The sequence below is a fragment of the Vicia villosa genome, linkage group LG1, assembly GCF_029867415.1.
Source record: "Vicia villosa cultivar HV-30 ecotype Madison, WI linkage group LG1, Vvil1.0, whole genome shotgun sequence".
NCBI lineage: Eukaryota > Viridiplantae > Streptophyta > Magnoliopsida > Fabales > Fabaceae > Vicia > Vicia villosa.
This window is the reverse complement of record NC_081180.1, coordinates 178,810,994-178,883,082: the sequence shown is the minus strand read 5'-3', so window position 1 is coordinate 178,883,082 and position 72,089 is coordinate 178,810,994. Positions and strand designations below refer to the sequence as shown.

The following is a 72,089-nucleotide window of genomic DNA, read 5'->3' as shown; positions in this document are numbered from 1 at the left end:
TCACCCCCTGCACTGGCCGTAACGACCATTTTCTTGTTGTACCTTCGTTTGGGAATCGGTTGTGCACTGTTCGTTAACTTACCGTTCCTAAGGTTCATACAAGGTCTTGATATTGTCTAGACAAAAATAAAACAATTGATTAAAACAATCTGTTTGACACAGTCCCACTGGGCGTGCCAATTTGTTTACGGTGATTTCCGGTAAACAACCGCTAGTCTTCCAAACTATAATAAATATGATTTGGTTACTCGCAGGATCGACTAGATTGATCCTAGGACACATAGTCAAAAAGATTGTTATCAATGGTCACTCGAACCATAGTCATGATTCGTCTTCGTTAGTAAGAATTGTTTCGAATAAAACGAGTAATCTTGACAATCACTTGGTTATATGTAAGTATAATTTCAGTGAAAGGATAAGTAAAATAACATATGAAACGAAAGTATTGTTAAAGCGTACAGAATCTTAAAATGCAGGAATGTTAAATACTTCAAAAGTAAATGACATGAAAGTAAAAATACAGAAATGTAAATGGCAAGAAGTAAATGAAATGCAATAATACTGAAAGATATTTGAAAACGAAAGATAATACACATGTATTAAAATGGTGGTGTCATACGTACATTTTCTCAGCGAACTCTTTCTCTTAACACTTGATACTTGAGTAATATGTGAGTGATTTGTACAAAATGAACACACAGAATCCTAACATTAAGATTCCTATTTATACTAATTTCGACCTTAACGGCCCTACGCTAATCTAATGCCACGTTTCTCATAAGAACTCCAGGGACACCATCTGTTATTTAGACAGTTACGAAACCGTCTTCGAATTTCAAATCTTCCCGCCTGAGTCCTTCTTCGACGCGTGGCAGTGTATTTAAAAACACTACGAAAACACGCTAAGTAGTAATACTTGAACATATTTCATAAATTTTGTCTAAGTCCTCGAAGACATACACTTCTACTAGCTTCAGTGTTCATTATCCTCATAACGAACTTAGAAATCTTCATTCTCGAAGCATGGCCATCAGGAGCCATTCTTTTATTTTTTAAGGGATGGTCATCAGTAATCATCTTTCCTTCGAATGTTTACTTCTTCGAAGAACCAATTTATAAAACGAAATCTTCAGCTAACAGTATGTAGGTATTTCCTTGAAAATCCTTGATGGTTAATTCCAAGGCATTGATATAAGGATTTTACACGAAAACAGCCGTTACTCTGCCCGATTTTCGTCAGAATTTTAATATGCTTAATGCAAAGTGGTGCTAAAGATAATAAGTTCATCTGGATACCCAAGTGGTAATGTGTTGGTTTAGTATGGATAAGTCCAAAGGATGGGAAATCTACCTTGACTCATAATGTCAAGTGTTGGCTTCTTCTTCGGTTAGACCGTTTCTTTCCTTAGCTTTTATTTTATGTATTAGGATAGCCTCTTCATCTCCTCCCCTTCTTTAATTTTCAAAATCTTCTCCCTTTTTCCAAAATATTCTTATGTTTGTAAAACCTCTTTTAAACCTCTCTTTAAAAATATCTTTTGCCCTTAGTGGCCTTTTTCTTCAAAAGTTTAGACACGACTAATTGTTGAAACGAGTGGCAATACCCCACGATTTTGAAATTGATTGATATAATGAGATATTTTCCGCGTGAGAGAGCTAGTGGCATAATCGTTGATTTTATCCGAGTTGGAGCCCTTCTTTCATTTGCGATGCAAAGAACTCGTTTGTTCTCATGCTCAAGATCAATGACTGAGTATTTCTCTCCGACGACGATAAAGTGTTTATTCGTTTTTAAAACGTTTAACCCTTTAAAGCGGAACTACATTAGCTCTGACTTCTCCATTGCACCGAGGAGGTATGTAGGCACAAGGCTTAACGTCTTGCCGAGCTTATTTTAAAAAAATAAAACAAACTCTTTTTTTTAGCACACACGACATAGATTTTCAAAAAGGTTCCTGTGGAGTACCACAGATATGAGAGGTGCTTAAAACCTTCCCCTTGTATAAACAACACCCGTACCTAAGATCTCTTCTTTTTGTTTTAAAAACAAACTTTGAGTTTTTTTCGTTCTTTTCCCTTTTCCTTTGGAAATAATAAAGCGCGGTGGCGACTTTCACTGAAATATTGAGTCGAGTCAATCCTATGGCTTCGATCTCAGATTTTCCGTGCTACAGTAGTCCACAACCAAATCACGTTCAGATGAATACAAATACAATCAAATTTAAGTTATTCAATTCTATCTTAAGTCTATCAAAATCTATTATGGTCGCTAATTTCTAAACTTATTCAAAATCACAACATAGCTTGATAATTGGGTTTTATGGTAACATTCCATGATTATAACAATACTAACAAAGAAGTCAATTTTTTTGGCCTTGTTCCATTTTTTTACTTTCCTTTATTATTATGCAATTATTAGGCTAATAGTTTTACTCCACACATGCGCACTTATACTCTTTGGAGTAGTTAATAAATTCATAGCCGAAAGAAAAAGTTCCTCCATCAGTACAATTGATAAGAAGAAAAGAGAATCACAATTGAGAGCTATCAATCAAATCTTAACAAAAACTTTCACAATGCAACAACATACTGTTAAATATCAACTTGAGAGAGAGAGAGAGACCTATTTGTGGTATCCGCTTACTATTTATACTAATCTATCACTTATGAATAGCACAATCTTTTATAAATGTCAAGGGAAGTTGCTTTCTGGCTCTCTAGTTCCGACCCAATAAACTTTTATAAATACCACAATCTTATGAAGAAAAAATGGATTCGATCTTTCTCCCAAAAGGCCATACATAAAGCTCCCCACGCCTTCACCTGAGCTAGCCCTCAGCGCAACAAATTACGATAAACTCCACATACAACTCTACACAATAAGAAGTTGTCCTCATTGTACTTATTAGCAAGTATATCATTGATAAATTAATAATTAATATTATATTAAGCTTTTGTTGGAGAATCCCGGGAGTGTCGAGAGTGTCAATAGTGTCGAGAGTGTCAATAGACTACATGTTCAGAATCTTTAAAATCTTGACCCTTCATATCTACTCAAAATCTTAAAACAATGAGTGTATGAAGAGAAATTCAACATTTCTCAATTATTAATCAATATGAGAATTAACTACTCATAATTGAATTCAACAACTTTTAAAAAACATCTATTAAATCGAAATAATTTAGGGAGCTTCTATGGTGCAGTCATCAAATTAACTTCAGTGGTGAAGTCACTGCAATTGACCAATAGAATTAAAGCCCTAACAACCCTAATTAATTCTAAGTTAAACTAAGCCACATCAGCTCTATGGTAAAATAACTTTACTGTGGGACCCATTTTAAAAAAAAACTTTTGATTATTGCATATAAGTCCCCGTTCACTTAATAATATTTTACAAATTAAAATTAACTTTTATTAGATTACAATTTTTTTTAACTCATATTATACTCTTCGTCTTCATTGTTCTTTTCTTTCTCCCAACTTCCCTCCTCTTCTTTCTCCCAAATTCCTATTTGAATTATATTCTTGGTTGTTCTTCTTCTTCCTTCCAACTTCCCTCTTTTTCTTTCTCTCAACTTCCCAATTGATGAATTCGAAATTGCAATTCAAAACCCTAAATTTCTAAATCCCTTCACTGCGATGTCGCTCTCCTACTCCAACTTCTTCCTCGATGACGACCTCCTATACAACGAGGAAACCTCCAGTGTCTTCCTCGATGACGACCCGTAGGGTTTCTTTCTATCATGTGCTGATAATTTTTGTGGAAAAAACAACATACATCTGGAAAGAAATTTCAGGAGATCCTTGAAGAGTCAGTAGTGCGTCCTATCCAGATTGAAGGAGAACTATATATAGGAATTCCCCATGCATGTTATGTCCTATTTTGAAGTCTGAGATCTCTGATTGTTCAAATCATTGTAAGTTTGGAATAGAAATATATGAATATGATTTTTTCAGCTATGATGTATAGGTATATGCTACTCGAACTGCTACATCTCCGAAAGTCACGTCCAAGGCTGCGTCAAACGAAGATGTTGTTAGTGATGTGCTTACTCTAACAGAAAAATTATTTGCTGCTCTCTTAGATAATAGCTCCAAAGAAGATTTGATAAAGCAATATGCCAAAGTTGCTGCAGAAGCTGTCTCAGGTATATGTTTTTTTGCCCATATTGAATTTCTCCTTGGCATGGTAGACGTGTTTATCCAGCGCAAAAGCTGTTGAGGCATTGCAATCGACTTTGTTGTTTTTTGGCCTGATTGTTGTATTTGGTTATATTTAGGCTGGGAGAAGGCTGAAAATGAAGTATCGAGTTTAAAACAAGGACTTGACGCTGCAAAACAAAAGAATTGATTGTGTATGTAGAATTGATTCTACTAGGAGTTAGGATTTGTAGCTTTTGAGTCTAAATGTGATGTTCACATTGAAATTTATTATTTGACTCACTTTTGCAATAATGTATGCAAACATAAACTACTTTAGATTCGACTCACTTTTAGGTAACATCAATTCGACTGAATTAGTTTATTCAAAATTAGTTTTTGTCACCGCAGATGTCATTAAATAAATTCAAGTGAATCAATTCAAACAGGGCTTGGAATATAGTAATTGATTTTGGATTGCAATTGCTTTATAGAGATTAGAAGTATTTAAGTTTTGCTAATTCATAAGCTTTGAAATTTGTTTTATCTTCTTCATTATGGGCTCCTTGAGCAGACACACTTTTTTGAATGACACATTTTTTCATTCTTTTGTTGCACAGGACAAGCAAATTTGTTGAAGTCGTCAATTTTAATTGTGGGAGCTGGAGGGCTTGGTGCTTCTGCATTGTTATATTTTGCAGCTTCTGGCGTTGGTAAAATATGACACTTTATCTAATGATTTTTGCCTTATTTTATAATCTATAAGCTTGTTAAAAGCTTACATTTTGAAAATTTTACTCAGGTAAACTGGGTGTTCTTGATCATGACAAGGTTGAGTTGAATAATATGCATAGACAGGTACTGTTTTTTTCCTAAACTTATGGCATGGTTTGTGCAACATGTAGTTTATGTATTGTTCATGTGTTGTATTGCAGTGTTTGCATTTTTGTGAGTACAAGTTATCCATAATATGTAGCCTATTCATCTCAACTCATTCATGATGTTTTTAGATTATACACACGGAATCATATATTGGTCAGCCAAAAGTGAAATTTGCCGTTGCTGCATGGCGCTCGTGTGTTTCTCTCTTTAATCTTACCTACAATTCATGTTGATTTTCAAATGTTTGTACAACTTTGTATCACAATTGTTGGAACATGGAACTAAGTTTTTATTAATATTTAGTATCAACTCATCTATTGAAGTCGTGGAACATGAAGAAGCTTTGAAGAATTCCAATGCTTTGGAAATTTTCAGCAAGTACGCTTCCTTTCTATAATAAGACTGATCTTTCTTTTTTTCTTGAGACCTGTTTTCTTTTATGCTTACTTTTTTCATTTCCCTTTGAATATTACCGCTGAATCCACATGGCGTGATATATATTTTTATCTTGAATTTGCTAGATACGATATAATAGTGGATGCAAAAGATAATGCTCCCACCCGGTATTTGATCAGTGACTGTTGTGTTGTACTAGGAAAGGTACATCTTAATGTAGATCGGTCTGTTAGGCCTGTCTAACTAGGTCAGGCTTGTTCCTTCGGTAGGATCTTACTTGCCGTGCGCTACGATATTAGTTTTATGATCTTTCACCGGCCGCCCGATCCTACTTAAGATCCCGTGCTTGACTGCATTACTGCTATCAATGAAAGTTATAACCTGCTAGCCAAGGCATACACATACACTATCACAAAAATTAGCTTTACACCGACATTAGCGAGCTCTCACTGCTATGGGAGTAGTAGTATGTTACGTGTGCCAAATTACTTATTGCTTATAAAACAGTCAATCAATTATGATAATTGGAAATACGTTAATCATACTGTACATGTTTGAATGAAATGAAGTTGAAAGGATATATAGGTGAGGATGTTCCAAAACTTGAAATAAAGAACTTGTGTTGTTTTGTTAATGGCATCATCCTATATTTCTTCTCAGGGTTGAAATCAAAAGCGTGTGGGTGGTTGTAATGTAGGGTACGTAGGTCAGAAGATCACTGAAGAACTTAAGGTGCTTTCCAATCTATTCAGTATATCATTGTCAACACTGGTCACTTCATTAAAAAATCCGTTAACCAACTCTTCTGGAGTTATACAAATGGGATTAGCAGAGAATCAAGTAAGTTTTATATTAATATATCATTCATTTCAAGTTAATATAGTTCTACCTTCTGATTAATTAATAATCTAATTAATGTACTATATATGTTCAGGTTTCATTTGATTTGGTAGAAAAGTACTTGGAAGAGCACCCAGAGGATTATAATGGTTTTAGAGAGAATGCATTATTTCAAGACTATCATGGTCTTATATCATTCAGAACTGCAATGGCAACCTTCATAGAACAAATAAGAGGTGGTAGGGCCAAATTTGATCCTCAAAGAATTGTCATTACTGCTGGTGCAACTGCTGCCAATGAGCTCTTAACCTTCATTCTTGCTAATCCTGGAGATGCTTTGCTTGTTCCAACTCCTTACTATCCAGGGTAAGAATCAATACCATGTATGCAATTGGTTTCACTATAGTATATATGATGAATAATTTGTATACTTATCTTTTTCTTGTACTTTTATAGGTTTGATAGAGATTTAAGGTGGAGAACTGGTGTAAACATAGTGCCAATTCACTGCAACAGCTCTAACAATTTCCAAATTACACCAAAAGCTTTAGAAGCTGCTTACAAAGAAGCTGAACCAATGAACATAAAAATGAGTGGAGTACTCATAAAAAACCCTTCAAACCCTTTAGGTGTAACCATTCAACGTTCAGTTCTAGAAGAGATTCTTGACTTTGTGACAAAAAAAGAAAATCCACCTCATCTCAGACGAAATCTACTCAGGCTCAGTCTTTTCTTCCCATGAGTTCGTAAATGTAGCTGAAATTCTCGAAGCTCGTAATTACAAAGATGCTTATAGGGTTCACATCGTTTACAGTCTTTCTAAAGACCTCGGTCTACTTGGTTTTAGAGTTGGGACAGTTTATTCATACAATGATAAGGTTGTGACAACAGCAAGAAGAATGTCAAGTTTTACTTTAATATCCTCACAAACACAACAGTTTTTGGCTAATATGCTATCAGACAAGGAATTTACGGAAAAGTACATTAGGATTAATAGGGAAAGATTGAAAAAGAGATATGATATGATAGTTGAAGGTTTGAAAAGTGTTGGAATAGAATGTTTGAGAGGAAATGCAGGATTGTTTTGTTGGATGAATATGAGTCTACTTTTGAAGGAATCAAGTAAGGAAGGTGAATTAGAGCTATGGAATGTGATATTGAAAGAAGTGAAGTTGAATATATCTCCAGGGTGTTCATGTCATTGTTCAGAAGCAGGTTGGTTTAGAGTGTGTTTTGCAAATATGAGTGAAGAAACTCTGGAAATTGCATTGGAAAGAATTTGTAAATTCATGGCTAAAAGAATAAGGACAGAGAAAGAATAATGGCATTAGCATGCTAAATTTGACAAATAATATTTCATTACTATTGATATCTTATTTATTTATTTATTTTTGAAAATGGTTCATTGAAGGCCATTTAGACAAATTCTTTGTCGGTGATATGAGGAAAGTATAGTGTAAAATACAGATTCACAGCTGAAGAGTATTTTTATGTCTTAGTTGTTTGCTTGCTGTAATATTAAGCAAGTTCCTTCCTTGGAAACTCATTTTGTATAATTGTTAATGAAAGTGAACTTTAAGTTGCTTATTGTCATCTCTATTTTTATTGCCAACAGTACCTCAAAATGAATCTTATAAGTATTATCATTAGAATAAATTATAGAGGAAGAGTCAAAGGTAAGTGCACACGTGTGTAAGATGTTCACGCGCAATAGCTAATATTAAAATTCAAACTCATGGCTTTTAGCTTCATATTTAGGTTGGAATCAATTTTTTAAAATAAGAAGCTTTTCTAATTCAACTTTGATTTCATAGTAGAAGTGTCACTCTTTAGACTGATTGTATAAGGATAAATTGGTTAAGAATAATTGATTTCAAAATACTTTGGTTTGTTAATTAGTATCGAGCGTGTTGAAATAAAAACAAATGAAAAAGTGGTCCCCTGCTTTTGACTTATAAAGATTCATCATTATATACTTCATTAATTATTTCACCACCAAACTTTAACCTAATGTTGAATAGTTTTATAGTATAATATATGATATTACATGCAGTGTTGCCGTCTTACTTTTTCTTTCTTTTTCATAAGTACTAATATATGTATGGCATTAGCGTGTGAGTTCTGTTTGTGTGAAACTGGAAGAAACCTTATGTTGTTGTGAGATCAGTAGCTCCAATCATTATTCTCCATCTCTGAGAGCTAATACGAGTAAACAAAACTATCACAAGTTGTTGAGACCTTGTATAGAAGTATGAATGTGACGGTAGAATCATGTTGTTCTTTGCTAGACACTGTTAGACTACCCCCATCAACTCAACCTATGCCAAGTGCATAAAAAAAGGTGGCAATTTAGAAAGTGAGGAAACCAAATAAAATGTGACACTCACCAAATACACATGAGGCTTACCAATTGTTTGTATATTGGTAGTCCTAGCCTTGTGCCGCCGTACTTTCGAGCGTAGTCTACACTGACTTGCATGTACCTTTTAAATAAACTATGTATTGCATTTGCTGTCACATTTAATATGGAAAATGTAATAAAAGAGAAAACCTACAAGAGTATAGCATGTCTAATGAAACCAGGACTGCTTTGTTTATTTATTTATTTATGATCTTTGGATTACCATTCAATCTAATGAAACCGGGACTGCTTTGTCCCGTTTAGCAATGTCTGAAATGTATAGCATGTTACAAAGCAGTTATAAATTCATGAGTTGCAGCTTGGTTCAAATATAATCCAAGGAAAGGAGTATGTGTGATCATTTTGATTGGCTCCCATTAGCACATCCACATGCTTCTGTATAGCATCCAAGTTTATTTCTTTTTCAGTTGTCACTACTGTGTTATTCATCTCTCCCTTCTCCTTTTTCTTTTCGTTCTGGACTCTTTTACCTACAAAAAAAAGTGAGAAACCCGCTGAATCAAGCTACTGTTCCTAAGTATGGTAGTGGAAACAAGAGAATATATTGTGCATGTGATACAAAAAGGAATGGTAGAGCATCATGGGAGACTACGAGGTGTCCAGCGACTGCAACGATGTTGTAAATCTACTACCTGCAACAGCTTCTTATCAGCCTCACATTCTAAGTCACAGGATTCCTCAATCTTACTTTGGAAAGCTCTTCCACAGCCAGAGTTTGAGTAGCAGAGAATAAGCCAGTCCTTCAAACCTTAGGTAACTGAGTTATGATAACATTTATCTGCTTATGGAATCCCATATATAGGAGTCTATCAGCCTCGCCCAAAATCAAAGTCTACAGACAAAATTACAATCAAAACCCTACTCCTACTAATACACAAATACCACAAAATATAAGGAACCTTAACGCATGAAACTACATCATGATATACCACAAACAACGAATAGCTTCATAATTATTAACCTAAGCTCAAATAAATAAATAAATTTGTATCAACAAAGTAATAAGTGAAATGAGGAGAGGGAGTAACCAATCAGGTAAGGTTTGAGAATAGAAGAAGAGTGACGAAGAATCTCGACAAGTGGAATGACGAAAGCTAGAACAAATCCCTCATCAATTTACAATGTTCAATGCCCATGTTCCCCCATGTGTCTCATTAGTCATTATGTATAAACTTATATATTTAACATCAGTGGAGAAAGAAACTCCAACATCAGAAACTAATATATCATGAAGAAGAAACAAATTCTTTCTGAAAGAAACCGGTGAACAACCACCGCTGCATAATAGAAATTCTCACCAGTCGTCCTGAGATTTCACGCAATGCTTCAGCCCATCTAGATGTTGAATCTTCCATCATACTGACATTGTAACCCATATCTCTGAAATACTCAGCTAAAGTGATTCTTGAAATTTGAAAACAAAAGAGTCAGTCAGAATATAATATATAGTTCGAAAAAAGTAGTAAAACTCACATGCAGCACACGTGTCAAACTATCTCATTATAAGGACAGTTAATATATAAAGTTTCAGCTCAAGTAAGAACTAGTGGAATATAAAGTGGCATATCAATATGCTTACCAGAATAAAAATTGAGCTTACTTGACCAGTAAGAAGGGGAGTATCAGCTGCAAGTTTTGATGCAACAGGCCTTGGTGTACGTACATGCCAACTCTGAAATGGTCACAGTATTTTATGTTATAATGAAGGATAAGGAAGACCAATAATTCAATAAAGCAACAAAAAAAGAGATGGCCACAAACCTGAAGCATGGTGAACTTCTTTTTTACACCTTGAAACTCAAGCTCCAACACAGTATCCTGCAAATAATGGACAAATATTATCATATATCGCAAAAGATAAAGAGAAGCTCGAGAATGCAGGAAAAATGTGTATAAATACATTTAAGCTCGGGAAAGTTGTCATAATAAATATATAAATATGAAGCACAAAGAAAGAGAGGCTGCAAACATATTCTAAACATTAAAATGAAATAATGGACTTAAGAAAGATCTTTTAATATAAACAGAGCTAAATAAACAATAGAAAATAAATTTAAATGACAAACCTTCAAGGAATATTGGCCAGCCGGTGCTACGTAGGTAACCTTTCCCATGGCATCAGGAGGAAGTGCAACACGGTATTCCATTAAACTGTTCTCGAAAACAGTCTTCAATAGTAAATAATGCATACAAAGAATCAGAAAACAAATCTACAAATAACAAATTATAAGCTAACCTAATTAGCTAGAAAACATACAGCGTACAAGTCTCCACCAGTTAATAGGTCTCCTTCACCTGTCACCAATAATAAAATAGAATATTAGAATATGTGGACCTAGTAATATTTGTTTTCTGCATAAAACTTCACCATAAAATGGAACAATATGTACCAATTTTCTTAGGCTGAAATTCCCAAAGTGTATCTTTGTCAAGAGCGGGAACAGAAACACCACGGGGAATATAGACATCAGCAGATATTCTTGCAATGGTTTTCAAAGGCCTCTGTCACAAATAGAAAATATTTAAAATTTGAAAGAACAAACCAGGAAGAGAAAACTTTAAACATCTCAATTAGAATATGTGGACCTAGTAATATTTGTTTTCTGCATAAAACTTCACCATAAAATGGAACAATATGTACCAATTTTCTTAGGCTGAAATTCCCAAAGTGTATCTTTGTCAAGAGCGGGAACAGAAACACCACGGGGAATATAGACATCAGCAGATATTCTTGCAATGGTTTTCAAAGGCCTCTGTCACAAATAGAAAATATTTAAAATTTGAAAGAACAAACCAGGAAGAGAAAACTTTAAACATCTCAATTAGAATATGTGGACCTAGTAATATTTGTTTTCTGCATAAAACTTCACCAGAAAATGGAACAATATGTACCAATTTTCTTAGGCTGAAATTCCCAAAGTGTATCTTTGTCAAGAGCGGGAACAGAAACACCACGGGGAATATAGACATCAGCAGATATTCTTGCAATGGTTTTCAAAGGCCTCTGTCACAAATAGAAAATATTTAAAATTTGAAAGAACAAACCAGGAAGAGAAAACTTTAAACATCTCAATTAGAATATGTGGACCTAGTAATATTTGTTTTCTGCATAAAACTTCACCATAAAATGGAACAATATGTACCAATTTTCTTAGGCTGAAATTCCCAAAGTGTATCTTTGTCAAGAGCGGGAACAGAAACACCACGGGGAATATAGACATCAGCAGATATTCTTGCAATGGTTTTCAAAGGCCTCTGTCACAAATAGAAAATATTTAAAATTTGAAAGAACAAACCAGGAAGAGAAAACTTTAAACATCTCAATTAGAATATGTGGACCTAGTAATATTTGTTTTCTGCATAAAACTTCACCATAAAATGGAACAATATGTACCAATTTTCTTAGGCTGAAATTCCCAAAGTGTATCTTTGTCAAGAGCGGGAACAGAAACACCACGGGGAATATAGACATCAGCAGATGTTCTTGCAATGGTTTTCAAAGGCCTCTGTCACAAATAGAAAATATTTAAAATTTGAAAGAACAAACCAGGAAGAGAAAACTTTAAACATCTCAATTAGAATATGTGGACCTAGTAATATTTGTTTTCTGCATAAAACTTCACCATAAAATGGAACAATATGTACCAATTTTCTTAGGCTGAAATTCCCAAAGTGTATCTTTGTCAAGAGCGGGAACAGAAACACCACGGGGAATATAGACATCAGCAGATATTCTTGCAATGGTTTTCAAAGGCCTCTGTCACAAATAGAAAATATTTAAAATTTGAAAGAACAAACCAGGAAGAGAAAACTTTAAACATCTCAATTAGAATATGTGGACCTAGTAATATTTGTTTTCTGCATAAAACTTCACCATAAAATGGAACAATATGTACCAATTTTCTTAGGCTGAAATTCCCAAAGTGTATCTTTGTCAAGAGCGGGAACAGAAACACCACGGGGAATATAGACATCAGCAGATATTCTTGCAATGGTTTTCAAAGGCCTCTGTCACAAATAGAAAATATTTAAAATTTGAAAGAACAAACCAGGAAGAGAAAACTTTAAACATCTCAATTAGAATATGTGGACCTAGTAATATTTGTTTTCTGCATAAAACTTCACCATAAAATGGAACAATATGTACCAATTTTCTTAGGCTGAAATTCCCAAAGTGTATCTTTGTCAAGAGCGGGAACAGAAACACCACGGGGAATATAGACATCAGCAGATATTCTTGCAATGGTTTTCAAAGGCCTCTGTCACAAATAGAAAATATTTAAAATTTGAAAGAACAAACCAGGAAGAGAAAACTTTAAAAATCTCAATTAGAATATGTGGACCTAGTAATATTTGTTTTCTGCATAAAACTTCACCATAAAATGGAACAATATGTACCAATTTTCTTAGGCTGAAATTCCCAAAGTGTATCTTTGTCAAGAGCGGGAACAGAAACACCACGGGGAATATAGACATCAGCAGATATTCTTGCAATGGTTTTCAAAGGCCTCTGTCACAAATAGAAAATATTTAAAATTTGAAAGAACAAACCAGGAAGAGAAAACTTTAAACATCTCAATTAGAATATGTGGACCTAGTAATATTTGTTTTCTGCATAAAACTTCACCATAAAATGGAACAATATGTACCAATTTTCTTAGGCTGAAATTCCCAAAGTGTATCTTTGTCAAGAGCGGGAACAGAAACACCACGGGGAATATAGACATCAGCAGATGTTCTTGCAATGGTTTTCAAAGGCCTCTGTCACAAATAGAAAATATTTAAAATTTGAAAGAACAAACCAGGAAGAGAAAACTTTAAACATCTCAATTAGAATATGTGGACCTAGTAATATTTGTTTTCTGCATAAAACTTCACCATAAAATGGAACAATATGTACCAATTTTCTTAGGCTGAAATTCCCAAAGTGTATCTTTGTCAAGAGCGGGAACAGAAACACCACGGGGAATATAGACATCAGCAGATATTCTTGCAATGGTTTTCAAAGGCCTCTGTCACAAATAGAAAATATTTAAAATTTGAAAGAACAAACCAGGAAGAGAAAACTTTAAACATCTCAATTAGAATATGTGGACCTAGTAATATTTGTTTTCTGCATAAAACTTCACCATAAAATGGAACAATATGTACCAATTTTCTTAGGCTGAAATTCCCAAAGTGTATCTTTGTCAAGAGCGGGAACAGAAACACCACGGGGAATATAGACATCAGCAGATATTCTTGCAATGGTTTTCAAAGGCCTCTGTCACAAATAGAAAATATTTAAAATTTGAAAGAACAAACCAGGAAGAGAAAACTTTAAACATCTCAATTAGAATATGTGGACCTAGTAATATTTGTTTTCTGCATAAAACTTCACCATAAAATGGAACAATATGTACCAATTTTCTTAGGCTGAAATTCCCAAAGTGTATCTTTGTCAAGAGCGGGAACAGAAACACCACGGGGAATATAGACATCAGCAGATATTCTTGCAATGGTTTTCAAAGGCCTCTGTCACAAATAGAAAATATTTAAAATTTGAAAGAACAAACCAGGAAGAGAAAACTTTAAAAATCTCAATTAGAATATGTGGACCTAGTAATATTTGTTTTCTGCATAAAACTTCACCATAAAATGGAACAATATGTACCAATTTTCTTAGGCTGAAATTCCCAAAGTGTATCTTTGTCAAGAGCGGGAACAGAAACACCACGGGGAATATAGACATCAGCAGATATTCTTGCAATGGTTTTCAAAGGCCTCTGTCACAAATAGAAAATATTTAAAATTTGAAAGAACAAACCAGGAAGAGAAAACTTTAAAAATCTCAATTAGATGCCAATTGAAATCAGATATAAAATATAACCAAATGTTTATAGAAAAAAGACAAACCTGAATTCCATCAAAAATATTTCCCAATATTCCAGGTCCCAACTCCACAGACAATGGCTGTTAAAAGACATAACGCTTATCAATCAAATCACCGACAGCAAACGCAATCAAAATAAGAGAAAATCGGATATCAAATCCAACCTTGTGTGTACGTAACACCGGGTCATTAACCATCAACCCAGCAGTTTCCTCGTACACTGAAATTGCATACAACCAACAGTTGGACATGTTTTGTGTGACGTACCATGGAATTTCGCCATCAACCTTTGGGTTACTGAAGATTTCAGCAGCTTTGTGTCTCTTATTTGTAGGGATAGGCTCACCTGCTGGTGTATACGCATCGCAAAGACCTTCGCAAAACAAAATAATCCAATTAAGTTCATAAATTTATGTACTATTTCAATTTCAATCAACATGGCATGAAATGAAACAGCTTTCAAGTATAATAACACTTCTTACCATTATATTGTTTCCGCCACGGAAATGATCTTTGAAAATTGCTTGAGGACTAACGAGGAAAAAAAAGGAAAAAGTTAAAAAAAGAAAACTGCAACTCATGCAGTAAAACTAGTAACTAATAACATCTTAGAAGTATCGGTACAAAAAATCTTACTATAGGATCACTTCACTATCTTCACCAAGGGCTTGTCTAGTGCTAGATCTATCATGGTTCACACATAGTTAACCATCTTATACTGACTATCTTCCATGGTTCACACATAGTTGACCATCAAATATGCATCTCTGACATGGTTTACACATAGTCGAACATCATGAGTGCATCCCTGACATGGTTCACACATAGTCTAACATCATCAGTTGACTCCCTAACGTGGTTCACACATAGTTGACCATCTCCTATCCATCTGTATCATGGCTCACACATAGTCAACCATGATTAGTGCATCCCTGACATGGTTCACATATGGTTGACCATCTCCTATCCATCTATATCATGGTTCACACATAGTCGACCATCATCAGTGCATCCCTGACATGGTTCACACATTGTCGGTCATCATCAGTTGACTTCATGACATGGTTCACACATAGTCAAACATCATCATTGCATCCCTGACATGGTTCCCATATAGTCGAATATCATCTGTTGACTCTGATCCATTGCATTCTGACCCAGGTCGTTGACTCTTATCCACTAAAATATGATTTAGAGCACATCCATTGCAATGTGACCTATGTCGTTGACTCAGATCCACTAAGATATGATTCAGAGTACATGCATTGTTATGTGACCCATTTTACTGACTCAGATCCACTAAAATATGATTCAGATTACATCCATTGCAATGTGACCCATTTCGTTAACTCTGATCCACTAAAATATGTTTCAGAGTACATCCATTGCAATGTGACCCATTTAGTTGACTCTGATCCACTAAAATATGATTTAGAGTACGTCCATTACATTCTGACACATGTCGTTGACTCTGATCCACTAAAATATGATTAGTACATCCACTAACATGGCTCACACATAGTTAACCATCATCTATTGACTATCTTCCATGGTTCATACATAGTTGACCATCATCTATGCATCTCCGACATAGTTCACACACAATTGACCATCTTCTATACAATATCTTTCATGGTTCACACATAGTTGACCTTCATCTATGCATCTATGACATAGTTCACACATAGTTGATCTCCATCTATACGTATATTACATAGTTCACAAATAGTTGACAATCATCTATGCATTTATTACATGGTTCACATATAGTCAAATGTCTTCTATGTGTCCCTGACATGGTTAACACATAGGTTGACCATCATCAATGCATCCCTAACATGGTTCACTAATAGTCGTACATCATTAGTTGACTGTCTGACATGGTTCATACATAGTTGACCATCATCAATGCATCTGTGACATGGTTCACACATAGTGGGACATCAGCAGTTGACTGTCTGACATGGTTCACGCACATTCGACCATTTTTAGTGCATCCTTGATATGGTTCACACATAGTCGGACATCATTAGTTGATTGTCTGACATGGTTCACACATGGCCGAAAATTTGTAATGCATCCCTGACATGGTTCACACATAGTAGACCATTATTAATGCATCCCTGATTTGATTCACACATAGTCGGACATCATTAGTTGACTGTTTAATTTGGTTCATACATAGTCGACAATCTTCAATGCATCCCTAAAATAATTCACACATAGTTGACCATTGTAACTCGGTGGAAGAACTGACTTTAATATTTTGCAAACAATGTTGCGGTGAGCAAGAGTCGCCACCGACTTTTATTTTGTCCAATTTAGGAAAGGTATAAAAGTATAGGAAAGACCTTTTGAGAAAAAGAGTTCGGGGGTAAGTTATGAAAAGGGAAGGTGTTAGCACCCTTTTCATCAGTAGTTATCTACGGGCTCTTAGTTTGCTTAGCTCGTTTTGTTTTGTTTGAAAAGCTTGAAAAAGCAAGTGTGTGTGTTTTGAGAAACAGTTTGATTTGAAGATGTCTGGAAAGACAATGTTGAAAAACAGTTCACACATATTTTACCATAATATACTGACTATCTGTCATTGTTCATCTATGCATATATTACATAGTTCACAAACAGTTTACAATCATTTATGCATCTATTACGTGGTTCACATATAGTCGACCGTCTTCTATGCGTCCCTGACATGGTTCACACATAGTGGGACATTAGCAGTTGACTGTCTGACATGGTTCACACATATTTTGATCAACATTTATGCATCTCAGACATAATTCACACATAGTTGACCATCTTATATTGACTATCTTCCATGGTTCACACATATTTGACAATTATCTATGCATCCCTGACATAGCTCACACATATATGACCATCTTCTATTGACTATCTTCCATGGTCCACACATAGTTGACCATCATCTATGCATGGATTTTCATCAATTTTAAATGATCATAACTCATTCCAATTTTGAAATTTTTGAGTAAACCAAAGTCCACCATATCATTTGAGAGGTCTACTTCATATTATCTTTGATGGACAAGAGCAAAATTTTAAGGGATCATGTATGATCAATATAAAGTTAACTTAAAAGCAAGTGTGCAAAAAATCATCTGAAAATGAGAAGTTTTGATTGGTTAAAAAAATTGTTAAAGTTTGTTAAAAAACCAAAGAAACCAAGTGATAAAAAAACAACTATTTTGTCACCACCAAGGCTTGAACTCAAGACCTTGGACTACAATTCCAAAAATTTCCACTAGGCCATGCACTTATTATCTTATTAATATGAATGGTATAAATTATATATGAAATAATACTTTAGAAATCACAAAACCAAAATAATAACAGAAAATTAAAATTTGAGATCCAACGTGTCGAACTCGCGCCCTCCGGAACCAAGGAGTTAAGATGCACACGCCTGCCACTGGGGTGGCTATTACAGCCGTGAAGCCAACAGCTTCAATTTGATATATAATGAATTCAAATTTTTAAAATGAAAATTATTTTAAGAAAATGATGAAGATGCCAAATGGAATGTGGAAGGTTGAACATAAATAAACTCCTAAGCACGAATAAACGTTGATCAACTATATATACCTTGCTTAAATTTGAAAACTCGATTTATTTGTTTTTTTTTCATTTTATGTTATTTTATGTTAAATTGACAAATTTATTTTAATATTAATGAAAATGAATGAATTAATAAGGAGTTGAATATTAATGTTAAATTGACAAATTTATTTTAATATTAATGAAAATTTATTTTCATACAACAATCTCATATATCAAGTGATCGTACCTGATCAGAAGGGTCGTCAAGGCCTGCGCGGATGCTGGGTCTTCGTGAAGTGAGAGGGGGGGTGTACCTGCAAGGTACTCCGATGCCAAAGTGAGTAGAAGAGCAAAGGAGAGCAAGTACTAGCTAAGGTTAGAAGAGAATTGAATACCTGACCCTCTAATCAAAGAGGGTATATATAGCCCCCAGCGCTGGGCCATGATCTCGCTATTGGGTTGGATCCCCAAGCCCAACTAGGAGACTGCCAGGTTTCCTGAGCGGAAATATCGGAGGTGCGTGTATGCCCTCTGTCCTGGTTAACCGCTCCGAAGTTCCAGGAAGACGCGGTCTTTCGAGAGCCACGTGGAATCCGAGTTGTTCGGAGGGTTGAATATGAAGGAACCCTGCGTGGAGCAGAGTCCTCGGCAACGAAGGTGTTTGCGGGGTCGTTAGAGCCGAGCATGTCGGGTGCCATATGCTCCGGGGATATAGGGCAGCCGAGCATGCCTAAGGTGGACATCCTAGGTGCGTAGGAGGGTCGTAGAGGAACGTGGGCCTCTGAGGTTTATTGGGCCGAAAATTATATTGGGCCTAACCTTGGCCCAGTCCAGAGCAGGAGCCCCCCAAGTCGGAGTTTTCTGGTCAAGAAGCTGTGACTTTACCTTATGCTCGGGCCGGGGATCCTCGGGAGATGCTCGATGAGATGGCTCCTCGTCAACCAGATGTGCTCGGAGGAACAGCCTGCGGAGGGGTGAAACGTCGCGCGTGGGCGACACGCGCTGATGTGGCATAGGTAATGATGGCCTAGGGTCTAGGAGGCGGCGCTTGTCAGGAGAGGTGACGCTTCGCCTTCCGAGCCCTTTCCCTATAAAAGGGGGCGAATCCTCTCATTTGGAAGTTTCCCTCTCTTTGTTTACCTGCTCGGCATCAGACAGGCGCTCCTCGGAAGATACTCTTCCAGATTATTCAACATACTGTTCGTCTGCCGAGAAGCTCATCCGGTCATCGTCATCATGTCTTCAAGTAAGTTCGCTTCTCTCTTCGTTGCTTTATTCATTTCCTTAGGGTTTGTGCGCTTTGTCCCCGTGGTCGTCGCCGCAAACGTAGGCTGGATCCGATGAGAGGTCGTTGCTTCCTCCCTGGGTTATCCAGGCGATGCCGGGGGGTTAGCGTGGGTCGGTGGACCAGGCGACGTTGGCGTTGGACCGTTGTGCCTGTTTAGATACGATTTTTCGTTGTCGTGTCACGTCATTTCGCGAGTCCCCGGCTGACGGGCGTCTTTCCTCGATGGGGGTTTAGCCGGGGGCTCCGCCGCTCCTGCTCTACCCTTTCGCTTGCATTGCGGTGGAAGGGTGGATTTGATGAACTGTCGAATTCACTTTCTCCCTTCTGCGTGCAGGTGGATCTGATTCGAGCGCTGGCTCGGAGTCCAGCTCGGAATCTGACTCGTCGTGGAGTAGCGAGTCTGACGACTCGACGGCCACAAGCTCCGATGTTGAGATCATCGAGGATCAAAATGCGCCCTCTCTGGTCGACGATGACCATGTTGATTCTCCTGGCCCGGACGCCGAGGGAGGGGTTTCCCCAATGCCCTTGTTTAGTTACGAATGCACGGTTGCGCTCGACTGGATAGCCGACGAAGCCTTAACGGTCGCTTCTCGGTACACCGAGTCTTTAGACGGGGCCTTTACAGAAGTCGAGATCTTGGGGGAAGGTGAAGCACCGAATTACCAAGTGGGTCGCCCGTCTCAAGATGAGCGTATATGCTCTCGGTTCAACGGGGATGGTTTTGCAATGTACGAGTATGTGTTCAAGGAGCTCGGCTTCCGATTACCCTTCTCCGACTTTCAGAAATCGATGATGGCGTTTCTGGGTTTGGCGCCGTCCCAATTACATCCGAATGCCTTTGCTTTTATGCGAGCATTCGAGATCGTCTGTAACTACTTGGGGATTGGCGCGACGACCGCATTATTCGGCCGGTGTTTTCGTGTCCAAAGGCAGACGGCAAACGGGCGATACAGCTGGGTTTCGTTCAGAAATGCCGAGCGGAAACTCTTCGGGATGTACACTGACTCAGTAAAAGGCTTCAAGGACCGGTACTTTGTCGTCCGTCCGCTCAGCCCGACGGCTTACTACGATGTGTCGGATTCCGTGGTCCTTCGTGACGCCGACGGGGAGATAGTGAGGGGTGAGGACGGGCAGATAGCAAGGGAGTTCTGCACGAGATTCCCGTTTTTCTGGTGGAAAGGCCACTTCTCATCTCCCCCGAAACATTACGTTTGGGAGGATGGGGATCTGGACGAGCAGGACACAGAGTCATATTCGGTCCTCTGCAAATACGTAGATAGCTTCACTATGTCCCAGTGGGTGACGAAGAATGGGAGTCCTGTGTTGGACGAGAATGGTGTCCCGGTTGTGGAGCAGCGGCCTATTAACACCAAGGCTTTGTTGTCTTGTCGGACCCCCGAGGAGACCCGGTCGTTGCTAGGTCGGGTCCGTTCGCCCTGCTTTTCCTCTTGTGTCCTGTGTTTTTGCTAACTCCTTTTATTTTTTCCTTGCAGATGCTGTCATACCCCAAAATTTGCCCAATCATTTCCGGTAAAGTAATTTATCAAGGAAACTAAATTAAGGGTCGGGGGGTTTAACATTCTTATTGTTAAACCCATTCTCCTATAAATTGGAATAGAGGTGTGGATAACAGGTATTTTGGGACCCAAACACTTGGGCCCAATTAGGACAAGGGTTTTATCATTTTTTGTGATTTACATTTTTTTCCACTAACATTTGTTTTTTTTATTAATTTCATTTATTTTTACTAGTTAATCATTGTTAATATTTAAGGATTATCATTAGGATTTTTTAAAATATATTATATTAGTGTTATTATTATTTATATTATTATTATTATTAATTTTTTAGGGTTAACATTTAGTATTAATAGGATTAGCATTAGTTTCATTATTATTTTTTTAAATCATTTGATTTCTTTTATTCACTTAAATAATAAATAAACAAATAAGGGAAAGGAAAGATTTGTGGTCCAAAGGACCAAAAGAAAGAAACGTGAAAGATGGTTTAAGGAACAAAATGGCAAGTTTGTAATCCATATCAAATCAAATCTGGAATCTCCAATTGAAAAAGATCTTGATTGAATTTTCTTTGACCTAATTGAACCATATATATAAACTGAGAAACAACTGCGCCAAGGGGAGGGTTTTTTGGCCGCTAAAGGACTGGGCTCGTAACTGAAAAAATCGTGAGCTTTTTGGCCATGGCAGAAAAGGTTTGAAGCAAATTGGAGTCATTCCACACATCCAAATCAAACCTTCGACCCTCCCTGAAGCGTTTTGGATTACCGCAAGTCATAAGCACCTCCAAAATCACACCGTTATTGGTCACGGTTTGCATAAACCTTCTCCGTTCCGATTCTCACGATGCACGTTCAATGAATTGATTCTAATCGTATATTCGTATTTATACTGAGGTTTATGAACTTTCTGGAGATTTAATTTGGTTTTGGGGTTTGTTTGCAAGGATCACCATAGTTAGGGTTTTGGTTACACAAATTGGGGCCTGTAGGTTAGAGGAAGAATTAACCAAAATTAATAGTTCCATTGGCTTCGCGGTGTTATATACATTTGGTCTGGATTATTATTTGATGTTTATTGACAATAGTTTGCATGTTTGAAGGTGGGAGCTTTACGGCCACACTTGAAAACGTTGCCATAGAGTTCACTGTTTCAGAAAAACGACGCGAGGAAGAAGACCAGCTGGGGGCGCGCGCCTCGTTTTCAAAATCTTCACATCTTTTGTTTTATGATATATCTTTTTGTGTATCACACTAACAAATAAAAAGCGCAGCTGGAATGGCAAAGAAGATATGAGGATAACCATGCAGACCCCAGTTCGATCCCCAGCGCTGCCAAATTCTTTTACCACCTCTTGGTTTTCGCTGATCCAGTGCAAGCGTCTCACGCGAGACCACGGTAAGCCCCACGCATCAACCCTCAGATCTCTCCCATGGTAGATCTCACGCACCTGAATGCAGTAGCACACCATGAACCCTCAAGGAATCACTACACAGAATTAATACCCAGGTTTTATTTAATATTTTTATTTATTTTGTAGAATTGTATTATTAATTTTAATTGCTTTTGTTATGTATATAATGTAATTTTTTTGAATTGTGATAAAAAAATAAATTAGGCGTAGGATTATAATTAATTAGGATTTTTCTGATTATCTCGATTTTTTCGATTTAATTTATTTTAATCAACTTTAATCATTATAAATCATAAAAAACCTTAGAGGCTTATTTGGGTAAAAATATCAATTTAATTAATTCTTGAATAATTCTCTCCTCGACCCGACTAAAGCTATTAGTCGCACTAGACGAGAGATAAAAAAATAAAATAATTTAATTAACCCTTTATTAATTCTCTCCTCGACCCGACTAAAGCTATTAGTCGCTTTAGACGAGAGATAGAAATACATAAAATTCAAAACACATTTAATTTGCTGCCCGCGACGATCAATCTATCGATCTGAGTAACCAGCAATGCCCCTTAATCCGTTAGCTATACTGACCAAATATATTGGTCACCGCATCTAACGGTGCCATATCAAACCAGGGTTGTACGCCAAAACATCTAAAACACACTAAACCACGGTACTACGGATTTTCATCCTTTTCAATCAGGCAACTCAAAAAGCCTTTCAAATCACAACTTTACAAACTACGATAGGCCATTCAAAAAGCCTCAAAACAACTTCAAATACATTCAATTCAAATTCTAAGGCGTACAATCTTGTGCCCGAACTACGTTGACTCTGATTCTCCATAAGGAGATACGTAGGCACTTGGATAACCAAGGCGAGTCCCCTTCCCTAAAATCTCAATTTTTCCCCTATTCACTTTCTTAGCTATTAAACCTCAATATTCTAGCCATAAAACCTGTTACCCTAGATTCAAAGCCAATAGGAAAGGGTTGAGGGTGCCTAACACCTTCCCTTAACCTGATTATAATAACTTACCCCGAATCTCATATCTGCGTAGGGTTTCCTATTCGTCCTTCAGAATAGGTGGCGACTCTAAAATCTTTATTTTTAGGGCAGGTTGCTACAGCTGGCGACTCTGCTGGGGATAACTAAAAAATGGTGAATTATTATGCTCCTAAGGCTTGGCAGGGTTTAGGTTTGATAAACGGTTTAGGTTTTTGGCGAAACTTTTAGGGTTTGGCTAATTCGCCATTTTTAGGGTTTGATTTAAGGTTATGTTTTTTTTTAAAAAAAAATATATTTAATTTCTGTTTTATTTATTTATTTAATTTTTATTATTATTTGCCTAAATATTAATTGCTTATGTTAATATATTTGCATTAAATGTTTAAATGTTATATTAATATATATTTGCACTGTTGGGTTATATATTATTGCTGTTAAGCCTAAGCGTGGGAATTATAATTAAGACCAGAGGGGAACTACATCGCCTACGAGTCTTGTTATAATTCCACTCAGAGTGGGTTAAATATTCGGAAAGGTCTGATACGAGGCTCGACCTTGTTGAGGGCTGGACTGGGTATTTAGCTGATCTCTCTGGGAACCAACCCCTAAAATTCGAACCTCATGGACCAATGAGTTGTTCCAAAATCCAAAGAGACAAAAAGTCTCGGCGGCTACGAACGATCCCATGAGACCTTCTAGAACATTCCTATGGGAAGGGTAGGCACCCTAAGCCGTTACGTCGAACCTATGAACCTAGGGCTTATGTGCTTACGTGCTTATTATATATGCAATTTATATACTGCGAATGTCCTGTGTGTAATTTTTGCAGGTACTCCTACGCGCTCCCTGGCCTGCAGGGACTTCATTTCTAAGACCATGTCCTTCCCACGAAGGACACCTCCATTTACGCACGTTGATTGGCTTCTCGATGGCCATGAGACATAGTGACTGTCATGAACGGTCACTCCGCGCCTGCATCTACGCACCCCCTAACCTGTAGTGAGTTTCCTTTTATATCTTGGTACTCTTACAACTATGTGTCCTTCCCACGAAGGACATCTTCGTTTACGCACGTCAATTGGCCTCTCGATGGCCATGCGATTCAGTGACTGTCTTGAACGGTCACCCCGTGCTTACATCTACGTGTTCCCTAGCCTGTAGGGATCATATTTCTAAAAACGCATCCTTCATACGAAGGACATCTTTGTTAGCATACGTCGATTGGCCTCTCGATGGTCATGCGATTCAGTGATTGTCTTGAACGGTCACCCCGTGCTTACATCTACGTGTCCCCTATCCTATAGGGATTCCATTTCTAAACAAAAATCACATCCCTCATACGAAGGACAACTTCATTAGCATGCGTTTGATTGGCCTCTCGATGGCTATGAGATCTAGTGACTGTCCTGAACGGTCACTCCATGCTTATTCCCGCGCACCCTCTAACTTGTAGGGTTTGGATTTCCATTTACACATCCCATCTCTAGCCTGTAGGGATTTCAGTTCATCCGATATCGTCCTTAGATAAGTTGTGTTCCACACAGAGAACCTTCCCACCAAGGACAACTTCATTGGTACACGTTGATTGGCCTCTCGATGACCATGAGACTTGGTGACTGTCTTGAACGGTCACCAGCCGCTATCTTCTGCATATTCCCTAATCTAAGGGATCTCCATTGGCGTATCGTAACATATATCTCGCAAGAATTTCAATAGGGTCTAATGTCGCCTCTAAGGCTATCCCTAGGATTACATGTCACCCGTCTGCATTGCATACAAGGAGTTATGATACGAGGAGTCTTTCGCATACGCATGCATTTTCATTTTCATGCAATCATACATTTACTTACGCCTACGCCCGCGCCTATGCCTCCTCATGTTGGGGCAGTCGACGCAATAGAGGTCGTTACCGAGCAGGAGTTGGTTCAACAAAGAAGTTCCCCCATAGATGCACTTAAGGGGTATCTACTTATAAAGGGGTTCATCTTAGAACGCAACAAAGCTTACGAGAACACCTTACAATGGTTTGTGGGGCAAAGATTAGTCCAACTGGGGGCAATATCTTGAACAAGGATGCATAGGCATGGTGGAGGGGAAGCAAGATTTAATTGAAGAAGGGGTCATTGAGTCCGGCCAGCCTAAAGAGCCGCACAAGTCTAATGCTATGGATGTCTAGAAGGAGGGATTCTTAGATCATTAGTTTCATTTGCATTCGCAATCTCTTTTCTGTTTGTTTAAACATTTGTCGTATGACAGACGCTATATACTTTACAATAATCATTAATGCATTGCTTACGTGTGTCTTGGATTATTCCTAGTGTTTTCACTAAATTTAAAACTGGTTTTTACTTGGTTTTCTCCTTTTGTGATATTCGACTCTAGTTAAAACTGTAAGCCTTTGGAGGGAGAATGACGAAAACGATACCGCAATTTCATACAGTACGCTTTCGAACAGACCGTGTTGACGATGTACAGGCATTGTTTCAATTCCCAAACAGTGGAGATATAAGGATGTTAATCCCTCGCCAACCCCTTTGAGCCTAAGAAGTAGGAGTTTTCCTTCACGTACAAAATAAAAACCCTCAAAGTATAACCTGGGGTAGGGTAGCTGTTCAGTTAACTTAATTATCCCAAATTGTTCCTTTGAACATAATCACTGATGGCTCTCCGTCATAATTAAGCCTGGCAGTCAATGTCCGCAAAGAAAAAGAAAAAACAACGCAAGGCCCGCCAAGTCAAAACCTATTAAGGAGACTTAGGCAAAATTGGGGCATCCCGCTGACCGTAGTTTTAAATAAACAGTGCAGGCAAAAATTAGGGATAATAAAGTGAAAAAAGAAGTCACTACATACCCTCGACAAAAGGAAGATATTACAAAAGGAGGATGACTGCCTCTGCGGATGAACCTTTGGTTTTTGAACCATCATAAATGTCAATGTTATAATTCCCAAAGTCTTTTGGAGCCTAAATGCATAGTTAACTGAGCGTAGGACTGGAGAACGTCACGAAGATTGGGATGGGTACAAATAAACTTTGAGCCATTATCCTTTGTTTCTTAAAACCGTGAACCGGGCCACGTTACAACCCTTAAAAGCCCTAACTGAAGCATGGTTAGTTCGAAAGCATACCGTTACCAAAAGGTATCCCGACTCCTTAAGGTCTACTATAACTCTTGAAGTTGATATCACTTTCTGAAAAAAAAAAATTTGTATTACTCAAAAATGTTTTTAAGCTTTCAAGACAGACATATGCATTCGCATCTTATGAATTTCATTGTAAGGCACACTGGTCTATATAGATTTAAATGTTTTAACATCGGGGAGAAGTTGCATGGGGCATGGCTAATGGCTAAAAATCCTACCGACAGGCGAAATAGCTTTAAAAGCATATCAAAGAAGAAATATCTCTTACGCCTGACTCGGATGGCTATTGTATGCACAGGGCATAGCTTGTTGTTATCCTATTTATCTGGGGCAATCTAATCAAGATCCATGGGGTCTCTCAAGGACTCTGAATAGCCCATGGGGAAAGCCCATTACCGGGGGCACTTTGCAAAAGGTCACTCAGTGTCAAATGTTGTTAATACCATTCTCACAACCCTTCTAGGAACCTTTTTAGGTAATTTTCTCTAAAACGTCTCTTAATCCTTTCAGGCAATCTTCTTTAAGACATGCTCAAATATCTATTATCCTTTCTAGGAGCCCTTTTCAAATAGTCTTCTTTAAGACACAACCTCTCGTTCTTTCTACAAACCTTTCCAGGTGTCTCTCGTCGTCTTCAGAAATCTTTTCAGATAGTCTTCTCTAAGACATCCCTTACCCTTTTCAGGCAACATTCTCTAAAACATCCCTCATCCTTTCCAGGAGCCTTTCTAGGTAATATTCTTTAAAACACCCGTCAATCTTTCTAGTTAGTTTTTCTTAAGACATATCCATGACTTCTCTTATACCTCCAAGAACCTTGTCAAACTTTATTTAAAGTACAGTCTTCTTTAAGACATTATTTTCTAAGAACCTTTTCAGGTAGTCTTCTTTAAGACATTATTTTTCTAAGAACCTTTTCAGGCAGTCTTCTTTAGGACGAATTTTCATCCTTTTCAAGAACCTTTTCAGGTATTCTTCTTTAAGATAAATCTTACGATCCTTTCTAGGAACCTCTTCAGGTAGTCTTCTTCAAGACATTCCTTTTCAAAGTACCTTTTGAGGTAGTCTTCTTCAAGACATTCCTTTTTCTAAGATCCTTTTCAGGTAGTCTTCTTCAAGACATTCCTTTTCTAAGTACCTTTTGAGGTAGTCTTCTTCAAGGCATTCTTTTTCTAAGTACCTTTTCAGGTAGTCTTCTTCGAGACATTCTTGTTCTAAGTACCTTTTCAGGTAGTCTTTTTCAAAACAATTTGGCATCCTTTTCAAGAACCTTTTCAGGTAGTCTTCTTTAAGACAAATTTTCATGTCCATTCCAGAAACCTTTCCAGGTAGTCTTATAGAAGACATTACTTCGTTCCACTCAACATATGCATGAGCATAAGCATTATCCCATACATCAAAAACTCTGGTGCTAAGCTATACTATCCACCTGCTTCCGGTAACCTTGCCGATGCCAGTAACTGTCATACCCCAAAATTTGCCCATACAATTTCCTCTTGTTCAAGTTCAAATCAATACACAAAGCTCCAAGACACACTCTCCTATACAGGGCTCTAAAACTAGGGTTTGGCTCATTCAAAGGAAAATCAGTGAATCAATGGCTCCAACACATCTCATATGGCTCAATATATCTCACATTATCTCTATGACAAGTATCAAGGCCTATCTCAAAGTTCTGGTCACTCAGTTGTTCAAAAAGTCAACAGTCGACTAATTTAACCTAAAAGTCAACTGTGGTCAAAGTAAAGTCAAAACTCCTGATTTTTGGTCAAGATCCTCATATTGAACTATCATTCACCATTTGATCAAGAATTGATCATGGTTCATCAAGAAAAGATCAAAAATCAACAAATCAAAAAGTTTCTAAATTAGGGATTGTATAGGAGAAAGTCATCTGAACTTTGACCAGCCATAACTCCCACATGGAACATCATAAATTTTCCATCCAAAGCTCATCTTGAAGGAAATTGAATTCTCTACAATGTAGTCTCTCACATACCAAGTCTAAAAATGCTTCATTTGAGAGATATGGATCAAAAGATTATAGGTCCTTTTCGAAAGTCAACCGAAAGCAGTTTTTGTCAAAGCCTATAACATCAAGATAAATTCTTCAAATGGAAAAAAGTTTCCAAAGAGGCTTGTAGAGGACATCTTGAGGTTTCCAAAAAGTCCTAGAACTCCTCCATACCTCAAAAATTGAGGGAGATATGCCTTGTCAAAGTCAGGCGATTTCAAAGGGAAAATTGTGAAGTAAAAGGCTTCAAAATAAATCTTTTTGCAAAGAGACCCAACTTTTTTGGCCCGATCTTGTTCCTTATGATATCCTAGGCCCCATAACAAATGCCATGAATTTTTGATTTAATATTCATATTTTTTATTGAATTTAATTCATGGAAAATATAGTATAAATAAAAAAAAATGAGAAAATATGAAGGAGATTTGTTTGATTCTATTTTACTTGATTCCAATCACCAATTAAATCATAAATTGGGTCCAAATTCGTGGAGATTCATATGGATAAAAAATATTGAAATTTGGCAAAAGTAGAAAGATTGAAAAATCATATTTCAGTCAATTTCCCAATCAAAGATGTCAAGGTGATTTGTACAAATTTTGTCAACCTAAATTCTCCTACTACATAAGCAACACGATTGCAGACCAAGAAGGGGGATTTTTCATAAGGATTCGCAACCAAGGGCCTTTACAGAAGCAAAAAAAATTGTGGAAGAAAGTGAAGGTGCAGTCAGATTTTTTTGCAAATTCCAGGCCGTTTTAAGCATCAAGAACGATTCATCATTGCCTCCTGAAGCTATCAAGATATTCACCATCGATTGAAGCACCCGGGATTGTAAGAACAGGGCCACGGTTTGTATCTTTTTTTTCTAATTCGATTTCGTTAAATTATGCATCATAAATACTGGTTAGTTGCATATTTGTGTTCACATGGATGTATAGAAACTTTCTGGATCGGTGGATTTAAGTTTTGATGCAGGAGTCAAAATCTGCCATGGCTAGGGTTCTTGAACTCGAATTTGGGAACTTCCTAGTCAAGTGAAATTGGATCAAATTAATGCTACCATTAGATTCGCAGGGTCACTTATAGTTATTCCGGATCATCGTTTTGTAACGATTGGCGTTTGTTTGCGGGTTTGATGTGGAAGACCTATAGCCACGTTTGAAAACCGTGGCCATAGGGTCTGTGATTTCACGAACTCAACAAGGAAGAAGAAGATGGTTGACGCGCTGTTGGTTTGAATCTCCAAGCAACTTTTTTTATTTATTTATTATGTTTAGCATTGAAACTAATAACAGCAAACGTTAATAGCGCAGTTGGTAAGGCGTGGGAGGCGCAACCCCATTAGCGTGGGTTCGATCCTTGGTTGCTGCATGCAACCTCATTTTTTTCACAATTGTTATCTCCTTGAGTTCTCAACAGAATCCAGTGCCACAGGTTGGCACGTATGCATGATGCACTAACTCTCACAAGCCGTCAGATCGTTCCAAGGCCAGATCCAAGGATGCTGAAGGCGCCTCCTCATGATGGACTACTAGAGGCTCACCACACCCAATCACAAGCTGAGTTTCTTCAAATTTCTTTTTATTTTTCTTTTTATTTTATATAGTCTTTTCATTTATTTATTTGTTTTGCTTATTAATATCAATTCTAAAAAATCTTCTAAAATGTCTTTTTTTCATAAAATCATTATTTTAATAATATTTATCTTATTAATTTATTCTAATAATAATAATAATAATTTGTTTTTTAATTGTTTTAAATTGTTTAATTAATTTAATTAATTATAGATATTTTTATTCATCGATTAAAAATAAATGTTGGGGTTAGGATATTTAATCGAAACCTGGGTTTCATCGATTTAATTAATTGGGTTACAAATCAACAATTAATTTGTTTTCTTATTTATTCTATTAACCATGGCTAACTTGTGCCCTAATGAGGGTTTACGACGGTTATTCCCTACACTAAAAATATTCCTTTGTTTTTGTGCCTTTTTCAGGTTTGCTTTTCTATTACACTCCGACTATGCGCCACGTCAAGCCAAAAGCTAAGTCTTATTTCATATTTATTTTAAATAATCATTTTAAATAATCATTTTATTTTGTTTTTTTATCAAATTAGGGTTAAATTTAATTACCATTGAATTAGCCATACACTCACTGCTTCCTGTTATTTTTCTGTCAATTCTCCGAGGGTCAGAGTCAATGCTTCAGGCAACCCCCGACCATCAACCTTCATAAAAAACGAAGCTAAGTATTCTATTTATTCAAAGTCTATTTTGTTTCCTTTTAAAATCAGGGTTTGTCTTGCCTTCATTCTCTTTTGCCTTTGCCATTTTTCAGGGTTACCCCGAGGTTTCCTCCGACCGCCAACCATATCAGATCAAATCAGAGCTAAGTACCTTTGTTTATATACCTTATTATTTTAATTTCTTTTTACCTTCTTATTTTAGGGTTAATTTTGTTTGCCTCCGAACCGATAATGCACTCACCCCTCTGTTTATTCTTTCTTTTCCAATTTTCAGGGTTTGTCAAATTGGCAAAGCTACAAACGGTGGTAACCCTAAACCCTAACTCTATTATATTTTTGCTTTTATTATATCCCGCTGGTTTCAATTCCCCTCTCCTCCGCTGGTTACAATTTCCCTTTCCCCATTATTACTGTTAATATCTATTGCGTGGTTAGTAATCCTAGGGAGTGCAAGCCTTTAAATTAATTTAGATAATTAATTATAAGATAACTTTCTGAATATAACCACATGATTGTTGCACCCACGCACACTTTTGGGGTAACCTCTCTGTTGCCTTGTTGCCTGTTGCCTTGTTGCCTGTTGCCTTGTGTTTTTTTGCAGAATAGCCATGTCCCTCGAATACGAGGGTACCTCAGCCATGCTGCCTCGATACAAATAAAGGTCGTAAGTCCCTAATGATGCTGCCTTCGATACATTAATATGACCTCGGCCCTCGGAAGTTGCCTACGAAAAAGGCTGAGGTATCCTCTGGTTGCCTACGAAAAAGGCTATTCTGGTCTTTCCCTTAGACTACCTGCCTCTCTATGGCATGGGTCAGTCTTGTGGCGAATGACAATGTGATGACCCTTCAACCTCCAAATGAAAGGCTTCCTGCCCTCTTATGGCATGGATAGACCCTTTCACCCTGAAAGGCTAAAAGAACGTTTTTTTAAACTATAAGGTAATTGCCTCTAATTGCTTTGCCTTGCTCTAAAAACTTTTTCATATTCTTTCTCATAATCCTTCAAAATGGCTACGCTCATTTACGAGCTAAAGTCCATATTCTTTTTTCTTCTACATTTCTGAAAACAAAGAGCAAAGCAATTAAGAGCCCATGGGAAACCATGGATGCAAAGGGTGCCTTACACCTTCCCTTTGCATAATTACCCCCCGAACTCAGTTTTTCTCAAAAAGGTTTTTCTCTGTTCTTTTAGCCTTTCTAATTAATTTGGATAAAATAAAAGTCGGTGGCGACTCATGCTTAACCGCGACATTTCGATTATAAAAGTCAGTTCACCGTATTACAGTAACCTTACTGAGATATGCTTCCCAATCTCCTGATTGATACTTCCGGTAACCTTACCAATGCCAGTAACCTTACTGAGATATTTCCAATCACCTGATTGATGCTTCTGGTAACCTTACCGATGCCAGTAACCTTACTGAGATATTTCCAATCACCTGATTGATGCTTTCGGTAACCTTACCGATGCCAGTAACCTTACTGAGATATTTCCAATCACCTGATTGATGCTTCCGGTAACCTTACCGATGCCAGTAACCTTACTGAGATATTCTTCCTAATCGCCTGATTGATGCTCTCCGATAACCTTACCGATGCCAGTAATCTTACTGATGATAGCAACCTTGTTGTTCATTTCACTCATAAACAAACTACGCATATGCATAAGCATTATCCACATTACCAAGCCGGCATAAGCATAGTCGTGGTGTAGGTGCAAATATGGAGTAAACAAGTTCAATGGGTTTAAGAAGATAAAATCTCGGGATTGCATCAGCATACATACATACGCATTAGCATATGCATATCATCTGGGGCATTCACACACTACATATCACAGAGGTCCAATTTTCATTAGCAATCCAAATCATTTCAAAGTCAAGTTCCTGCCTGGCAAACAATCAAAATCCAATTCTCATTTGGTAGTCAGTTCCCGTCTGACTGGCGCATAAAAATCCAATTCTCGTTTGGTAGTCAGTTCCCGTCTGACTGGTACAATTAAATCCAATTCTCGTTTGGTAGTCAGTTCCCGTCTAACTGGTACAATTAAATCCAATTCTTGTTTGGTAGTCAGTTCCCGTCTGACTGATGCATAAAAAATCCAATTCTCATTTGGTAGTCAGCTCCCGTCTGACTGGTACAATTAAATCCAATTCTCGTTTGGTAGTCAGTTCCCGTCTGACTGGTGCATAAAAATCCAATTCTCGTTTGGTAGTCAGTTTTCGCCTGACTGTTACAGCAAAACCCAATAATCCTATTGGTGCAGGTGAGTTTGCGACAACCCTCGCAAGTGATCCTATTGGTGCAGGTGAGCTTGTCAGAGCTATGACAAGCAATCCTAATGGTGTAGGTGAAATTTGTCCAAACTAGGGCAAATAATCCTAAATGGTGCAGGTGAAGTTGCTATAAGCATAGCAAATTATCCTAAATGGTGCAGGTGAAGTTGCTATAAACATAGCAAATTATCCTAAATGGTGCAGTGGTGCAGGTGAGTTTGCTATAGCTATGGCAAATGATCCTATTGGTGAAGTCCTTTTCAGGAACCTTTCCAGGTAGTCTTCTTTAAGACGTATTCCATTCCTTCTAGGAGCTTTTCCAAGCAAACGGGGTTTTACAAAGGATTTTACAACAAAGATTTTCAAAAGGTTTCTCAATTGGGTTTCTTATCACGTTAGTCCCTCGGCAGTGATATCTTTCAAAATTTCATCAACAACAATCAAAGGTTTTATCTTTCTTTTCAGAATTACTAACATATTTCAATTAACATAATTAACAATCATGCATCATTCAACTAACATACTTCATTCATACATACATAACATACATTGCTCTCATTTATTTTGAGAAGCTAATTGCATCATACATCGCAGGCACCATAACATTGCATAAAATTCAGGTTGCCTTTTTAGGCCGTGTTACAATCAAAGCAGGTGGTTCCTTTCGGAAGCATCTGCTTCACATTGTAAAAAAGAAGGGTATTTACCTTGGGTGGCATCTGTAAGCCCATCTCCCACAGAGCTTCTTCCCGACAAGAGAAAATTTCAGGGCATTCTCAGTGTTCAATCATCTTCTACCTTTAGATCACGATAGGCAGACGTGCCTATCCGATTCTTCAGGCTTAAGAAGATTGAACAGGGGCAGCTGTCATACCCCAAAATTTGCCCAATCATTTCCGATAAAGTAATTTATCAAGGAAACTAAATTAAGGGTCGGGGGGTTTAACATTCTTATTGTTAAACCCATTCTCCTATAAATTGGAATAGAGGTGTGGATAACAGGTATTTTGGGACCCAAACACTTGGGCCCAATTAGGACAAGGGTTTTATCATTTTTTGTGATTTACATTTTTTTCCACTAACATTTGTTTTTTTTATTAATTTCATTTATTTTTACTAGTTAATCATTGTTAATATTTAAGGATTATCATTAGGATTTTTTAAAATATATTATATTAGTGTTATTATTATTTATATTATTATTATTATTAATTTTTTAGGGTTAACATTTAGTATTAATAGGATTAGCATTAGTTTCATTATTATTTTTTTAAATCATTTGATTTCTTTTATTCACTTAAATAATAAATAAACAAATAAGGGAAAGGAAAGATTTGTGGTCCAAAGGACCAAAAGAAAGAAACGTGAAAGATGGTTTAAGGAACAAAATGGCAAGTTTGTAATCCATATCAAATCAAATCTGGAATCTCCAATTGAAAAAGATCTTGATTGAATTTTCTTTGACCTAATTGAACCATATATATAAACTGAGAAACAACTGCGCCAAGGGGAGGGTTTTTTGGCCGCTAAAGGACTGGGCTCGTAACTGAAAAAATCGTGAGCTTTTTGGCCATGGCAGAAAAGGTTTGAAGCAAATTCAAGTCATTCCACACATCCAAATCAAACCTTCGACCCTCCCTGAAGCGTTTTGGATTACCGCAAGTCATAAGCACCTCCAAAATCACACCGTTATTGGTCACGGTTTGCATAAACCTTCTCCGTTCCGATTCTCACGATGCACGTTCAATGAATTGATTCTAATCGTATATTCGTGTTTATACTGAGGTTTATGAACTTTCTGGAGATTTAATTTGGTTTTGGGGTTTGTTTGCAAGGATCACCATAGTTAGGGTTTTGGTTACACAAATTGGGGCCTGTAGGTTAGAGGAAGAATTAACCAAAATTAATAGTTCCATTGGCTTCGCGTTGTTATATACATTTGGTCTGGATTATTATTTGATGTTTATTGACAATAGTTTGCATGTTTGAAGGTGGGAGCTTTACGGCCACACTTGAAAACGTTGCCATAGAGTTCACTGTTTCAGAAAAACGACGCGAGGAAGAAGACCAGCTAGGGGCGCGCGCCTCGTTTTCAAAATCTTCACATCTTTTGTTTTATGATATATCTTTTTGTGTATCACACTAACAAATAAAAAGCGCAGCTGGAATGGCAAAGAAGATATGAGGATAACCATGCAGACCCCAGTTCGATCCCCAGCGCTGCCAAATTCTTTTACCACCTCTTGGTTTTCGCTGATCCAGTGCAAGCGTCTCACGCGAGACCACGGTAAGCCCCACGCATCAACCCTCAGATCTCTCCCATGGTAGATCTCACGCACCTGAATGCAGTAGCACACCATGAACCCTCAAGGAATCACTACACAGAATTAATACCCAGGTTTTATTTAATATTTTTATTTATTTTGTAGAATTGTATTATTAATTTTAATTGCTTTTGTTATGTATATAATGTAATTTTTTTGAATTGTGATAAAAAAATAAATTAGGAGTAGGATTATAATTAATTAGGATTTTTCTGATTATCTCGATTTTTTCGATTTAATTTATTTTAATCAACTTTAATCATTATAAATCATAAAAAACCTTAGGAAGCTTATTTGGGTAAAAATATCAATTTAATTAATTCTTGAATAATTCTCTCCTCGACCCGACTAAAGCTATTAGTCGCACTAGACGAGAGATAAAAAAATAAAATAATGTAATTAACCCTTTATTAATTCTCTCCTCGACCCGACTAAAGCTATTAGTCGCTTTAGACGAGAGATAAAAATACATAAAATTCAAAACACATTTAATTTGCTGCCCGCGACGATCAATCTATCGATCTGAGTAACCAGCAATGCCCCTTAATCCGTTAGCTATACTGACCAAATATATTGGTCACCGCATCTAACGGTGCCATATCAAACCAGGGTTGTACGCCAAAACATCTAAAACACACTAAACCACGGTACTACGGATTTTCATCCTTTTCAATCAGGCAACTCAAAAAGCCTTTCAAATCACAACTTTACAAACTACGATAGGCCATTCAAAAAGCCTCAAAACAACTTCAAATACATTCAATTCAAATTCTAAGGCGTACAATCTTGTGCCCGAACTACGTTGACTCTGATTCTCCATAAGGAGATACGTAGGCACTTGGATAACCAAGGCGAGTCCCCTTCCCTAAAATCTCAATTTTTCCCCTATTCACTTTCTTAGCTATTAAACCTCAATATTCTAGCCATAAAACCTGTTACCCTAGATTCAAAGCCAATAGGAAAGGGTTGAGGGTGCCTAACACCTTCCCTTAACCTGATTATAATAACTTACCCCGAATCTCATATCTGCGTAGGGTTTCCTATTCGCCCTTCAGAATAGGTGGCAACTCTAAAATCTTTATTTTTAGGGCAGGTTGCTACAGATGCCATGCCGGAGAAGGAGGACACGGTCCTGAAGATGGCTCTAGATGCAAAGAGGAATCAGAAGAAGAAGAACCGGGGAACCGGTGCTGCAGAGAACTCGGCCTCAGCAGGTTCTCCTCGGATGAAGGAGGACGAGAGGGCTTCCAAGAGATCTCGTTCTACCGAGGGGGGACGCCATGAGCCGTCGAGCCTGGGTCCCGAGCGTGGCTTTGTATTACCTCCTTGCTACAGGGATGGAGGTTATTTTGAGAAGTTCCCCCTGGTTACCTCTCCGGATGAAGCTCGTCGGATTGGGGAGATGGACCCTTCGTCCCTTCAAAAACAGCTGGCGTGCGACAGTGCCGCCGTGATGAGGGTTTTGGGGATGGCCCAGATGTTAGCTAATGGTGGCTCGGGCTCGACCGAGGCCCTGAAGGAGGCGGAGGCGGCGAAGAAGACTGCCGAGGACAGGGTGAAGACCCTGGAGACTGATCGCAAGGAGTTGAAGAGAAAGATCGATGCGGTTCTCAAGCAGAAGGACGGGGAGATTGCGGCGGAGAAGAAAAAGCTCGCCGACCTTCGGCTTGAGTGGGCTCCCTCGGCTGACGAGTCGCCGGACGTGGCTGCTTTGCAGTCTAGGGCGGAGTTCGTGGAGAGGATAGATAGCCTGAAAATAAGCCTTGCTGACATGGCCGAAGTCGGCTTCGAGCGTGCAGTTCGTCAGCTGAAACTTCTAAACCCTGGCCTGAAGGAGGATAATATTGGGCTTTCTTCGAAGATTGTGGACGGCGTGTTAGTGCCCGAGTCTCCTGGGAGTGAAGAGTAGATAGTGTGTCCTTAAGCCTGCGTGCCTGTCTTCTTCGGCCTGCGCGCCATTTTATATTTTGTTGGGTAATGCCCGAATTACTTTGGGGGCCTGCGTGCCAGGCATTTTGATTGTAACCTTTGGACATCGTCGACCACGTTGGTCGGCAATTTTAATGTTTTATAATTTTGCTTGCTTATATCTGTTTATCTGCACCTTCAGTGTTATCGTTGTATGCTCGTGTTTTAATAACTTTCCTGTTGTGCTCGTATAACGAGGTATTTCCTCCATACTTAGAATATTTTTCGATTGTTTTAGGTAACTGATGACTTACGCTCGGATACGCCGGAGAGTTACTTATATACTTGTGATATTATCGGTTTTGTGGATTATGCTCGGCCTAGATTGATTGCCCGGGCGTGTTGAGTACGGCCCGGGTGCGCAGAGCAGGTGTGCGCTGTTAGCGAGTACGAGTCCATGATCATGGCCAAGTCCTCGCGGCGTGAACGGTCCCATCGCGAGCTAGGGTTCTGCCATGCAGGTACTTCCACGGAGGGTCTAGGTGTAGAGTCTTCCGTGTGGTCGGTTCTCCCATTTTGTGGTAGTATCCGACCGTTGCTGTCGTGGAGTTCTCGCGTTCGTACCTACGACGCGGGTCCATACCCGGTTAGCACCCGTGTTGGATACAGGCGTTCGGGGATGTTAGGTCGGGTCTAACTGTAGTAAGGTCTGAGTTTTTCAGCGTTCCAGGGCCGAGCAAGTTTTACTCCGAGGAGATCCTCGAGGTAGTAGGCGTCGTTCTCTGTTTTATCGTAAACTCGGTACGGGCCTTCCCAGTTTGGGGCTAGTTTGCCGTCGCGCGAATCCTTCATATTTCTGCGGTGCACTAGGGCGCCGACTTCGAATCCGCGCTTGATAACTTTGGTGTTGTAGCGGAGAGCTATTTGTTGTTTTAATTTTGCTTCTCGGAGGGAAGATCCTGTGCGGATCTCCTCGACCATGTCAAGCTCCTCTCTCATAGCCTCGTCGTTGAGCTCCTCTTCGAGGGGTGACTCGGTGCGCCGAGAAGGTTCTCGGATTTCCACGGGGATCACGGCTTCGGTACCGTAGGTTAGCCTGAACGGAGTTTCGCCCGTGCTCGAGTGGGGGGTTGTCCTATACGCCCAAAGTACACTATGTAGTTCTTCGACCCAAGCTTTTTTGGCTTCGTCGAGTCTTCTCTTTAGTCCTCGGAGGATGACTCGGTTGGCTGCCTCGGCTTGCCCGTTCATCTGAGGGTGCTCGACTGAGGTGAAGTGTTGCTTCGTGCCGAGCTTGGCCACAAACTCTTGGAATTTTTTGTCAGTGAACTGGGTGCCATTGTCGGTGATTATGGCCTGAGGAACCCCGAACCGGGCGAGTATGTTTCGTTTGTAGAAACGGAGCACGTTTTGAGACGTGATCTTGGCAAGCGGCTCGGCTTCTATCCATTTCGTGAAGTAATCGACGGCTACCACGAGATATTTATTTTGGTACGAGCCGACCGGGAATGGTCCGAGGAGGTCCATTCCCCAGGTGGAGAAGGGCCAAGGTGATGATAGAGATTTAAGTTCGTTGGGGGGAGCCAAGTGCATGTCGGCATGACGCTGGCATTTATCGCATTTACGGACATGTTCTTTGGCGTCTTGTTGCATGGTCGGCCAATAGTAGCCGGCCCTGAGGGCCTTCCTCGCTAGTGATCGGCCGCCGAGGTGTTGACCGTTGATCCCTTCGTGAAGCTCTTGGAGTATTTCGAGCGCTTGGGAGGCGTCGACACATTTAAGGAGAGGAATGGAGAAGCCTCGTCGGTATAATTTGTTTTCGATGATAGTGTACGAGCAGGCTCGCCTTTTAATGGCTGAAGCTTCCTTTGGGTCGGCGGGAAGTTCGTCTTTCGTGAGGAAGTTGTATACCGGGGTCATCCAGCAGTGGTCGTCCCCGATAGCGAATACTTGTGGAGTTTGGGCGCTTTTGTCTATGCTCGGCTTGGACAGGATTTCCTGGATCACCGACTTGTTTCCACCCTTTTTCCTTGTGCTGGCGAGTTTGGATAATATGTCGGCGCGTGAGTTATGTTCCCGGGGAATATGCTCGACCTCCGCTTTGGCGAATCTTTTCATTTTTTCTTTGACGAGCATGAGGTATTCGGCTAGTATGTCGTTTTTGGCTTGGTAATCGCCGCTGACTTGGGATGCGACGAGCTGGGAGTCAGTATAGATCATGACTTCGCGAGCACCTACGTCCTCGGCGAGGCGCAGGCCTGCCAGGAGAGCCTCGTATTCGGCCTGGTTGTTTGACGTGGTGAAGGATAAGACCAGGGATACTTCGATGACGAGCCCCTCGTCGTTTTCTAGGATTATTCCGGCTCCGCTTCCCGAGTTGCTCGAGGCTCCATCTACGTAGATGGTCCATTTGTTTTCGGCGGGAGCCGGGAAGCTAGAAATTGAGGTCATCTCGGCAATGAAATCGGCGAGCGCCTGAGCTTTAAGCGCCTTTCTTCCCTCGTATTGGATATCGAATTCGGATAGCTCGAGGGACCATCTTAGCATCCTCCCGGCCATGTCTGGTCGGCTGAGGAGTTGCTTGATGGGTTGGTCTGTCCGAACGACAATGGTATGGGCGAGGAAATAGTATCTCAGCCTCCTGGCGGCCGTTATTAGGGCCAACGCGACTTTCTCTATCTGCTGATATCGCACCTCGGGCCCTTGTAGGGCTTTGCTCGTGAAGTATACGGGCTTCTGTCCGTCTTCTGTTTCTCGGATTAAGGCCGCGCTGGCCGCCTCGTTTGAGACAACCAGGTAGAGATATAGGATCTCGTTGCCATCTGGTCGGGAGAGGACGGGTGGTTTGGAAAGTACCTGTTTGAGATGAGATAATGCCCGTTCGCACTCCTCGGACCATTCGAAGGTCGCTTCTTTCCGAAGCAACTTAAAAAAGGGGAGGGCATGCTGGGCGGATTTTGCGACGAAGCGGGATAGTGCTGTGAGCATTCCGTTTAGTACTTGGATAGATTTTTTATTGTTAGGGGTAGGAAGTTCCGAGAACGCTTGGCATTTATCCGGGTTGGCTTCTATTCCTCGCTCGGTTAGGTAGAATCCGAGGAACTTGCCCGCCCGTACCCCGAAGGTGCACTTCTCTGGGTTAAAACGCATCTTGCAGGATCTGGCCTGCTCGAACACCCGTTCAAGATGTGCCGTGTGGTCGGCATCTTCTCGAGATTTGACGATCATGTCGTCCATGTATACCTCGAGGGTGTCGCCGATCTCTCCTCGGAAAACCTTGTTCATCATCCGTTGGTATGTGGCTCCGGCGTTCTTGAGTCCGAAGGGCATTACGTTGTAGTAATAATTGCCCGACTCGGTCATGAACGCCGTGCACTGCTTGTCGCATCTCGCCATGGGGATTTGATTGTATCCTGAATAAGCATCCATAAACGACAATAATTTATAGCCGGCCGAGTTGTCGACCAGCCTATCAATATTAGGTAATGGGTATGCATCTTTGGGGCATGCCCGGTTAACATCAGTATAATCAACACACATTCTCCATTTTCCATTAGATTTTTTGACTAGTACAACGTTTGAGAGCCAAGTTGAATACTTGGCCTCGGAAATAAAATTTGCCTCTAGAAGGTCTTTTACAGCTTTCTCGGCAGCCTCCGCTTTCTCGGGAGACTGCCGACGCCTACGTTGAACTACTGCTTTTGCGGTCGGATTGATGGAGAGCGTGTGGCAGGCGACCTCAGGGTCGAGTCCGGGCATCTCTGCTGCGCTCCAGGCGAACAAGTCGGCGTTGTTCCTCAGGCAAGCTATGAGCTGCTTCCTCGGTGTATCCGGGATGTCCTTGCCGATCTTCACAGCCTTGTCGGGGTTGTCACCCAGAGGAATGAGCTCGAAATCCCCGTCTGGAATGGGCCGGATAGGGTGAGCTGTCTTCGGTTGTGGCTCTTCGCCGTTCTTTAACTCTTCTTCTGTGAACCGAGCGTCGAGGTCGACTGAGCTGACGTCTGTGGTCGTCTGCCGATCTTCAGGAGGGGATTTATCTTCAGCCCTTGGTTTTTTGTTGGAGCTGGAGGGTGGGGCGATTAGCTCCAGTCCCTTTACCGATGCGTCGAATATCCTCCTAGCAGCTTCGATGTCGGCATTGACAGTGACTACTCGTCCCCTCTTCGTATAGAACTTCATCTTCAGATGAACGGTTGAGGGAACGGCAGTGAGTTCGGCCAAAGTGGGGCGCCCGATGATGCAGTTGTAGAGGGTCTTGCAGTTTATCACCAAGAACCGTGTCTTGACTTGCCTGGAAGCTTCCCCCTCCCCGAAGGAGACGAGCAGTTCGACGTAACCCCACGGCTTTGTGGTTGTTCCGTTGAATCCTTGGAGGTCGGATCCCATGTAAGGAGTGAGATGTGAGTCGTCCAGCTGTAGGGTTTGGAAGAGGTGGGAGTACATGATGTCGACCGAGCTTCCCTCGTCGACCAGGACCCGTCGGACGTCGAAGTTCGCCATCCTTGCTCGCACGAGCAGTGGGATTGTGGCGTTCGGGGCGCCGCCGGGTAGCTCCTCCAAGTAGAAAGTGATCGGCTCTGACCTCCCTTTGAACCTCCTCAGGGTCGGGGTCAGGTCCGTGGTGGCGCTGATCAACTCGTCGAACTTCCTTTTCACGGAGCCGATTGTGAGGGAGCCAGGGTCCCCGCCGTTGGATATCAGCATTGCTGTCGGGAACCCTTCCCAGACACTGAGGGCAGATGTCACTCCGACCGAGGGTATGAAGTCTTCTGGTCGGGTGACGGATAACGCCACCTGCAGCGGCCTGGCATTCGGGGAGTTGCCCTCGTCGGAGCTCCGACGGTCATTCCTTCTGGGAGGGTCTCCTCTCTTTGTGTACTTAGAAAGGTGACCCTCTTTGATCAGTGTCTCGATGGCGTCCTTCAGGTGTATGCACTCATCCGTCAGGTGCCCGTGGCTCTTGTGATACTTGCAGTATTTGGACTTGTCGGTCCCCGACCGGGAGGGATTCGGCTTTGGGGGCCTGATGTTGGAGTTTCTGAATTCGGCGTTTATGCACTCGGCCAGGATCTTCTCCCGTGAAACTTTCAAGGGGGTATAGTTGTTGAAGCGCCCTGCTGGCCCTCTGCGCTCCTTTGTGTCGCGGGAACTGTCGTCCCTCTTTCTCTCGTTTGCTCGGGGCGCGGCGGACGGGTCTTGGCTCGAGCTCCGAGTAACGCCATTTCCCCTTGATGCTTTGACTGCGGCCGCTTCGCCCTCCTCGAAGGAGATGAAAGCCTGCGCCCTTTTCAAGATGGCGTTCATAGATCGCATTTTTTCGATCTTTATCGCTTTCCTGAATTCGCTGCCGGGGAGGAGCCCTCGCTCGAGGAGATACCTTTTCATGTAGTCGGTCGTCTCCACTTGGACGGCCTCCTTGTTGAATCTGTCGAGGTAGTCTCGGAGAGGCTCGTTGGTCCCTTGGACTACAGCTTCGAGGTTTGCCTCTGATTTCGGTTGACGGCGGGAAGCAGTGAAGTGACTCAGAAAAGAGTTCCTTGAGCTCGGCCCAAGACGTGATGGAGTTAGGAGGGAGATTCCTGTACCAGGTCATTGCCCCTTTCCGGAGCGTGGTCGGGAAGATCCGACATTTGATGGAGCCGTGGACGACGTGATACTCCATGACGGCCTCCAGGTTTCTGATGTGATCGTCGGAATCTGTAGTCCGGTCGTACGCATCCAAAGTCGGGGGTTTTTCCATTCCCCGGGGAAGGCGGGCCCTTCTAATGCTTTCAGATAAGGGGCTGCGGAATTCCTCCTCGTCGCTGGCACTCGGAGAGATCGAGCGTGTGTTACGCCGGGCGGGTTCCTCCTTGCGAGGTTTCCTCCCTTTCCTGGCGAGCCTTCTTTCCTCTCTGTCGGGAGAAGGGCTCTCCTCCTCTGCGGGCTCAGGCCTCCGATTTTTCCTGCTCTTTCGCAGAGGGGAGCGCGAGTAGGACCTCTGGCGGCGGGATCTTTTCGGTCGAGATCGAGAGGAGGATGGTGAGCGTCGGCGAATCCTCCTAGGCGGGGAGCGCGAAGAGGAGGAACGCGATCGACGGTGCCTCCGCGGGGGAGAGCGGTGACGATGCCTCTTCTCCAGTTTCTCAATCCGTTCGCCCTGGAGTCGGATGAGGCGGTTGGTCCGCTGCAACTCTTTGAGGATGACGAGGGTTGAGGGGTCGGTTTCCCCACGGGCATCTGTAGCATCCCGAGTTTGCCGATGGTGAGTTCTCGGTCTCTCAAGGGAATGGGTGGAGGAGGAGGCAGTCTGCCCGTCCCTGTGGTCAGTCTCGTGGTGGACGCGAGTCAGCGGTTGTTCAGGCTGGGTTGGGATCAACTCGGCGTTCCGATCGTTCCGAGCTGTTTCCTCTCCGTTGTTCTGAGGTTGGAGCTGCTCGGCCTCGTCATTCTGAGCCTGCTCGACGTGCTGAGGCGGTGGTCTTCTGATGGATTGGGGGGTCTCATGACCTGACCTCCCATTCCCTTCAGCAGAGCGCCGTCGTCCTCCCCGTCGATGTAGAGCCGGGTTGGATTCCTCGATCATTTCCGTGAGACGGAAAGGATCGGGGGTTGGGACGAGGACAGTGTTGTTGTTGTTGCCGGCCATGACGATCGAAGGATGGATTAGCTTTGATCTTTGTTTTTTTTTTAAAGAAGGGGGAGCTTGTTTCCCACAGACGGCGCCACTGATCGTACCTGATCAGAAGGGTCGTCAAGGCCTGCGCGGATGCTGGGTCTTCGTGAAGTGAGAGGGGGGGTGTACCTGCAAGGTACTCCGATGCCAAAGTAAGTAGAAGAGCAAAGGAGAGCAAGTACTAGCTAAGGTTAGAAGAGAATTGAATACCTGACCCTCTAATCAAAGAGGGTATATATAGCCCCCAGCGCTGGGCCATGATCTCGCTATTGGGTTGGATCCCCAAGCCCAACTAGGAGACTGCCAGGTTTCCTGAGCGGAAATATCGGAGGTGCGTGTATGCCCTCTGTCCTGGTTAACCGCTCCGAAGTTCCAGGGAGACGCGGTCTTTCGAGAGCCACGTGGAATCCGAGTTGTTCGGAGGGTTGAATATGAAGGAACCCTGTGTGGAGCAGAGTCCTCGGCAACGAAGGTGTTTGCGGGGTCGTTAGAGCCGAGCATGTCGGGTGCCATATGCTCCGGGGATATAGGGCAGCCGAGCATGCCTAAGGTGGACATCCTAGGTGCGTAGGAGGGTCGTAGAGGAACGTGGGCCTCTGAGGTTTATTGGGCCGAAAATCATATTGGGCCTAACCTTGGCCCAGTCCAGAACATCAAGCTTTACAAAATTCTCCATGTATACACTCTGCAAAATCAGTTCATTTAACATTTGTAGACTAGTAGTAGACTGCACTCTCCAAGAGGATGTTTTTTCCTAGTGGAAGTGATGTATCCTGCAACAAATAACAAATACATTGCATTTCAAACAAATACTTTACTTCACAAAATAAAATACTTTACAAGCATTAACATGAGACAATGAATCATGAACAAGATCATGATAATACCACTGATTCATATTAGTGTTTGTAACAACATCAAACCAACATCGAACATAAAAAAATAACAAACATAAAACCAAAACATGAGAGAAGGAATCATGAACAATATCATTCATACCACTTATTCATAACAGTGTTCGTAACTACATCAAACTAACAATATTCTCAATACAATGCTCTCAATATTCTCAATATAATACCACTTCAAACTATAGTGTTCATCAAACAGAGATATTCCAAACATAATATTCTCAAAAGTTTAAAGTGAATGCGACTAACAAATGCCTTTCTATAGGATCACCATGCAGCCACATTCAAATTTTGGTTGGAAGTGCTTTTCTACTCCTGTTAATTTCATGCATATCCCATCTTCTACTTCACTAATTTTGCTGAAAATAAACATATGATTAACTCTTTTGTTTGTAGAGTTAACATCACAAATTAATGCAGATCAAGACCAGTTTTAGTACTGACAGTGTTAACAATCAGGAATACATACTAACAAGCATTCATAAACACTAACAAACAACAAACAATTTTAATACTCGCTAAAGAGTAAAGATCATTCATTCTATTCTAAAATTAAACATATCAAATATCAAACTAGTTCAACTAAAGATCATTCATTCTATTCAAGACTTAAAACAACCAAAAGATAATTTTACTTTGAACTGTTATGGTTTGATGATGAAGAGTTCAGATTCAGACTTAAAACAACCAAAAAAATTATTTTACTTGAAACTGTCAGGGTTTAATGATGAAGAGTTCAGATTCATACATATCAAACATATAAAAAAAATGTTTTGAAGATGCAGAGTTCATATTCAGACATATCAAACTTATAAAACTTTTTAAAAAATTGTTTGAAGATGTAGAGTTCGAATTCAGGCTACAACTACAAATCATTCATTAGATTCAAACATCAAAAATATCAAAATAGTTTAGATCTAGACTTAACATATCAACCAAAGTTAAAGACAAACACACAGAGAGAGAGGGAAAGAGAGAAATAAAGAGAGAAGGAGAAAGAAAAAGAGGAATAACTTACATCGGTGGTGGTTCATGGTTGAATGGTGGACGATGGACGGCGGCGGTGTTTCATGGACGGTGTTGGTTGTTCGTGAAGTATATACCAAGGGCATCCGCCCAAACTCGGCGGTAAATATGTTGACACACTCTGATCTTCGTATACTATGACCTCCCAAACTATTAATTCCTGTCAATCCAATCTCATATATTTTGCCTGTAACAAAGACAAAATCCACCAAGTTAATTAACATCATATACATACCTATAATCTTTGTATGAATGGCATATATCAACATGGCTTCAAATCAATTAGAGTAATGTTCGATTTTTATTACCACAATGGACAATATTAAAACAAGCATTAGCATGGAACTTCACAATCAACTACTTCCTTTTGCTACTGCTATCGCATTTTTGTATGCTAACAAAATAACTAACACCAGCTTATTCAAGAAGGAGAAAAGGGAAAAATAGCATCTAAATGAACAGAACAAACTACAAAATACTTCTAGCATTCAATAAGAAGATTTCGAAGACGTGGTTTGCATTCACCGAAAGAAGATTAGCTTAATGGGAGAACATTATCATTAAATATATTTCGACGGAAAACACGCATATACATTGAGGAAGTGAAGTTGCGGGAAATGTAATAAGATACAGATTGTTAAATTACCTTTAACCCATAAAGGGGGTGCACCAATTGCATTTGCGACAAGAAAAGACATTGCAATATCTTCACAATTCCTGGAAAATCAATTGAATTATTGAGAATTGACAAAATAACAGGAACTACAGTTTGAAAGATTGAAATCTGATAAAATTAAAAGTAGTTCGGTTCAGATAAAAACCTGTTCTTAGTTACATATTCTCAAATCGATGATGGCATCTCATTTGTGTAGAGACTGAAATACTTTTTGTGAAAGAATGCTGCCTTGGAGAGCACCATGCTATATGTACCCGTCCACCACACAAACCACCATCCACCATATCTAAACTTGTTGTCTTCACCATTCTCCAAGAACATTGAATAACTTAAAAGATTAGACTTACGAGTTTTTTTGGATATTTTTCATCTCTCTGAACTAATCATGGAAAAAAAGATATACCAAACCTAACAGACATTAATCGTAAGTTCACATCAGGTTTAAAGATGCATCAAACATGACTAGTAGCTTATGTCCCCCCAGATTACGATGAGGGTCAGCTTTAGAAACAAAATTACACATGTGATATACAAAGCAGCGGCGTAAAAGAAATATCGAGCAACCAAATTATAAAGGATAATGGACAATCATCAAGTAAAAAAAAAACCATACCAATGAATCCACCCAATGTACACGAGGTACAAACCCCACCATTGCATCTGGCGCACTTTGCCAAACATCAAATGCAAATTCAACCGAAGAGCAAGGAAATATGACATCATCGTCAATAGAAAAGACAACATCAGTCTCCAAATCTGTAATTTCTTTAAATCTGTTGTTCAAACTGTCTTCTTTGTTGATATCAAACCTCAGCTTCACATATTATCCGTCTCTACACTTGGATTTTACAGCTTGGTGCAGAAATTTTAGAAGACTTTCTGATGGAGGATCGGGTTCACTCCATACAATATGTACTGAATCAAGTCGAGGACAATTGATGGCGGAATGGGACGGTGGCAGTGATTTGGGAATTGATGGATTGGTGGCGGTTCGGGTTGTGATGAGTGGTGGAATCAGAGGGTGGAGGTGGTTTGGATTGTGAGGAATCATTGACGGTGGATGTGGAATTCGAGAATTACGCTGTGAGATGATGGCGATTAGGGATTAGGGTTCTTGAGGTGGGGGATTTCTGTGTTTCAGTGTGAAAAGAGAAAGTAAATACGGTGATGATGAAGTGAGGAAGATGTGGATATAATTTATTTTATTTTAATTGATATTTTTATAAACATTACATTTTAAAAACAATATTAATATGTTAGGGACTAAGTTGCAATATACAAACTATAAAATTACCACAGTAAGTGACAATAAGAATCATTTAATGCTTCAGTCCTATGTGGCACTATTAGGGCTTAGGGCTTAATTCTGATTGGTCAGGCAGTGACTTCACCACTGAAGTCAAATTGGCAACTGCACCATAGAATTTCTCAATAATTTATTTATATAAATGCAACAAATTAAGAGAGACCTTGATACAAGATTTTTAAAGTCATTTTACAGATAAATTAATACAATTATTTCAGTAAATAAAGGACAATTAGTTTGAGAGTTTTCTAAGTTTATTATAAATTCTTATCATACGAGGAATAAGAAATGTCAATAATGCATTTTGATTAAGACAAAAAACAGAATACTTTGATCTCAATCCTAAAAAGGTGCTCTTAGAAGAATAGATAACTCTCAATTTTATGATGCCTACATCACTTTTATGATGCTTACATTACTTTCCTCAAAGGTAAAGTCATCATCAGAAAATCTTGTAATGATATTTGGTTCAAGGTGTTTGAGTCCCATGCTTTTGGTTAGGGTGATAGTGATACATCTCAATTTTGCGACCATTCAATGGTTGAAGTGGCCTTGCATTATGGAAAAAATCCACACTCAATGGTGCCTTTAGAAGTTCAAGTTGTTTCTTGGACAGTGTTCTCACCTGCATAATGTAGACAAATTAAAAACCTAAATAGTCATCATACGGTACATCAGCATGTAGAATCGTTTCATTTAGAAAGAGTTATTCCTCATCTTTAAATTTAACGATTCTACACGCTGAGGATATGTTATGTTAAATATTACCTTTCCGACGATGTTCCAAATGACACCTTCTGTGCATGGAGGTGTAGTGAGAGATCCAACATATCTATAATATCTATGGATCTTTTTATTTATTTCTTCTACATCAAATGTGCCAAGGGCAATTTTGGCATTTTTGTTTCCTTCATGGCTCTGATTTTCTAGCTCATTCAGCTTGTCTTCAATCTATAAGTAACATTACAAATGATATAAATTCTTCTAGTTTATACTATGATTAGTCACATAATAATTGTGAATGTGACTTAAATGACTGTGAGTTGAATAAATGTACCTTGGAGATAAGAGGATCAGGATCACCCAAATTGTAGAGTGATGCCACAACTGCTATGTTGTTGTTGTCTTCAGTTAGGTGAACTAAGTGGAGCTCTGCATCATGTCTGTATTCACAATATTTTGTATCATTAGTTGAGCATTTTCGGTTGTAACCGTTAAGTATAGTAAAAGCCGACTTAAGTTTTTAGAAGTTTTTGACAAAACAACTAAGAATTATACCCTGACGCTGAATTTAACCCTAATTTAACCGTAAAACCATTTGAATTGACAAAACATTTTTTTTAATTAAATTAAAGTTGTTTTCAAATCTAATTTTGAAAAATGATCCGGTATAAAACCTTGCATGTATTTATATTGGTTTAAATAGTTTTTTTGTTATTATAAGTTGACGTGTTTTTGATTTCGTGTATCTTATTTTTCTTGAAAATGATCCTGAATGATAAAATCCTTTTGGTTTTAGTCCATAAAATTAAAATCCGCACAAAAATTCAAAGGAACATTCGCAAGAAACCTACAGATTTTTCTGCGAATTTTAATTATAAGGACTAAAATCAAAAGGATTTTAACATTTATGAATCATTTCCAAAAAAAATAAGATACAAGGATGAAGACGAAGACAAAAACCAAAAATCCGCCAACTTACAAGAACCAAAAAACAATTTAAACCATATATATTTAATTAATGTAATTAGTGTCTTTTCTCCTAGATCTTCATACACAACATACCCCAAAAGCCATAAACTAGTGGCGTGGGTCAGAATAGAACCGAACACATGGATTCCATTCCATGTTTAGTATGTGTATTAAATAAGTTAAATTAAAAAGGATGAATGTCACACACATATATATTTTTATGGTGCATATAAATAAAATAATTCTTTGGCCTTTTTAGTTAGTGACACAATAAAAAAGAAACTACAAGGCATTAATAGTAATAGTATCTGACTTTTTTTTTTATAAAAAAATGCTTGTTTAAATATATATATTTATATGAGTTTCATAATAATCAACGGGCACTGGCAAAATTTATATTATTACCCCCTCTTTATGAGTCTACCACCAGCCAATTTTAGCTTTTTTAATTTAGAAAAATAAGCTTTAATAATTTAGAGTTCCGTCAAAAAATAAGTAAAATTAAGTAAATTTTTAGTTAAATTTCAATTTTTTTTAATTATTTACTTTTTAGTAAAATTTATCAAGTACTTGAACTCACTTATTTAGTTTTAGTTGACAAACAAATTGTTATAGTCTGTAAAGTAATTTCTACTACAACAATAATGATTGGAGGGAGAAAATACTGAATTTTTTTTAGACAATTAATTAAAAAATTAAAAATAATTGAATAAAGAGAGTAAGAAAAAACTTACATACGGCCATGAGCCCGGTGCTCTGCAGGAGCATGCCAGTGAAGTTGTTTTAATGAGTAATTTTTCCCATTAATATGAATATCTCCCACTTTTCCTTCAAAATGCACCTATAAATACCAAGCCCAACCTCATAAGTTGATTTATCGTTTAGTCTAATGATTGAAAATTTCACCTCATTAAAGATGAATAAGTAGTACGTCGCAGATTCAAACCCGTTTTATAAACGGATCACGGATGTTCTTACATAACTATCATCTGAAGTGAGTTGAAGTGATTTATCAGAACTAGATGATGAACATACTTACCCCAATATTGAATTGGTTGTTAACCAGTGTAGCATTTGTTGGAATATAGTTTCTATCTAACGATTCCAATTGATTGTTCAAAACAATATCTGAGTACACAAGATCCACAGGACTTTGAATTTTCCCATTTGAACATGCTGCATAAGCTGGACTCAAACTCCCCCATTTCTCAGGACCATTTGGACCAATATAACTAAAATTAACAGAACCTACCATCACAAAAAAAAAAAAAAAAAACTCTCAATTATAACTTATAAATCAAATCAAATTAAGTTAATTATTATTATGAGAAATGCAAAATGAAATTAATCTTACTGTAATCTGCTGAACTGCACAGAGCCAAAGCTGCAATAGAAAGAACTGAGAGGTAAAAATGCAAAGCCATTATGAATAGCTATGATTGGTTTGATCTAAGAGGCAATGTATTTATTCTCTCACCTTTATATATGTGGTGATTATGTTGAATGTATATATAATATTAGTATTATGGACATTTTGGGGATATGCTACACTTTGGATGGTGATGAATTTGTTGGGGCTACTTACAAGATCAGTGGAGAGACATTGCTGTCCTTTTCTATTTAGGAACATTATATGCTGCCAAGACCCCAAAAAACCATTACCAGATTCTGTTCTGACTTATGATTGAAGATTTTTTGTTTATAAACTTTATTTCTCATAAAATATTTTATTTTTTTAAAATGTCAATTTTTTAATATTAATTATTTATTTATATTAATACATATATCATCGCTAAAGATTGAACTTTAGATCAATATTTTTTTTTAATTTAATTAGCATATATTAGTTGTATTAGTTGAGTGTCCTTTACCATTTGTAAAATTATTTTAAAAACTACTTAATAAATAAATATAAAAATGGTTATCTTTATATAAAAGCACTTAACTGAAATAATAAGAATCTCTTCGAATTTAACCAGAAATTTTAGATTCGAACTCAATCCTGAACATGAAACAGTATTAATTCTCTTAAAAAATAATTTTATTACAATTTTTTTTTTTCAATTTAAAGGTCGGTCTTCACAGTTGTGTGTAAAGGGTATCTGATTTATATAAAGAAAAATATATATTTATTTGTGACTCTATCTTACGTCCAAATTTTTAGATTTATGAAAATTTTAATTAGATTTAAAAGTAATACAAAATAGATAATTATGGTATATGATGATAAGTATCAAGAGACAAAATCAAATGGTTAAATTGGAATAATTAATGAGTTTTATAAGTCGAAATGCTTACATACTATTCGAGTTCTACATCTATCTTAAACAACCAATAACTATATATACTTCATTTACTTTTTGTTCGAATTATAGACTATTTAATTATTTCTTTTGGAGAATTTTGAAAAATTAAAAACATATCCCCGAAGTTGAAAAGAATTTGTGAATGATAAGATAGAATTGGCTTTTTAAAATACCTTTCTTTATTCTTTTTAGGTTTTTGCACACTCTTCATCAAAATGCACCTATTATAGTGATTTTAAATTCAATGCTTCTTTTCTTTTAGTAATAGTTATCTGAATGAGTACAAACATCTAATAGGTTTTGGTAGGGAAATTATAAATTACTTTGTGAACAATATTGCACAAGAAGTTACAAAGTACTCTGCCAGCAAAGAAAAAGAAGGATGAGTATATTGTAGAAGATAGATACTATGTGAACCACAATTCTCATGTTTTTCATCACTTTCTACACCATCCTCCCAACTGTCATCGATAACGTTAATTTCTTTTGTTTAGATTATTTTGCAATATTATGAGAGAATTTTTAAATTATAATATCAATGTTTTATAATTAAGTTGACACTTTATTAAAAAATTAATTATAATTTTGATCTCTACAGTTTACTTTATTCACTAAATTAATATTTATATTTAAAATTATAATGTTAATATCATGTAATTAATTTTACACTTCATTAAAAAAAACTAATTAAAGTTTTCATTCTCGTATTTTACTTTATTCATCAAACTAATATTTATATTTCAAATGCATTTTGTTATGTTCGAGAACGAAATGATAATCAAAGAGATTGAGTTGATTGTTGTGTTGCGGTAGAGCTGAATTCTAATATAATGGAGTGAGACTGACTTACAAGTTAGCACTTCAACGTTCAAGTCAATGAAAAAATAAATAGTGGAAGATCAATTGGGAATGGAAAATCATCTTTAGAAATTGCGCATAATCCTTTAAATATGAGAGTTTGTTAGAAACTAAAATATGAAAATGAGCGCGAAGTGCAGATGGCCATAGGGTGGATTCGACGATTAGAATATCTTTTCGGATGGGGTAGAATGAGAAGGCTTGACATTATATCTATCCATTTTCTCCAGGCTTTGTTTCCTTCGTGTATTGGTTTTGCCCTCTATTGGGCCTATGTGGCCATCCTAGAACAGTTTTCTCGAAACCATTGTCTTTTGTCATGAAGAGCAAGGGTTTAGAGATAAAATGAAATTACTCGTCCATAAAATCATCATGAAGGGAACACTGATGAGAGGTTCACTATTTCTGGAAACAAAAACTATATCAAAACATTCACACGTGGCATTTTAAGGAGTGGCAAATGATTGACATGCATCTCCTATTCCAAGTAACCATCATTCCCATTGTGTTGATGGTATTAGGGTGTCATTCGAACAGTCTAGAGGAAATATCGATCATTGGTAGTCGGAATGATCCCGAGGCCTCTAATATTTGAAGGGATATATTAGATTACCAAAGGGATATACTAGATTACCAAAGGGATATTGTTCCCTTTTGTTGACTACTCATTGATTACTCCCGATAAATTTCTTCCCATTCCTACTTTTTTTTCCTAGAGATTTTTTAAGTTCGAAAGCTAACACGCTATCCGAGAAATTTCACTCGTCAATTTGGTTTACGCGCATTCGACTTCTTACTTAACATTCTGGGTTCTGGTGTTTGAGCTTTTTTGCTTTCTTCTTCTTCTCTTCGCCATTTTGGGGTTTCTTAGTGTTTCAAATTTATTCTCTCTACCCATTCTTTCCTACATTAGTCTTTTGATTTACGCAAACATGGTTATCACTTATGTATAAATCAGGAGGGCTGGTAGGGATATTTCAGGAGTTTCGGTGAATTCAGAGATATAAAGCACTTCCTCCATTTTTTCTCGCGGTGACCCCTTGGCCCAAGCTATGTTTGAAGTGGGTCTGTCTGCGGATTGAGGTGTTTTTCATCCAAATGCATATCAAAGAGTATGTGGTCAATGGTGGATCTGTTATTCCATTTTATGAATGCATGTTTTTCCTTATTGGTTATTGCACTCCTTTCAATGAGTTTGAAAATAATGTTATGAATCATCTAATCATTTTCCCATCGCATTTCCACCTTGTGAGTTGGGCATTTGTTAAGGTCTTTCAACATTGGTACTAATAAGTGTCATATTCTTATAAAATATGTAAGCACTTATTGACTTGTTTTATAAGCAATCAATACAACCCCTCCCTCCAAATTTATCTATGACAAGTGATAGAACACTTGTTTGGACTTTCTTAGCATGTATTAACTAAATGGAACTTTCAGGTTCAAGTACTTCATGGTGAAATAAGGGTTTATGCTTTAAGAATAGAGGCTAGAGAAGAAAGGCGGATAGGGTTTCCTACTAGCCAACTAGCATTACTTGATTCAGGAGAAAGCAGGTTTTCTAGGGAAAAGGGTGGTGCGCCTAGCGATGGGCCCAAATTCTTGCTAATAAATAAAGGCTTGCGGTTCATTGCAAAGTTAGTTTTAGTGGAGTGAGGTAGTACATAATTGGAGTAGGTTCACCATGGTCTATAATATGAGAAGGAAGAAGCGCAACTCAAGGGACATGGAAGATAAACTTCTAAGCTCAACTTCGTAGGATTATCAGTACAACTACGATGAATAAGCATAACTAAACATCTTTTTTTGGGGGGATAGATGTAGTCATTATATTTTTTTTATTAAATAGGTCATGTAATTTTATGTAAGTCTACTCAAGTTTTAATATTGATGATTCTTTAATCTTGATGTTTGTTTTAGATTTGCTACCTAAAACTTGTTTTTATGGTATGACTTGACATTTGAATGGGGCTCGTCATTACTAGATCCAATATATTAAACTATTGAATAATAATAATGCCTAGACATAGGTTTAGGTTCAACATCCACACATGTTTTAGTGGGATCAATATGGAGTATTGTTTTATAATTGTTGGAACTTAATGTTGTGTGTTGGTTAATAGACCGAGATATCAACAATTAGGTAATGCACTGATCTATCGATGTTGAGACTGGAAAAAATACAAAAGAGAGCAACAAGTGATAATATTAATAACTGAGTAGAGGGGCATATTACTTACTTATGGTTATGCATGGTAGATACGTAATGACGAAATCTACCCTTGTCAAGCTTTTTTACTATTAACATCAAAATTTCCATTTTAATTTCTGCATTTATTTTCTGTTATTTACTTTCACGTATCCCAATAAATATAAAACATTTTTCTACTCCGAATCCTAAATATTGTGTAACGCTATTTGACAGTATTTATGGATACGATAATTATAAAACTTACTTTTGTTGCTCAATGAACAAACACCCATTTGTTTTTGAATTCTCTTCTACCTTTATTTATCCTTATCTTCCTTCTTAATTGAGAATATTGTTTTTAATTCTCATAGTCTTTAATCATGTCTCCATCATCACCACCTATTCTACTAACATATTTTACATCTTCAGTTGTATTACTATCAATTTGAGGTTCATTTTTTGCATCTCTTATATTTTCTATTTCATCTCTGGTATAATGCTCTATAAGAGAAATTGGATCAAAATTGATTGAATATTCTCTAGAAATAACATGATTAACTCCCTTATGAATTTCTTTAATATTTTGGTCTTTAAAGAAGATAAAATGTATGCTTCTAATAAGCTTTTTTCTTGACAAGATCCAAAAATTTGTACCTGAATTCTTCATTTCCATTACCAAGAAGATGCATTCTTTTAACTTTGAGTAGATTTTTAATCTCTCATATTTTGGAACATTAACAAACACTCTACAACCGAACACCTTCAAAAGGTTGCATGGCACATCTTTATCTGTCCAAAAAACTATTTGGAACACCCCTATTCAATGGATATGAAAAGGATAAATTGATCAAATCAATTACAGTCATTAATGCCTCACACTAAAAGCTATTGAATAACTTGACATGTGATAACATTGTTCTCGATCTTTCAACAATATTTATGTTCATTCTTGTAGTCACTTCATTGTGTCAAGGCTTCTTTGAAAGAGATCATTCATGTCAGATTCCATTACTCATCAAATAATGTTTGAAAGCTCATATAAATTCTCCTTTATCTCTAGTGGGAACATAATTTAAGTACTTGTCAGTTTCTTGCTTAACACTAGCATGAAATTATTTGAATACTACATGTTGGACATGTGACTCCATACATAAGAGGGGTGAATTGTGGAGGTTTGAAATACATTGGTGGAAAAAAATCCTTTGAGAAATCAAAGTTTGAAAATATTTTGTAAAACAAATGAATGAATTGGCAATATAAAACCAAATGAAATAAACTTAATGGAAAGTAAAAGAGATAAGGGAAGAGAAAGAACAACGAAGAATTATACATGTTTGGCCTTAAGGTGACCTACTCTTGTCCCTAAGAATTATCCTTGAGAGTATCCACTAAACTTGAGAGCTTTTAGAAGGATGTTCCCACGAGCCTCCTTATACAAGGAAATAAAATTTTCAAGTTAACTTCTAACCAAACACTGAACAAGGCTCAGTGCAATTAGTCTCCAAACCAAATATATTTTTTCTATAGACTGATCTCAAGCCAAAATAGAGTTTTGAGTTGGCTATCTTTCAAATTGAACTAAGATTTTACACAGGTTAACCACGGACTGAAATGAGATTTTTATCGAGATGATATTGAACCTACTAAGCTTTTATACCATGTTGAACTCAGGAACCTAGAGATTTTCACTGACTTAACCAAGAGAAAGTTTCTTATTCAAAGCAAAACACGCGAACCAAACAGAGACATTCTATTAGAATCCTCGAAAGATACAAGAGCTTTTAACTATTTTACCTTGCAACGAAAATAATAACTTCATACGAAAGAAATATTTACACAAGAGAAAATCCACTCTTAGTAAATTTACAATTTTTTGCAAATCTAGAACAATTATCCCCACTTAGACTCAAGAACACTCTTGAAGCACACTAAGGCAAAAAATATGAGAGAAATGAGAGATTTACAGAGATGTTGAGAGAAATGAAAAGTGAATTTTATTCTCATTTTTTGGATGTGAACAAATGATAAAAAAGATCTCTATTCATAGGTCAATGTTTGGTATAAATTTGGAAACAATCCATTGGCAAAATCAATGCTCTAATCGATTAGACACCCTAAATAATTTATTGTTAAGGCCATAATTGGAAGATTTTAATATATAGTTGTTACCAATCATTAAGAGAATGTTCCAATCGATTTTAGACTCAACGAAACATGATCTGATCGATTAGGAAAATAGATTTATCAATTGTTTAGTTAGAAAATGTTTTCCAATCAATGAGACACTCTCTTAATTGAATGGCTAGGCCTCAAACATTTTTTTGGTGATTTAATTAAAACTAGTGAGATACCCGTGTGTGGTATGCACACTTTTGTTTTCAAAATATAATAAAAATGCAAAGAAGAAAAACTAAATTGTTTTATCAAAGTAATTTATTATTTTTAAAAGAAATACATATTTTTAAAATAAAAACAAAATTGTTTTACCAAAATTGTTTTACATCAATAATATATATTTTAATTTTTTATATATTATTTTAAAAAATATTGTATCTTAAATTAAAAATAATTTCAAAATAAAAATATTAGTAACATAAATAATTAAAATACAACACATTTTACTTGTGTTTGAATTCATACATTATTTTAGATATATTAACTTTTATTTTCTTTAATTGTACAAATAATGAAATAACCCGTGGGCTCGCACGAATTCCGATATTTTAGATATATTTGCTTTTATTTTCTTTAATTGCACAAATAATATAATAAAAATACAAAAAAGAAAAATAAAATTATTTTACCAAAAGAGTAAATTATATTTAAAAGAAAGATATATGGATCATAAATATAATGTTTCCATATAAAATAATATTTGTATGAACGGTATATTTTATTATATGTAATGTTATTATTGTTTTGGCATCTACCATATATATATATATATATATATATATATATATATATATATATATATATATATATATATATATATATATATATATATATATATATATATGAAATTTAAGGTATATATTAAAATAGAGTTTTTTTTCATCAACCATAATTAAAATATTTAATTAATAAGAAATGTTCTAAAATATTTTAATCAAGAAAACAAAAAACCTCATTTTTGTCTTTATTAGAATAATAAAAAAAGTTTTTTTTTCCGTTATTCATAATTAAAATATTTAATTCTTAAGAAATATTTTATAATATTGAATAGAAATAAAAAACTTCATTTTTTTTTTGTCTTCACAAAGATTTAAACAGAGAATTTATAAACGGTTCTCTAACAATTCTGCCAGCTGATTAAATGTAGAATAGATATATTTAGATTTACTTAATACTAATGTTTGGTTTTTGGAGGTTTAAAGTTTTTTCTTAAACACTAGATTGAAATTATGTATTTTTACTATTAGTTTAATAGCAATGTTATTCATACACCTAAGTATACACTACACCGTAAGTACTGTTCACAAATATGGTGAACACAAATATGGTGAACAGTACCATGAACAATGCGTGAATAGTGTTACAGACAATGCCCATGAACAATGTATGAACGGTGTAAGTTAAAGTTGGTTAATGACATGTAAAAAATTGGTTAATTAAGTTATGAAGTTGTTTAATAAACACTTAAATATTAAAAATAAATTTCAATAGTAAAATAAAGTTGATTAATGAAATGTAATAAGTTGGTTAATTAAGTTATGAAGTTTGTTAATGAACACCCAGATGTTACAAATAGTTTTTAGACGTAAACCAAAGTTGCTTAATAAAATGTAAAAAGTTGGTTAATGAAGTAGTGAAGTTGGTTAATAAAGATTCAGATGTTAAAAATAATTTTTAGTAGTAAAACAAAATTGATAATGAAATGTAAAATATTGATTAATTAAGTTATGAAGTTGGTTAATTACACAATTTTATATCAATACCCAATTATAATATTTTACTCTTCATCGTATAGATGAACAATAAAATATGAAGTGTAGTATAAAAATTGATGTAAGAATACCATTTCTCTTAGTTTAAATACTAAAATTAACATTAAGTGTAACCCAAATGTCACACGTTAACTCTTAAATGTATCAAAATTATAAATGTATTTAAGAAAGTTATTTTAGTCATCAATATAATTTATTAATTTTTTTAATGTAGTTTTCTTTGTAAATTTAATCAATAAAATGATTAATTCAAAAAGTTAAAAATATATTCATAATTTTAATATATCAAAAAAATTATAATGATAATATTTTATATATTCAAAAACTAAAATATATTTCAATATATCAACAAATTATAATGAAAATATTTTATATATTTGTCATAATTTTATTTTATTTTTAATATGCGTGGTTTTCATCCATGGAATTTTGTTCTATCTTTACAGCCAAACATATGGTAAATGTCGGTGTCTTTTCCGATGAGTAGGGCACTATTAGGTGACAGACACTGAGAATTGGGCAAGTATTGGCTTGGGCACGCGTAGAAAGCACTATAACTATAAGAGGGTAAGAAACATAGCATCCCTACATCTTTCTCAATTATTACTTTCTAAATTCAACAAAAATAATAGAAGAATCGAGAAACCATTTGAGTCTGTGTAACATTTATTTATTTATTTATTTCAAAATCAAACTTAACTCATACAAGGAGCTATCAAATAAAAACTACTATGTCTAAATCAATTTTCGTCCCTCACAAAAGTGACTGCACTACGTATTGAATTTTATTTGTTTTTAATTTTTTAATATTAAATTAGTTTTTATTTTTATTCATTTTTAAATAGTTATTATTTAATAATATAAAAAGGCCAAAATTATTTCTTTAAGGAATTGAATGAGACCTTTTCACGTCTTTACCACTAGACCATTGTACATTAATGATAAATAATTTGTATGATTTATAATAATTTTAAACACTTTTGAATTTAAAACAAAAAATACAAAATTTGTACTAATAAGATCTCAAACCCAAGTCCCTTCAGATTAAATGACAGTCAATTTACTACAATAGAAATCGATTGTCTATTGTAAATATAGTCACCTTACTAACAATAGAAATTGATTTGTCTAATTGTTATTGGTACTCATTTTACTAACCGCAGAAATTGATTTGTTTAGTTGTAAATGATAATCAATTTATTAACAATAAAAATTGATTTGTCTAGTTGTAAGCGATAGTCACTTTATTAACAATAGAAATTGATTTGTCTTGCTGTAAATAATAGTCACTTTACTAGCAATACAAATTGATTTTTCTAGTTGTAAATATACTCACTCTATTAACAATAGAAATTAATTTGTCTAGTTGTAAAGTGAATATCATTTAACCCGAACGAACTTGATAAAAATTTATGTACAAAATTTGTTAATATTAGTAGAAATTATAGGAATTACTTGTCATGAATCTACATTTACTTAGTGATAAAGACATAGAGCTGTCTTTTAAAGACCTGAATTCGATTCCTTCATCTATAATATTTTATAACAAATTTTAAAAATACAATGAATAAGGGAGACACTCTCTCTCTTTTTTAGAAGAGATGGTTTGATGGAATTGAAAAAAACTTTCTCCTACATAAAATTATTGTTTTATTATATATAAAATTATTATTTTTAAATATTTTTTATTTTAATTGTTATATATATATATATATATATATATATATATATATATATATATATATATATATATATATATATATATATATATATATATAGATTCTTTAGATTAAATAGTAATGCTAATCTGTGTCCTTATGGCACAAGTTAAGAAGTTTAATATAAAAATTTTATGTTGGAAAAAACAATGAGAAAAATAATTTTTATTTTTTAATTTTTAATTATAATAATGTACAATTTTCAAGACAAATTTTTTACGGTTAACTATTCTAGACGCATATGTTACCATTATCTTAAACTCTATAGATTTTATGTTTTTACGTTAGTATTTCGTGTTAAATTGCAGGTGAAAACCTTTTTAAGTAAAACCGTATTCTAGGACAATTTTAAATGATTTAAATCACTCTGAAATCCTTAAAATCGTGCAAAATTATGTAAAATCGTTAGATTTTACTCTTTGACCCAATTTTACATTTTTTTTTGTCAAATTATAAAAAACACATTTTATATTTTGTCTTATGAAAACTTCTCTCACGCTTTTTACTTTTAATCAAGTTGAATTTAATCAAGTTAAATATGAATATACTAATGAAGATAATGTTGTAAAAGGATTGAACTTTTGATTAAGTTGAAGATGAAGATAAAAACACTTGTTTTTTTGAATTTGAGAAACTTATGAAATTCTTGTTTTTTGGGATAATCTTTTGGATGTTACTTTTTATGATGTGGTGGATAATTTATGTAGTTTGATACAAGTTTGTGAATATAACACTTTATCGTGATATAATATACTTTTGCTTTATAATTAAGTTAAAGTTTTAAATTATTGATTTATTTATCTTATTATATAAGTATATATAAGTGTATATATATATATATATATATATATATATATATATATATATATATATATATATATATATCGTGTATATAAATTTAATATTTCGATTTTACTTAAATAAAACGAGTTAAAATAAAAACTCGTTTTTGACAACATTAATTAAAATGAACACATTTAATTAGAACCGCCTTAAATAATTAGGACGTTTTGTTCTAATTTTAAAAGAGTTATAAGGTAGTGCACTGACAGTGTAAAATAGTTTTACACTGTCATCCAATGAGGAGTCATGAATGTGCCATGTCATTAAAGTTTTTTTTAAATAAAAGAATGTTTTAATTGGATGCATGGTGGTGATTGGTTGACAGTGTAAAAATATTTTACACTGTCAGTGCATGACCCCTTTTCTCATTTTAAAATCGGTCCTCTATCAATAAAAAGAAGCACACACTTGAGGAATAATTTCAAACATTTTCTCTTTTTTCATGATTAATTTTTTAGCATTAAAGTTAGACTCATATTGATGTTCAACCAATAAATAAAATCAAAAAATAATTAGTAGTCAACTCATAAAATTATAAATTATTACAAAAAAAGAAGAAGTTAGCAAGTAGAAAATACGAAGAATAGATTTATTTGATTATATTTTAGTTTTAAATTTTTAATATTTTAGAAAAATAGTAATTAAGATTATAAACTGCTTCATCAAATGGGGCATCACTTTTCTAATCAACACGGAGCATCACTTCTTCCAAAAAAGACTATTTTGTATTTTTCTTTTCTTTTCTGGTAGTTGTCTGAAAAGTTAGGTCAGTTAACTCTTGGAATCTAAATTCTTCTATATTAAATTTTTTTCTCTAGTCTAGAAACTTTGTTCCTTCGACTTTGATACAAACTTTGCTATAAAAGTGGGTGTGAATTTATGGTCTTTCGGGATGCATTTTTGACTTTTTAATTTCTCCAGTTTTGAAATATGTTTCTTTATTCTCCATCACTTGAGGTTTCAAGGTATTCTTCAAAAATATATACTTTGACTTGAAATCATGGTTGTGTTAGTTTATCCATCAACCACCTTGCTGCTGTCTACCATGTTGAATCACTATTCAACAACTTTGATCAAGTCGAAGGCACACTTGAACATTGAGCTTGCCACTTGCTTATAATCCCTTTTCTGCTTAGGTAATTTAACAAGCCACAATCATGATTTTTCAATCATATTTGACTCTTCTTGCTTTCGAATGCCTCCCTAAAGGTCTATATTTTCGAGTATTATAATCCTTCATCCACATTCAAATCATAAAACACAAGGTCATTATAGCTTTACCTTTGAGATGGTACAATCTCCCTCCTGACCTTATTTCAAGTCAAATTATAATCAGAGGCCTCTATAATAGTTCTTTCACTACTACAAGTATAGTAGTAGGAAACATCACTTAAAAACTAGCCTTCTCTGAAGAGTCATTTTTTAATTTTGAGAGACCCTGTGCAAAAAGGTAAAGTTAGCTTCAGTTGAGTCATAAATTTGTTTTAAAGGGCCATATTTAACAGTGAAATATGCGTATGGAGGCCCTTTTTTCCATAACCTAATCATAAAAAAGTGTGAGACTTTGTGATGTAGGTCTCCTTGCACACCCTCAAAGACGACCCTGCTTCTCCGTCATAGTTTATAAAATCCTCATCTTTACGCTTTTATTGATCTTCCATTGACAGGGTACACTAAAAGTAATACATTTTCTACTGATAAATTTTGATCCTCCAGGTTCCATTTCCAATAGCTCATAACTCTTTCAACCTGTTGTATAATTATTGAACTCACAATCCATAACTTTACAACTTGGCAACCTTTGAACTGGAGTAAGGAAAGTTCGAAGTCAAACATGAAATATGTATAAAAGACTCCTATCAGTGAAATATTTAGAGATTTGTATGAAATAAATATTATTTATTCAAAGTATCGATTGATTTGATTTAATTAAAATATCGAATATCACTAGCATGATGATATTAGTAATTTTTGCTATGCTTTATAATTAATAAATTAAATGTACATATTAACTCTATTGAAGTTTAATTCTTAAAGTAAATTATGTGAGTAGTTTTCTCTACTTGAATCTTGGTTATTTGGTTGAAATAATTTATCTTAGTTGATATACTTGTAGTTGATAAAGGGAAATCGCGATGAAACACAATAGAAAACAAAATTTCCCCTTAAGTCGATCCTTAGGAATGGGCATGCTCACTGATAGATTGGTTACCTATTGTGGTGATGTACTATTGATGACAAATAAAAAGAACAATCACAAGCGTTGATCAACAACATCTCTAGTCAATCCATAAAAATATAGTGCATTCAATATATGGAGAGAGAGGGATAGATAGAGAGAGCCAAAGTAGGAGTACAAGCGCTTTGATTTATACATGCTCTGGATTTCCTATAGAAGGTGCGATTATGATTGTTGTGTTTAAGTGAGGATCCTTGATGATGGCTTTTTTATCTTCCATTTACTTAATGTTGATGATATGTTGATTGTTACCAACCATTTTCATGATGTAAATGAGTCAAATACCAAGTTGAGTAAGGAGTTTGATATGAAGGATCTGGGTGTTGCAAAAAAAAATCTTATGATGGAGATTCACAGGGATAAAAGAGCTAATAAATTATGGTTGTCTTAGAAAAGCTATGTTAAAGGTGTTTTGAGTAGATTTGACATGAGCAAAACAAAGCTTGTGAGTACTCCATTGAAGAATAATTTTAAGCTCTCTTTGGAATAATTTCTGAAGGTATGTCTAAGATTCCTTATGCTAGTGCAACTGGTTGTTTGATGTATGTTAAGGTTTATACTAGACAAGATTTGGCACAAGCAGCTAGTCTAGTGTGCAAGTTCATGTCCAAGCCAGGGAAGAAGCATTTGGAAGAAGTCAAGTGGATTCTATCATACCCTAATTTTTGACCCCCCCCCTTAGATATCACATCTCAATTATTCCATGAACTCAAAAGTAAACACCCAGAGCAGTCACTTGTTCACCAAGTACTCAAATTAGGGTTTCAAGCCAGGAAATTAAGGCAAAGGATCAATCAAAGGTGAAAATAATCCTCAACACAATCATAGGACTCAAAATGCCCCTTGATCCCAAATCTTAAGGCATCAAGCCTCAGATCCATCAAAAGTACCAAATTAGGGTTTTGAGCCTATTAGGGACTGAAATCAAGGCTTTCATCTGGGAAGACTCACAAAGCTTCAAGACATGATTCAAAGAGCTCAAACATCTTCAAATGATTCCTACATCAATATCCAATGGAATATTTACTCTAATTCAAGATCAACAATTCTTAAATTCATCTGGCCCACAATTAGGATTTTTGACCTAATTCACCTAGAGAGTTGACTTTTGATCAAGACATAACTCCATGGCTCAAATTATGATTCAAGAACCTCTATTGCCTCATTATAATCCACTCACAACATTCATTTGAATATAAGAGCTTGATTCATTTGAAATCTCCAAGAACACAGTTCATCTGTAAAAAGTCAATTGTTGGAGATCACCTTTGACTTTTTAGAATTTTGGTCAACTATGGACTTTTAAGGATCAAAATCATCAACATATGATTATTAAAGTCATTTAATCAAAGAAAATCAATCAAGAATCAAAAAGTCAACAAAAGTCAAAGTTGGAAATTTCAAAAACTTAGAATTTTTCTAAGTGTTTTTAAGCATTTTTGTCATAACTTCAGGGGCAAGTAACTTCAAATTTCAAGTACAAACTGAAGAAAACTTCCAACATGAAAGTTGTAGATCTTGATCCAATGAAAAACTTTGTCACACATAAAATTTCTTAATAAGATCAACCATTTGAGAGATATGAGCCTATAAAGTTCCTGCTAAAGAACATTTAGGTATGAAACCCTAACTTTTTCTCAATTTTATGGCCAATTTTCACCAAGATCCAAGATGAATCCTTCCAAGACCTTAACAAGAGAGTTGAAGTACATCACTTAATCTTTCCAAAAAGCTTTAGAACATGGTTTGATCTTACTTGAGATAGGAGTTATGATCTTGCAAAGTAGGCTTCATGAACTAGTCTTATGCATAACTAGTCTTTTGCTCATGGCCAATTTTGCACAAGTCTTGCACCAATTATGCACTTGATAATACCTTATTATCAGCCAAGAGCAAATAGCATAAGTCTTGGATCATTTGCAAAGGAATATTAAGGTACCATAGAATTCAAGTGTCATGTGAAAAGTAATGATTACAAAATTGAAATGATTACCAAATGATGAATCACCAAAGGAATCTTGCCAAGGCCAAATGGATGCCTCTAAACATCAGAAATGATCTGCAAGATCAGATCAAATCAAGGGCCAGGGCTTGGATCAATTGGAATAAAAAATCCATCATTGCATTTTCAAGATATTTCACATTTCTTCATGCCTAAGCTTATCTCCAAGTGACTTCACCAAGATTGCATCATCCTTCTACTAACTCAGATAATTTGCCTATAAATAGAGAGCCCTCTTTCATTTCAATTCAAACTAAAGCAACTTCAATTCTTTCTTTCCTCAAATTCTCTCTTCTTACTCACTTTTCAAAAGTTCCTTGGAGTGAAGAAGTCAATTCTTCAAACAAGAGCCTATTCATTGAAAGTGAGTGTTCTAACATCTCAAGGGCATCAAGTGGAGGTGATCCAAGTTCTTCTTTGGGCTCTGTAGCAACTAGATCACCATATCCACTTTCAACTTGGAGCTTAAGAAAATGGAGTCATGTAGAAAGATTCAGAAGGTGTCAAGCCAATTGGAGTGCATCAACATCTTCCCTGAGGTGTAAGGAAGCTATCCAGATGCCTGCAACACATCTGTAACACCAGAGTCACAGTCCTACATTTCCACTTCAAGCTTGAGCAGGTGGAATCGAGTAGAGCAATTCAAAGTGATTCAAGGTGAAGTAAGGATCCCTTTAGCATCATTGAGGTACTAGGAAGCTTTTGCAATCATCAAAACAATGCTGAGAGTCCTTTACCAAAGCCTTCAATCTTCAGTTTCAGAGGTGGGTTATCAAACTCTAACTCCATTATTCTTGTACTTATTTCAATAAATCTCGATACCATCTTGGTCATCATCATGAGAGGATCAAAAGCCCTCTGTTAGCATTCATTTATTCATCACGATCATCATTTAATTTTACTTTTAAGAATTAGGGTTCTTCGTATTCATATTAAAATTCTCAAATTATACTTAGAATAAATGAGTTCTGAGAATACCATTGTGTTCCTTGTTGAAAACTGAGTAAAAACCATGTTTGGATCATCCCATTTGGTTGAGAAACGAGTGAGATAGAAATTCAAAAAATCTTAAGCTCAAGGTTGAAGATGAAGATGGTGGCGCGCGTTTTTGAATTTCATGGGTTTGTTTAAAATATAACCAATTGGATGCATGTGTTATACAAACCATGCGCGTGGTTCTGTTGGTGAAAGTTTTGAATGGTGAGTGTAAGGGTGTGGGTTCAACACCTTGGAGGACCAAAACCTTATTTTTATCACTATTTTTTCTTCATTTTTTAATCAACCTCACTTAGTTATTTAACCTATCAAAATTAATCATTTTCAATTGATTTTTCACACACTTTTCATTTTTCACATATATTTTGTGATTATACAAAAAAATCAAAAAATATTATTTATTTGACATATTTTTATTAGGTTTAAAAGTGATACTTTTTAAGTATTTTAAATACTTTAAAAATATAGTTTTCATTTGATTTTCAAAAACCTAATCATTTGTAAATATATTTTTTTGAAAGAAACCCCAATCTCATAGGCCTTAATTAAGTGTAGACATTATGTCTTACCTTAATTTGTTTGTTTTTGTCATTTAAAACCGTTTTATTCAACTCCCGATTTAACAGATGATCAGGGTTTTTAAACAACAAAACCTTACATTTTTCAATCAAAAATCAATCAACTTTTTTTATCATAAACAATAGTCAAATTAATCAACTAATAGAGTGTAAGTCCCAACCCCCCATTCATATTTCTTTCTAAATAAATCATTTTTTTCTTCAATTGTTTTCATAAACAGTAAAACATTCATTTGGGCCTCTTGATGTTTAGAGAGTGTAAGACCCAACCCTTTTGTTTTTGTACATACTTGTCTGTTTTAAAATTTTGTTTTCTGTACAAAACTCTTTCATCTGTTTTAAATCTCTGGTACTAAGAGGGGCATTATTCCCGGTGAAACTGCTCTTAGACCATTTGGGCCCCTCTTCTGAGGTATAAGTCTCAAGCCTTCTCTTATTTTATTTTCATCTGTTTTTCAAAACAAAATTCTGGTACTAAGAGTGGCATTATTCCCGGTGAAACTGCTCTTAGACCTTTGGGCCCCTCTTCTGAGGTATAAGCCCCAAACTTCAATTCTTCTGTTTTCAAACTCTTAAACTGTTTTCAAACAATCTTCAAACTGTTTTCAATAAAACATTCAAATATTCAATAGGGCTCTATACATACCTCCTGGGCCTCCTCTTCACCCTGGTAAGTTTTTATAGTTTTCATTTATTGCCTTAAATACTTTTGTCAAATATATATTGTTAGATCTCCGTCAGAGAAAAACCTTAAGACAGATAAACATGTATATATATATATATATAATAGGACTATGACTTGGGATTGAGGATTACTTCCCGGCGAAGCCTCTCCTAATTAGACAACATAGATTCTGGCCACAAGATGAATTATTCCCGGTGAAACATCTTGAAACCATTAGATCAACAATAGGGCCCATCCACCTGAAGACGATTAATTCCCGGTGAAACCTCTTACCCCTTTTTCTTAGAGCCAAATTAGGTAAGCTAACATAGCTTTCTCTTGTGTTAAAACAAGGACCCTCTATTAGCCTCCTCTTGGGCTTACAATGTAAGGACCCATAGACTTCTTATAAGCATTCTCTTGAGCTTGTATACAAGGACCCTCAGGCTTCTTAAAAGCATATGACAGGTCTTTAGTCACCTTTACCCCTGTGAGAATCCAAATCCTTCAAATATACAATCACAATTATTCAAGTATTCACTCAATCTCTGTATTGAGATTCTCCCATACAGAGTAAAAGACATGGAAATTCTCAATTCTCAACACCCTAGTCATCCCTAGTAAATTCAACCCTTTTGGAATGAGAGACATGGACAGTCTCTATCACCCATCTTCCATCAAAAGAGTCAAAAGGATTCAAATCTCTGAACCTATTTCCCCAGCTGTGTCAACTTCTGAATTTCTTCCTCAGCAAGAGTCAGTCTCAACCTTGGGCTTTGAACAAGGCAGAAAATAGAGTCATCCATAGTCTCCAAAACTCTGTTTCCCCATTAAAATATCCACAACCTTGGGCTTTGTACAAGGCAGAAAAAACATTCTTCCAACAGTCAAAGGTTTCAAGCCCCTGAATTTCCCTCCAAGCAAAGTTAGCCTCAATCTTGAGCTTTATACAAGACACTAAAACAACTGTCATACAAAAATACAATCCTTTAAAGTTCCTTACAAAGATAGCCTCAATCTTGGGCTTTGTAATCCTTCAAATATACTCCCCAGTTGAGTCAGTTCCAATCTTGGACTTTAAATAAGAAGCATTTTATCCCTTAAGAGAGTCAAACTCAACCTCAAAGGACAAAAAGCAAACCATGCTCATATAATACCCTCAGAGTTAACCTCAATCATGGACTTTCATGCAAGAAAGAAATCAATTCCCTTATGAGTCATCCTCAATTCTGGGCTTAGTACAGAACACATACAAAAACCATTCAGTCAAATAAAAACTCAACAGAGTAATTCTCAGTAGAGTAATCCTCAATTCTGGGCTTAATGCAGAACACATAAATCCTCCAATCAAAACAATCCTCAATGGAGTCATCCCTAACAAAGTCAGTTTCAAATCTTTTATACAGAAGTGAAACATGATTCATCTCTATAGAAGAGACATTTCTCTTATTACACCACATTCAAACATACAAACATTATCACTCATTTTCATATCATTTTCCCATTTAGGTGATGTAAGTGGCATGTTCTGTGGATTTCAAATCCAGACTTGTTGTCCTTCCCTAAAATGGTTGAAAATAAGTTCTTTCATTCAAGAGATTGTGACTGGCATACTTGTTTCATCCAAGTAAGGTCCCCCTCTCTTATGAAATGAACCTCCTTTCTGTCACTTTTCAAAAAAAACGTTTGTGGTGGGATAGTAGAGATATCTCTCTATTAAGATGACGACTTGTCTCTTTTCTGTAAACGGGGATCACTTTTCAGCTTCAACCTTGAGCTTTGAATAAGGCATATCAAATTCAATGCATTTCCCTATTAGTTCTCCGAACTACAAAAGCTCTGACTTCCATTAAAGATATGTAGGCATGAGATTCACAAGGAATCTTTGCAAGCAAACAAAACACCAAAAACAGTCAGTTCATCTTTCTATTCTTCAATTCATTCCCTCTCTTATCACAAAGGAGAAACTTTCCCAACAATCAAGCAACAAACAAACCAAATTCAAACACAAACAGCAAAGGGTTCCTGTAGAGTAGTACGGATACTTAGGGTGCTATTACCTTCCCTCTGTATAACCAACCTCCCGGACCCCAGATCTCTATATTAGGTGAAATCCCCACACCTAAGCACACTCTAGGGTAGATTTAGATTTTTTCCCCCTTCCTCCTTGTTAGGATAAATTAAAATTTCTACTGTAAACCGCTCAAATTTGGAAGGACTGATGAAGGTCCTAAAAAAGGCGCGAACAGATCCTAAGGTACTTGAAGGGTACAAAGAATTGTGGTATCATGTTCAGCATGTAGCAGGGTGTTTCTTCAGTTGTGGGATATGTGGATTCTTACTATGCAGGTGATCTAGATGATATGAGGTCTACAATAGAGTATATCTTTACTCTCGTGGGGGGATATATATTGGAAATAATCAAATCAATCCATTGTAGCTATGTCTATAACTGAGGAAAAATACATGGTAGTAGCTGAAGCTATCAAGGAAGTAGTCTAGCTTACAAGTTTAGTGAAAGAGATGGGTCTTGTGCAAGATGGAGTTTAGTTGCTTTATGATAGTCTGAGTCCTATCTATTTGGCGAACAATCATGTGTATCATGCTAGGACCAAGCATATCGATGTGAGATTCCACAAGATCGGGGAGTTGTTGGTGTCCAGACAAATATTACTTTAGAAAGTTCACACTTTAGAGAATGCAACTGATATGTTGTAGTCATCAGTGACAAGTTCAAACACTATTTGGACTTGTTACATGTTATTCATTGTTAAGCAAGAACTACACCTCTAATTTCTAGGATATGATATTATGCGGTTAATCTTTGTTCTGGTCCAGCCCAATTATCAGAATTGGACCAATACGCCCATAAGCATAAAAACAACCCAATAAGAATTGGCCCAACTGCTTGAGCCAATAGAGACCACATTTCCTCTTTTGCCTAGCTACTAATGGTGGGAATAAGTCAGACTGGCCTACAGGGGCCTATAGCCTAGCCTACTTAAGGTCATGTTGATCAGTGCATTTTAATGTACATTCTTTCATATTTGTATTAAGCATTTCTATGTTTTTATTTATTTATTTTTATGTTTTATATTGTTTTTCTATTTTAGTTTATTTTTGGTTTAATTTGATTTTCGCACTTTATTTTTCAGCTTAAGCAGTATGCACGGAAACAATCATAACTGGAGTTCCAGGAATCCGATTGAGTCGTTCTAATAATCGCCGGAAAGCTAAGAGAGAGAGCTACGACTTTTATGTTGGAGTCGAAGTCATATTCGGAGCCTATATTTTCCAAATTTGCGTTTGAAGCTGCATCACTAGTTTATTTTCAGTTTTGGGTCGTTAGTAGTGGATCTGAGTTTTGTAATTAGACCCAGTTGGGTCATAGACCATTTTGGTTGTTCTCTCTATTACCTAGAAGCCGTGGTACTGTTCATGTTAGACAATTTTCACGAGAAATATTATAAGCTTTGTAGAACTCATGGAGAACTAAACCTTCCGGACGGATTTGTTGTATTCAGGTTCAATGCTTTGAGATTGTTATAACTACAATTAGAATTCTATTCCTTTAAATAATATTATATGATCATTGTTTGCTTAATTCAACTTTCTTGTAATATTGTTGATTAAATTTGAATTGATATATGTTCTTGACTTTTGATCGCAATTCGACTCTGCTTAACCGTTAAATTGTGATATCTTTAACCGTATGCTTAATCCGGCAATAGGAATATACTACATCCGTTCCTTTTTATAAGAGACAAGTCACTTTTTAGGTTCATTGAATAACCAATGTATTTGGTCTGTTTATAGACTAGATACATTGATTATTCAATGAACCTAAAAAGTGAATTGTCTCTTATAAAAAGGAACAGAGGTAGTATATCTTACGATGTCGATCACGCTTGCTGAATGATATTGTGTTCAAATAGGATAGAGACCGTAGTTGTATTAATCGATGATAAGTAGAACCCGAGGCAGTGAATTCGTTTGCGCTATAATCACTTATTTCATAACATCTTATTTTATAATTATTTTTGTTAATCAACTGTTATTATAATTCGATTCAAAATCAAACCCCCCAAATTCGAATTTGATTAGTTAATATAATACAAGAATCCTTGAGAGACGATATTCGAGTCACTTGCCGCTAAACTACCGTTTTACAAAATACTCGTTTTTGATCCGTGTGCGACAGCGGATCACATGCCTATTTAATA

At 36.7% G+C, this 72,089-nt stretch overlaps 3 protein-coding genes and 1 pseudogene across 7 annotated transcripts; 1 reads left to right on the top strand and 3 right to left on the bottom strand.

Annotated features, from left to right (window-relative positions):
- Positions 1–3,451: 3,451 nt before the first annotated feature.
- LOC131644702 (1-aminocyclopropane-1-carboxylate synthase 7-like) lies at positions 3,452–8,030 on the top strand (annotated as a pseudogene).
- A 6,251-nt stretch (positions 8,031–14,281) lies between these two features.
- Positions 14,282–15,038, bottom strand: LOC131660242 (V-type proton ATPase catalytic subunit A-like). The gene is made up of 4 exons (XM_058929434.1): positions 15,008–15,038; positions 14,718–14,926; positions 14,577–14,633; positions 14,282–14,446 (listed from the first exon to the last, which is right to left on the bottom strand). Exons 1-4 carry the CDS (start codon positions 15,036–15,038, stop codon positions 14,309–14,311), a joined length of 435 nt encoding a protein of 144 aa, XP_058785417.1. The 3' UTR covers positions 14,282–14,308.
- A 20,151-nt stretch (positions 15,039–35,189) lies between these two features.
- On the bottom strand, positions 35,190–51,110 carry LOC131644701 (alpha carbonic anhydrase 1, chloroplastic-like). Of its 5 annotated transcripts, XM_058915258.1 has the most exons (9): positions 50,879–51,110; positions 50,564–50,772; positions 50,259–50,365; positions 48,890–48,995; positions 48,601–48,783; positions 46,672–48,457; positions 46,497–46,567; positions 45,843–46,037; positions 44,879–45,183 (listed from the first exon to the last, which is right to left on the bottom strand). In XM_058915258.1, exons 1-6 carry the CDS (start codon positions 50,946–50,948, stop codon positions 48,302–48,304), a joined length of 831 nt encoding a protein of 276 aa, XP_058771241.1. In that variant the 5' UTR covers positions 50,949–51,110; the 3' UTR covers positions 44,879–45,183; positions 45,843–46,037; positions 46,497–46,567; positions 46,672–48,301. The 5 variants fall into 5 exon arrangements, with proteins under 5 accessions (XP_058771238.1, XP_058771239.1, XP_058771240.1 ...); XM_058915255.1 differs by lacking the exons at positions 44,879–45,183; positions 48,601–48,783; positions 48,890–48,995; ... (1 more) ...; positions 50,564–50,772; positions 50,879–51,110 and adding an exon at positions 35,190–44,686 and having other exon boundaries at positions 46,672–46,934; positions 47,140–48,211; XM_058915256.1 differs by lacking the exons at positions 44,879–45,183; positions 48,601–48,783; positions 48,890–48,995; ... (1 more) ...; positions 50,564–50,772; positions 50,879–51,110 and adding an exon at positions 35,190–44,686 and having other exon boundaries at positions 46,672–46,835; positions 47,140–48,211.
- LOC131660237 (glycosylinositol phosphorylceramide mannosyl transferase 1-like) lies at positions 44,630–47,577 on the bottom strand. The gene is made up of 6 exons (XM_058929426.1): positions 47,443–47,577; positions 47,140–47,340; positions 46,686–46,825; positions 46,497–46,567; positions 45,928–46,037; positions 44,630–44,686 (listed from the first exon to the last, which is right to left on the bottom strand). The coding sequence occupies exons 1-6, from the start codon at positions 47,575–47,577 to the stop codon at positions 44,630–44,632; spliced, it is 714 nt and encodes a 237-aa protein (XP_058785409.1).
- Positions 51,111–72,089: the final 20,979 nt, after the last annotated feature.

What these genes read in the sequence shown, in the direction of transcription:
- LOC131660242 (XM_058929434.1), bottom strand. Translation starts at nt 15,038, where the DNA reads ATGGTAAGAAGTGTTATTATACTTGAAAGCT. An exon ending in TGTTATTATACTTGAAAGCT is followed by an intron (nt 14,927 to 15,007) that starts GTTTCATTTCAT and finishes TGTTTTGCGAAG; the next exon opens with GTCTTTGCGATGCGTATACA. An exon ending in ATATTTTTGATGGAATTCAG is followed by an intron (nt 14,447 to 14,576) that starts GTTTGTCTTTTT and finishes TATTTGTGACAG; the next exon opens with AGGCCTTTGAAAACCATTGC.
- LOC131644701 (XM_058915254.1), bottom strand. Translation starts at nt 42,643, where the DNA reads ATGAAAAGGTATCTCCTCGAGCGAGGGCTCCTCCCCGGCAGCGAATTC.
- LOC131660237 (XM_058929426.1), bottom strand. Translation starts at nt 47,577, where the DNA reads ATGATTCCTCACAATCCAAACCACCTCCACCCTCTGATTCCACCACTC. An exon ending in TACATTGGGTGGATTCATTG is followed by an intron (nt 46,826 to 47,139) that starts GTATGGTTTTTT and finishes AGAATGGTGAAG; the next exon opens with ACAACAAGTTTAGATATGGT. An exon ending in AGTTTGGGCGGATGCCCTTG is followed by an intron (nt 44,687 to 45,927) that starts GTATATACTTCA and finishes TATTTGTTGCAG; the next exon opens with GATACATCACTTCCACTAGG.